The following is a 72,089-nucleotide window of genomic DNA, read 5'->3' on the forward strand; positions in this document are numbered from 1 at the left end:
TCTGCATACAATGGTGTCCGTCATGTGCATCTTGTGCGTGGTGGTGGAAAGATTGGTGGAAGCAAGGCTGCGACATGAATGCTCTTTCCTTGACCCCAGGAAGGATATGACGAGGAATTTCCGTAGTCATAGGGTGGTGAATCTGTGGAATTCTTTGCCACAGAAGGCCAAGTCAATTGATATTTTTAAGGTAGAGATAGATAGATTCTTGATTAGTGCAGGTGTCAGAGGCTATGGGGAGAAGGCAAGAGAATGGGGTTAGGAGGGAGAGATAGATCAGTCATGAGTAGACCAGATGGACTGAATGACCTAATTCTGCTCCTATCACATGACCGTATGACCTTATAAAGTTACCTGATGCTGCTGATTTATCAATGGCTCTCAGCTCACCAACACCAACACATCTTTGCCTCGCTCAAGTTGGGAGTATAAAATGTAGTTTGCAAACAGGACCCATGTAAATGAGATCCAGACTGCAGAAGATAACTGTTGGGGATATATAGTTAACAGTTCTAATGACGACACAAGAAACTGCAGATGCCGGAATCTTGAGCAAAACACAAAGTGCTGGAGGAACTCAGTGGGTCAGGTAGCATCTGTGGAGGGAATGGGTAGACCACATTTCGAGTTGGGACCCTTTTTCCACTGACAATTCTTTGCCTGTTATCATAGGATGTAGCATATTTATTTTCAATAGGTAACTATTTAAGGTATTCTTAGTGAAATATTTTCTTCTTCGTAGGGTAAGGAGGAGGTAGTTGAGGCAGTACTATAACAACATTTAAAACATATATATATATAAAACAGGTACATGAATAGGAAAGGTTTAGAGGGATATTTGGCCAAACACTGGCAGGTGGGACTAGTGGAGATGGGGAATCTTGGTCAGCATGGGCAAGTTGGGCTGAAGGGCCTGTTTCTGTGCTGTATGACTCTAGCTGCTTTGGTGTTCTGAAATCAGACATCCTCCTGACATGCCCTGCCCACTCAATCTGTGATTCTTTCAACAATATGTTGAGGTTTATCTGGAACAGTATCTGTTGGTCTGAAATTATATCTTACAACTTGACATGAAGCATTCTGCACAGACAGGTGATGCAGCAGTGGTTAAACTGTCTGCACAGAATACTTAACATCAAATAACCAACAATGTCACAAGCTCTAAAAAGCTTTTGAATTGTAGATCCAGCCAGGAATAAACTGAAGATAGACACAAAAAGCTGGAGTAACTCAGCGGGTCAGACAGCATTTCTGGAGAAAAGGAATAGGTGATGCTTCGGGTCGAGACCCTTCTTTAGACTGAGAGACAGGGGAAAGGAAAACGAGAGATTTAGACGTTGATATCGAGAGATATAGAACAAATGAATGAATGATATGCAAAAAAGTAATGATGATAAAGAAAACCGGCCATTGTTAGCTGTGGGTCAGGCAGCATCTGTGGAGGGAATGGGTAGATGCTGCCTTTTCCCAATGACAATTCATTGCCTGTTATCATAGGATGTAGCATATTAATTTTCAACAAGTTACAGACTATGAGACTCACCAGGACTACATTGAAATAAGTTCAACATCTACGGTGGGGGAGGTGTGTTGGAAGGAACTGCAGATGCTGGTTTACACCGAAGATAGACAGAAAATGATGGAGTAACTCAGTGGGACAGGCAGCATCTCTGGATAGAAGGAATGGGTGATATGTCGGGTTGAGACCCTCCTTCAGACTGCGAAAGGGACAGGAGTAAACGTTGCTCCCCTAAAATCCCTGCCCCCCTCCTAAAACATTCCTAGCTCACCATTTCCTGCTTTAAGGCGCTGCTTAAAGAAGCCGTCTTAACCACTCATCCGGTCAACGGCCTTTGGTGCTTTGCCAGTTTTTGACCAAGTGCTTTGGGATGTTTTATTACATTAAAGAATGGCGTATCAATTTATGGCAATGTTGTTAGCAATGGAAAATCAATTACGATTAGTTAGCAGTGATTACAGCATAAAGGCTCTAATCTCATTCATTTGGATAAAGGGATCAATCTTCAGTCTCTTTCAGTTGGTGCCTTATGCCATAGCTGAGTAAATGCAACAATAGTAATTTAGTTTAGTTTAGTTTAGAGATACAACGTGGAAACAGGCCCTTCGGCCCACCGAGTCCGCACCAACCAGCGATCATCCGCACACTATGTCTATCCGATCCCCAGCGACAATTTACAGAAGCCAATTAACCTGCAAACCTGCTCATCTGTGGAGTGTGGGTGGAAACCAGAGCACCCAGAGGAAACCCATGCGGTCCCAGGGAGAACGTACACACTCCGTACAGACAGCACCTGTAGGCAGATGTAACCCAGGTCTCTGGTGCTGTGAGGCAGCAACTCTACCACTGCACCACCATGCCACCCCCCTTAGTTGCTGAAGGTACCAGCTGTTGTTCACAGGTTGACCTGTTTTCTGCCAAGTTTTCTTTCACTATGGCCCGAGAATACTCGGTGGGGGGGGGGGGGGGGGGGGGGGGGGGGGAGTGGGGGAAGGGGTGGCACTGAACAGGTTAATGAGAGAAAATTTGAGGCAGAGAACAAAGGGCGTTCACTCTCAGACTAAGACTGCAGGAGCACTGATGTTCTCTGATCACAGTCACTAACGCACACAGCTCACTGATGGATGGGTACAGATTTGCAATCAGTGATCAGCATAAAATCATCCAGAAAATTGCCATGATTGTCAGTCTGTTGGATGGGATCCAAGAGGAAGTCATTACTTGTAATATGGGGATGTCTATTAGAGAGACAGAAACGTTTCTTTGTTTACTCTGTCGGAAGCAATTTTTAAATAAAGGTGGAAGATCTGCCTTGCATGCTCAGATGCAGCATAATTAAAGTTGGGACTGATACCACAAGAAACATTCATATCATTCATCGAATGCAACATCTTCAAATGCAGTCCCTCAAAGCACGTCTCAAAACTATGCAAAATGGAATCATTTCATTTCTAAGACCAAACCATTAACTCTTATTTATTGTAACTGGTTACAATTACTGACTCTGCTGTCTTGAATGCTTATTTGTGGATATTAATTGTGGTCACGTTCGCCTTGATACCAATCATATCTTTCTGTCTAATTAAGATGCACACCTTAAAGTGCCCCCACACTAATCAATATAAGTAAATCGTTGTGGTTTGTGGGAATTTGTTGTGCACAACTTGTTGATGTGGTTCGAACACGATCATCGTGTCCACCCTTTAAATGGTCCTTCATTGTTCATAAGTTCATCAGTGATAGTTTAGTTTAGTTTAATTAGGAGATACAGCACAGAAACAGGCCCTTCGGCCCACCGAGTCCGCGCCGACCAGCGATCCCCGCACATTAACCCGACCCTACACACACTTGGGACAATTTACATTTATGCCAAGCCAATTAACCAACTACAAACCTGCACGTCTTTGGAGTGTGGGAGGAAACAGAAGATCTCGGAGAAAACCCGCGGGGCCAGGGTGAGAACGTACCAACTCCGTACAGACAGCACCCGTAGTCGGGCTCGCACCCGGGTCTCTGGCACTGTAAGCGCTGTAATGCCCCTGTCCCACTTAGGAAACCTGAACGGAAACCTCTGGAGACTTTGCGCCCCACCCAATTCCCGGAGGTTGCAGGTGGTTGCCGGAGGTTGCAGGTAGTGGAAGCAGGTCGGGAGACTGATAAAAACCTCCGGGAACCTCTGGGAACCGCACGGAAACCTTGGGTGGGGCGCAAAGTCTCTAGAGGTTTCCGTTCAGGTTTCCTAAGTGGGACAGGGGCATAAGGCAGCAACTCTACCGCTGCGCCACCGTGCCACCCTGTGCAGAATTAGACCATTCGGCCCATCAAGCCTACTCCACCATTCAATCATGTCTGATCTATCTTTCTCTCTCGGGCCAATTTACAAAAGCCAGTGGACCTGCAAACCTGCATTTCTTTGGAATGCGGAAGGAAACCAGGGCACCTGGAGAAAACCCACGCTGTCCCAGGGAGAGGTGGTACAGTCACAGAGTGGTAAGTGAGGCCCTCAATTATTTGGAAACATGCCATTGCTTATCTGCAGCAAACAAAACAACGAAATGACTGGTTATAGATCCTGCCGTTGCAAATCCCCGGAACAAAAGAATGGGTCGCTGAAAGGAAATCTGATATAAAACAACAAATGTTGTAAATAGTCAGCAGCTTTTTTCTCTGCGGTATTTCTGCCTGGAATCCAATCTGGTTGATGGGCCTTTAGTTGATTGGGGAGTTCTCTAGAGCGGACCTAGAAGCAGACAAAGAAACTGCTGCGGCATTACTAGGAGCTTGAGGGGGGAAGAAATCCAATCCTGCAGGTTACGGTCCAATCCCAGGGCCCAGTGAGAGGTAATGTTCCTTCCTCGCCCTGATCCCGACTGGCAGAAGGTCCAGAAGATTGAAGGCATGTACCACCAGGTTCATGAACAGCTTCCTCCCCTCTGTTATCAGACTTTGCGGCAGCCCTTCAGTCTGAAGAAGGGTCTCGACCCGAAACGTCGCCCATTCCTTCTCTCCGGAGATGCTGCCTGTCCTGTTGAGTTAGGAAACCTTTAGGAAACCTTTCCTATCCATGTGTCCCTATGTTGTTATAGTACCTGCCTAAACCTATCCTATCCATCTACATGTCTAAATGTTTCTTAAATGTTGTGATAGTAACATACCTCAACTACCTCCTTCCGATCTAAATCATAAGCACAAAAAGTGCTAGAGTAACTCAGCCGGCCAGCGGTACTCTGAAGATAGGTCCAACCTGAAACGTCAGCTGTCCTTTTCCTCCAGAGATGCTGCCTGACCCACTGAGTTACTCCAGCACTTGGTGTCTATCTTTTGTATAAACCAGCATCAGCTGTTCTTTGTTTTTACTTCCTCCAATAGCTCGTTCCACCCTTGTGTATATGTTTAAAAAATGCCCTGCAGGTTCCTATTAAATTATTCCCCCCTCACTTCAAACCTATGTCTTCTGGTTCTCGATTGCCTTACTCTGAGTAAAAAAGACCCTGTGCATTTACCCATCTCTATTCCTCTCATGACTTTATTACACCTCTATAAGGTCACCCCTCATCCTCCTGCACTCCAAGGAATAAAGTCCTGGTCTGCTCAACCTCTCCCTATGGCTCAGGCCCTCGAGTTCTATGAAGCCATTACATTAAGATAAGATGTAGAATGGATCGATGACAGAAAAGTGCAATTGTGGCTTGTGTGCAAGTTGGCTGCGCCAACTCGTCACTTTGGAAGTGCAGCCAACATAGATATTCTTCCATTTTTGACCTTGCATGAAAAATAAATCAATGCAGGTGAACTAATCAATGCCTCACTGTGCTCACCCATTGAACTCATTCTTGACTATCCTTTGCTCCCTCAGGCAGCCTCACCCACCTGCATCCAAGACACTGCTTTTAGGCATTTCTTCATATTGATATTGTCGAGTGCCCTGACATTAACTGGCTCATTTGTCCCAGAGGATTCAAACCTCCACACCTCACCCTTCCTCTCCAGTGACCTGAGGGCTGTTTGCATATTTATTATATGGAGAGCCCCTTCATCATCATCCTTTGATCCAGTTGGACTCCTGAACACGTTGAACAACTTCTCCTTCAGTGCCTGCCCCGCTGAGTTACTCCAGCTTTTTGTATCAATCTCCGGTTTAAACCAGCATCTGCAGTTCCTTCCTGCACGTCTCCTGTAGTTTAGTTTAGTTTACAGATATAGCACACAAACGGGGCCTTCCGCCCACCGAGAGCGCACCAACCAGCGATCCCCGCACATTAACATCAACCTATACACACTAGGGACAACTTACAATACATGTCACAGGGAGAACGTACAAACTCCACACAGACAGCACACATGGTCAAGATGGAATGCGGGTCTCTGGCGCAGTTAGGCAACATCTCTACTGCTGCGTCAATGCCCCATCGATAATTAATTAATTAAACAGAAATTGTTGTGGATACTCAACAGGTCAGGCTGCATCTGCAGAAATAGAGACAGATTCAGTGTTTGAGGTCAAAGATCTTTCATCAAGGGTCAAGAGTCAAGAGTGTTTTATTGTCATGTGTCACAGATTTTGGGACGACAGATGGCACAATGGGCTAAGTGTTCGGCTGGCAACCGGAAGGTAGCCGGTTCGAATCCCGCTTGGAGTGCATACTGTCGTTGTGTCCTTGGGCAAGACACTTCACCCACCTTTGCCTGTGTGTGAATGTGTGTGAATGTGTGTGAGTGATTGGTGGTGGTCGGAGGGGCCGTAGGCGCGGATTGGCAGCCACGCTTCCGTCAGTCTTCCCCAGGGCAGCTGTGGCTACAGAAGTAGCTTACCACCACCGAGTGTGACTGAGGAGTGAATGAATAATGCGATGTAAAGCGCCTTGAGTATTAGAAAGGCGCTATATAAATCCCATCCATCATTATTATTAGATAGAACAGTGAAACTCTTACTTGCTGCAGCACAACAGAATATGTAAACAGGCTCGGTGTCCGCTGAAGCCTCATTGAATGGAAACACAAATGTCGATTCTGTCTCCACAGATGCTGCCCGACCTGCTGTGTTATCCCCAGCATTTTCTGCTTTTTATGTTGAGTTTTGACATCTGTAGTTCCTTGGTTTTCCAGCTGCTGGGAATAATTAATTACTGCAGGAAGATTAATCTTGTGCATCTTCTGGAGACCAATGCCCTTTTCCATACGTTTGCCAAACATCTGTAAAGGTTAAACGAGTGTCAACTCTCCCTAATTGCAAACTGCCTCAATCCACAAAGACCTTTGCCCCAACAGCTAGGCAGAAAAATTAATGAAACGTTTTGTTTACTTACAGCTGCCGTGTATCCACTAGTAGTAAGTCAAGTCTATTTGCTGACATAGTTAACATTCTGCATCCTGCACTTTAAATATACAAAGTCTCTGCGATACATATTGTTTTTTTGATTTGGTTTTCTAAGGATTTATTTTTGCTGCCTACTTCAGATTCTACTTGTCAAGGTTAAGGGAGTGTGGTCCTCAGAGGGATAATGGTGGATTAAACAAAAAGCCTTTCCATTTTTAGAATATCTTCCTTTCCAGAAAATATGGATAAAAATAATTAAAAGCTGAAATCAGTCACAAGCGAATAAACACGAAGGCATTTTGCAATCAGAGAGTGAGTTATAAGGAGCAATAGAACTTTAAAATGAATTTAAAAAATCTGTGCACTGTGTGAGACTGAAGGTTCTCAAAATCAGAAAATGGTGGAGTTATGGTCTTTTATTTTAGTTTAGAGATATAGCACGGAAACAGGCCCTTCGGCCCACCGAGTCGGTGCCGACCAGCGATCCCTGCACACATTGGGGACAATTTACAATTTTACCAAGCCAACTTCACCTTCCACAGAGACCATTCACTCCGCAACTCCCTGGTTAACTCATCTCTTCCCACCCAAACCAGCCCCTCCCCAGGTACCTTCCCCTGCAACCACAGGAGATGCAACACCTCTCCCTATACCTCCTCCCTCGGCCCAAAACTTTGCCTATTTCCTTCGCTCCATAGATGCTGCTGCACCCGCTGAGTTTCTCCAGCATTTTTGTCTACCTTCGATTTTCCAGCATCTGCAGTTCCTTCTTAAACAAGTTATTTTCATTAATGGGAGAGGATAACTTAATAATTTGATATTAAGGGGCCTTGAGGGAAAATTGATCATACATACAATTGTATTAAAAATGTCTGGAAGTAATTTAGTTCAATTAATGCAGCAAATTGCAATGGGTTGAGGCATGATTTGGCTACAGTGGAATGGGAAACTACTTTAAAATGTATGATGGAATAAAACAGCAAATGGCTTATTTTTGAAGAATTATGCATAGTTTACAATAAATATGATATCCCTTTAGGGAGAAGCTCAATGGGGTCCACCTGTCATTGAGTGGGGCAGCCAGAGATATGACTGGAGCAAAGGAAAAGGCTTTTGATGTGGCTGACAAGTGCAGGGAGTCTGAGGGGCGGGATTGAGTGTGGATTGAGACACAAATAAAGGAAGAGAAGGCAAGTAAATGATGGTGCGTAGACAAAAATGCTGGAGAAACTCAGCGGGTGCAGCAGCATCTATGGAGCGAAGGAAATAGGCAACGTTTCGGGCCGAAACCCTTCTTCAGACTGATGATAATGTGCTTGTGGGAGGCATGAAAATAGGTTGTGCAAGCTTCTCCAGATGCTGAGGGTGGAATAGATTACGTCACTCCCCGTAGAGGAAGTACACTGGGAAATCAAGAGACAAAAGTGAGCCAAGAGTCACGAGTGTTTAATTGTCATCTGTGCTGGAAGGAACAATGACATTCTTACCTGTTGCAGCTGAGCAGACTCATAAACACTTTAACACAGAGCTAAATATGTAATAATCAATAACGCAATCAGTTACTAACCATAATACCAGGTGACCATAATAGTGGTTCCGTTCCCACCATCCCGACCAGAGGGCTTGAACATCGGGCTGTTCCGTAGAGGCGACTCCGGGCGGGTCGGGGCCCCGACTACGGGTGAACAAGGGAGGAGAAGGTGGAGGAGGGCTGTCTGAACTGTGCCTTCCACCACAGTGAGGAATACTGTGGTGGATGTCTGTGTAGAATTATGTTGTGGATTGTGTCCTTTTTAAATTGTAACGCTGCATGGTAAATTACATTTCACTGCACCTTATGGTGCATGTGACAAATACATTTGAACTTGAACTAGTGCAAAACTGAGGTCCATGGTACAAGCAAACGCACAGTCCACAGAAGATCATACCTGCTGAGGTTTGGGTTGGAGGTGTTCAACAGCCTGATGGCCACAGTTACAGTTTAGTTTATTGTCACGTGTACTGAGATACAGTGAAAAGTTATTGTTGTGGTGCTAGCAGAAAGACATTGCGAAATAAAACACATGATTATTTGCTGGGTAGAGGCTGTTCTTGAGCCTGGAGGTGGCGGTTTTAAGGCTCCTGTACCTTCTCAACGGTGGCAGCGAGATGAGAGCGCGGCCAGGGTGGTGTGGGTCTTTGATGATGTTGGCTGTCTTTTTGAGGCAGCGCCTCCTGCGATGGTTGGGAAGAACGGCACCCGTGTATGTGATGGCCGTCTTCATGGAAGAAGGCACATGGAACATTCTGGTTAAAGTGGAAAGCAGAATCAATAAGAAAGTGAAAAAATTAGCATGTGTTAAACCAGAACCAGGGTGTCAGAGATTACGGAGAGAAGGCAGGAGAATGGGGTTGAGAAGGAAAGATAGATCAGCCATGATTGAATGGCAAAGTAGACGATGGGCCGAATGGCCTAATTCTGCTCCTATAACTTATGAACATTAACGTATGAAGTGTTTGAGAAATTAATAACTGAAGTCATTGAGTCATAGAGTCAAACAGAACTGAAACAGGCTCTTCAGCCCAACTCATCCATGTTGACCAGGATGCCCCTTCTAAGCTAGTCCCATTTGCCCATCTCTCTAACCCTTTCCTATCCATAATCCCTATCCAAATGTCTTATAAATGTCATCATTGCACCTACCTCAACAGCCTCCTCTGGCTGCTCGTTCCATATACCCACCACCCTCCGTTCCGACGTTCCGCTTCAACATTTCCAGCACCAGGGTATTTTGCTTCGGGCTATTCCTCGATCTACTGTGGACAGAGCTGTCGAGAGTTTCAATTCACTGCAGCGGCATCTTAATGTGGAAATAATTGCCAATTTTGTTTTTTATTTGCGTACAACAAATTTAACTCGAAAGGAGCAGGCACCGACACTTTGTTAATAATAAACATTTACCACTGCCTAATGCATCATTAGCTGCAGATTCAATGCCTCCTCCACAACGGGATTGCATTTCCCCGTCTATACAGACAGTGCAGGGTCATTGTGTGGCATCTCTGCCTCTTAGTCCGAGCACAGGATCTTTGTCAGCATCACATTAGAAATGCACACTAGCGTTTTACATTTCATCCTAATTACACAAATTGTCTTTTCAGTGGCGATATTTCCTTCACTAACACTAATTTGAGTAATGCCAATTGTACATTTATTTTTACTGTTAAACTGTTGGCCCTGACCAGTCCAGACAAAAACAGACCAAAATACCAACTCCTCCATTGATACCTTCAACCCATGCCCTCTATTTCTTGATTCCCGTACCCTGGGATAGGTAATAAAACAATATCAATATCAAGGTGGGCGGCACAGCGGTAGAGTTGCTGCCTTACAGCGTCAGAGTCCCAGGTTCAATCCTGTCTACGCGGGCCGTCTATATGTTAGTTTGTACATTCTCCCCGAGACAGTGTGGGTTTTCACCAGGCGCTCCGGTTTCCCCCACACTCCAACGACAAGCAGATTTGTCGTTTAATTGGCTTGGGTAAAATTGTAAATTGTCCCTAGTGAGTAGGATAATGTTAGTGTATGGGGAGGTCGCTGGTCGGCGCGGATTCGATGGGCCGAAGGGTCTGTTTTTGCACTGTGTCTCTAAAGTCTAAATTCAAGTCTAAAAATTATTGAGCCATGTCAAAGTTAGCTACTTTCTTTGAAATGCAATGGCAACGGCAAGAATGACAGCCACTTTGCACCTGATAATTTACATTTGTATCCCACCATTCACAGTCTCAAATCATCCCTGAACACTTTACAACTGAAGGGGCACTCGTTCAGCCTAGACATTGTTGTAAAATAACATTTACAGCCCTTAATTTCCACAGGCCAACTCGCAGAAACAGCATTACGAGAATGTCCAGTTAATCTACTTCTACTGTTGACCGAAGAAGAAATATTGGCAATAACACCAGGGATAACTTCTCTATCGCTCCTACAAATGGGCGTAGAGTCAGGGAGGGATGCAGCAAGGAAAACAACCCTTTGATCACAATTCCTTGCACATGTACAATAATCCCGCTCATAAATTCATAAATTACAGGAGCAGAATTAGACCATTCGGCCCATCAAGTCTACTCCACCATTCAATCATGGCTGATCTATCCTCCCCTCCCAACCCCACTCTCCCGCTTTCTCCCCATGACCCCCGACACCCGTACTAATCAAGATTCTGTCGATTTCTGCCTTAGAAGTATCCATTGACTTGGCCTCAACAGCCTTCTGAGTTGATCTCCTCTGCCTACAAGTGATCCATATCCCTCCAATCCCTGCAAATCCATGTGCCTGACTAAAAGCTTCTTAAACACCAATATCGTATCTGCCTCCACCACCACCCCTGGTAATGCACTCACACCACCCTCTGTGTAAAAATACTTCTCCTCACATCTCCATCATATTTTCCCACTCATAGCTATGCCCTCTCGTGTTGAACATTTCCAGCCTGGGGAAAAGGTTCTGATTGTCTATCCTATCTATCCTATGCCTCTCATAATTTTAAATAGTTCTACCAAGTCCCCCCTCAACCTCCAACGCTCTAAAGAAAGCAATCCTAGCCTATCCAACTCTCCCTGTAGCTGTAACTCTTTCATCCAGGCAGCACTAATCCCGGATTTTATTTAGTTTAGTTTAGTTAGCGCGGAAAATTGACCCTTCAGCCCACCGAGTCCGCCCCTGACCAGCGATCCCCGCACATTAACAGTATCCTACACACACACACTAGGGACAATTTTACATTTATACCAAGCCAATTGACCTACAAACCTAACATATACGTCTTTGGAGCATGGGAGGAAACCGAAGATCTCGGAGCAAAATCACACTCACGGGGAGAACGCACAAACTCCGTACAGACAGCACCCGTAGTCGGGATCGAACGCGGGTCGCTAGTAAGGCAACAAGTCTACCACCATGCCACATTCTTTTTGAGGCAATACCTCCCACAGATCCTTTTGACGGTGGGGATGTCAGTCCCTGTGACGGCAGTGTCTACCACTATCTCTCTAATCCCTTTCATTCCAGGGCGTTCGAGTTGCCGAACCAGGCCTTGATGCAACCTATCAGTAAGCTCCCCAGCAGAGGCGTACAAGCAGAGTAGGGGGGAGAATGTTGGAAGAACCAGATGGGGGTGGGACAATGCCTGGGAGGTGCTGTGACACAGTTCAGGACAGGGAGGTACGAGGCAGTGGGGTGGTATATATGGAGGCTTTGGCTGAGTTTATACACAAGGAAATAGGAACCTGACTAACAAAGTGATTGGGTCTGTGTTATGAAAATAACAGAACACCACTGGCAGTAAATTTCTTCAGCCGATATTGAAGTCATTTCTTGGAGCAAATCTCTGGTGCCTCGTGCTGGAACCCTGCTCTATTACTTATGCATTTCTGGTAATTCCTTGCCTCGCACCGAGACCAAGATTCAAAATAAATGTGAGCTATGTGCTTGCAATATGTACAAGTAATTGCCTTGCTAAGATGAATAAAATTAGTTTGCATTTCACACATGCTAGTGAATATTCGGCTTGTTTTGTTTGCAGGTAGACAAAAGTGCTGGAGAAACTCAGCGGGTGCAGCAGCATCTATGGAGCGAAGGAAATAGGCAACGTTTCGGCACGAAACGTTGCCTATTTCCTTCGCTCCATAGATGCTGCTGCACCCGCTGAGTTTCTCCAGCACTTTTGTCTACCTTCGATTTTCCAGCATCTGCACAGTTCCTTCTTAAACACTTTGTTTTGTTTGCATGCTGCTGTGATACCAGCTTGTACCTAGAGTCAAAGGGAGCAGAAGGTGGGTTATTCCCCTCGAACCTCAGCGAAGATAGTGCAGGATCTTTGCTTGGTAGTCAATGGCTCCCACCCCACGTTATTGCCCAGTGGTTGATTCCTCTGCCTCAGTTCTCCCGGGGCCTGCTGTTATCGTCTCTCCCAGTCAGAATAACTGAGCGCACAATATTAACACTGGAACCCAGTAAACACTGCAGCAGTTTGAGCCCTGCAGCTGTAAACATTGGACGGGTTCGTAGAGCACTGCAATGAGCAAACGTGTAGTTTGGGAAGACCTGCCAAACACCTTGCTCCGTTTAGAACAGGAAAGTCATACAAATATGCAGCAGAACTAATTCCAGGGAAGGTCAGACAATCTAAAGGTGCTTTGGAAAACTTGTGGCTAGGTATCGAAGGAAAGGGATCCAGCAACTAGTTTTAAAAGTGCAGAGGCACCATGAAAATTTCTACCAGTTTGAAGAAGGGTTTCGGCCCGAAACGTCGCCTATTTCCTTCGCTCCATAGATGCTGCTGCACCCGCTGAGTTTCCCCAGCAATTTTGTGTACCATGGAAAATTACCCAGTTTAGTTTGGTTTAGTTTAGTTTAGCGATACAGCGGGGATACAGTTCGGCCCACCATGTGCGGTTCCGTATACATTTCAAGACCCTCCTCTATGTCTACAAAGCCCTCAATGGGTTTGCCCCCTCCTACATTAAAAGTCTTCTCACCCACCACTCCACCTCAAGTTCAAGTTCAAGTTCAAGTGAGTTTATTGTCATGTGTCCCTGTATAGGACAATGAAATTCTTGCTTTGCAGAACATAGTAGGCATTTACTACAAAACAGATAAAGTGTGTCCATATACCATGATATAAATATATACACACATGAATAAATAAACTGATAAAGTGCAAATAACAGAAAGTGGTTATTAATAATCAGAGTTTTGTCCGAGCCAGGTTTAATAGCCTGATGGCTGTGGGGAAGTAGCTATTCCTGAACCTGGTCCCTCAGTCCCGACTTGGGGCTGCTGAATATCCCGCGGTCTAGGCATAAGCTTAGGGGCGACCGTGCCTTTGCGGTTGCAGCCCCTAGACTGTGGAACAGCAGCATCCCCCTTCCCATCAGAACTGCCCCCTCCATCGACTCCTTTAAGTCAAGACTAAAAACTTATCTATACTCCCAAGCCTTTCCTGACGTCCACTGAGCGAGGGCTACATGTATATATGTATGTAGTTTGTTTGTTTATACTTATTCTTATAACAAATGTAAAGCACTTTGGCCAACGAGAGTTGTTTTTTAAATGTGCTATATAAATAAATGTGACTTGACTTGAGTGACTTGTCCACGCCGACCAGCAACCCCCACACCCCAACACTATCCTACACACACTAGGGACAATTTACATTTATAGCAAATACTTCATCCATCTGCCACTGTCATTATCCTTATTTATGTCTGGCTGGTGCCTGCAGAACACAGAAAAATAGTTGACCTCTTTGCCTCCAAGAATGCCCAATTAGTAGGTCGGTGAGTTTAGTTTAGTTTACGGATACAGGGCAGAAACAGGCCCTTAGGCCCACCGGGTCCGCCAGCGACCAGCGATCGTGCACATTAACACTATCCTACACCCAGCAGAGACAATTTCTACATTTATACCAAGCCAATTAACCTGCAAACCTGTACGTCTTTGGAGTGTGGGAGGAAACCGAAGATCTCGGAGAAAACTCACACAGGTCACGGGAAGAACGTGCAAACTCCGTACTGACAGCACCCGTAGTCGGGATCGAACCCGGGTCTGTGGCGCTGCATTCGCTGTAAGGCAGCAACTCTACCGCTGCGCCGCCGTGACCGCCACAGGGTCAAACCTGTAGAAATAAAACATCTGGCGACACGGGAAACGGCAGCAGCTGGAATCGTGAACATCTGGAGCCCAGACCATCTCACAAGGCAACCTCTCTTCCATTGAATCCATTGACACGTCACGCTGCCTCGACAAGGCCACCAGCATAATCAAGGACGAGTCTCACCCCAGTCACTCCCTCATCTCCCCTCTCCCATCAAGCAAGTGGTACAGACAAGTGAAAATACACATCTTCAGATTCAGGGAGAGCTTCTTCCCAGCTGTTATCAGACAACTGAACCATCCTATAAACTTGAGAGTGGTCCTGACCTACCACCTGCCTCAGTGGAGACCCTCGGACTATCTTTAATCAGACTTTACTGGAATTGTCCTTCCCTTCATCATGTATCTGTACACCGTGGATGGCTCGATTGTAATCATGTATTGTCTTTCCGCTGACTGGTTAGCACATAGAAACATAGAAACATAGATAGGTGCAGGAGTAGGTGCAGGAGTAGGCCATTCGGCCCTTTGAGCCTGCCCCGCCATTCAATATGATCATGGCTGATCATCCAACTCAGTATCCTGTACCTGCCTTCTCTCCATACCCCCTGATCCCTTTAGCCACAAGGGCCACATCTAACTCCCTCTTAAATATAGCCAATGAACTGGCCTCAACTACCTTCTGTGGCAGAGAGTTCCAGAGATTCACCACTCTCTGTGTGAAAAATGTTTTCCTCATCTCGGTCCTAAAGGATTTCCCCTTTATCCTTAAACTGTGACCCCTTGTCCTGGACTTCCCCAACATCGGGAACAATCTTCCTGCATCTAGCCTGTCCAACCCCTTAAGCATTTTGTATGTTTCTATAAGATCCCCCCTCAATCTTCAAGCACGCAACAACAAAAACTTTTCACGTCTCCCCTCAGCCTCTGGTGTTCCAGAGAAATCAATCCAAGTCTGTCCGACCTGTCCTTATAGCTCTAACCCAGGCGGTATTCTGGTGAACCTCTTCAGCACCCTCTGCAAAGCCTCCACATCCTTCCTGTAATGGGACAAGCACAACTGCCGCTTCACGTTGCCCCTGGTTTAATGGAACTAGACGTTGTGGTGAGGTTGGGCAAGGCCATGTGCCCTGCCGACGCTGCAGCCTTCCTCTCTCCTGGACTCATCACACGGTGAAGGCCACATCCAGATCAGCCTCTGGGAGGAAGAGATTGAGGATGGTCCTTGTGCTGACGTCCCCTGTGGCTGGCACAGAGAGAAACGCTCTTGTAATCACCACAATCAAACTCTCCTTCCTTGAAGTCGGTCATAAATACAGCTTACAGCCCAATTCACTGGACATTTATTCACAAGTTCACAAGTTATAGGAGCAGAATTAGACCATTCGGCCCATCGAGTCGACTCTGCCATTCAATCATGGGTGATCTTTGCCTCCTAATCCCATTTTCCTGCCTTCTCCCCATAACCCCTGGACACCCGTTCTAATCAAGAATTTGTCTATCTCTGCCTTAAAAATATCCACTGACGTGGCCTCTATGGCCCTCTGTGGCGATGAGTTCCACAGATTAACAAAAAGAAGTTCCTCCTCACCTCCTTTCTAAAAGAGTGCCCTTTAATTGTGAGTCACATATATTTATTGTCACATATACAATTAAACATTACACAGTGAAATTCATTTTGCATATAACAATGCCGCTGCCATCACGTGTGGCGCAATTGTATCGAGTTCAAAGTCCGGATTCCCGTGTGTCCGTTCTACCGGAGCTGCTCCGGATCGCGTCCATCACCCACGACCGGCTTGGCCCGTGGACCGTCATCCCTCTCTTCCCCTCGTCGGCCATCTTGTGTCCTGGGGGCCACCTCCTGCAGCCTACCTGAAGGCACTGGATGCTTTATCCTGGTTCTCCCTCCTACCGGCCCTTGCTCGCCACACTCGATATCTCCAGAGACCCCATTCCACATCTGACGAGCCTTCGGTGGGTGTGGGGGGGGGGGGGTTTACGCATCCGAGAAGTCTCCAAGCGCGTTTGCCCGCCTGGTCTCTCCTTATAAACTCCCTGGCACTCTCCATTTCCCCGCAGAAAGTGCGCACCTTCACCACTCTCAACACAGTAGGTCAAACAATGACACATTACTACCTTCTCAAGAGTAATTACATCCAGATCATTAAATGTAGGCCTTGCCGCCGATACACAGATTCCAGGGAATGAATAATAGATGTTGTATATATATATGTTGTTTAATGAACTGCAACGTTACATTTTGCAAATAGATTTCTCAATTCCACAGATTGTAAAACCTCAGGATTCCACTTTGGATGATAAAAGGGGACAAATAAAATTCAGATGGATCCAGGGCTGCTGTAACAGGCAATTCGCAGCGCCATGTATGACAAACAGCCCTCCTCTGCAGGTTAGAAATAATCTTTCAAATGGTCGGCTCCACCTGCAAGTGAAACACTCATTCTGCGGCTATTAGTCCACTTTAGACTTTTGTGGCTAGACATGACCGTGCCATTGTACTCCCATCCGTCACTATCTGGTTTACATATCGCTACCATAACATATCTCCACCGCATCTGCCATTTTCCTGTGAGTCAGACTTAAATTAACTCGCCACCATTATAAACAGCGGTAATAACATCAGCCCCAGAGCCATCTCCGGAATAATGACATTGCAAAGTATCCATTATCTTCCTGGAATATAGAGAAGTGATTTTGCTGAACACTCAGGACTTGGGCCTTTAGCAATTTCGCAGAAAATAACAAAAGCAAATTGCAAAGAGGAAAACATAAAATTAAAACCAAACAATTTTATAATGTAATATCAATGTAATTGGCAAAGGAGTGTGTGGGCATTTACATAGATTGTAAAGACGGCAGGTAGCATATATAGAGTGTAAAGAGAGGACTGATAAGGTATTACTTCCAAACCTGAAGATGCAGTAAGGTTTGAGTCCAGATTTTCAAATTGGCCTTCAAGCCCTCTGTTAATGTAATGTCATGTGTCCAGTTAGAGTCATAGTGTCACAGTGCACGGAAACAGGCCCTTTGGCCCACTGACACACCAGCAAGTTGGCATAGTGAGCTGGTCCCATTGGCCTGCATTTGACCCCACAGCCTTCTATAACTTTCTTAACCATCAATTTTCCAAATCAGTGTGAGTTACGTGACAATTGTATCTGTGGGTATTATTTATTAGAAATAACCTCTTCAGCCAGAGAATCTGTGGTAGTCATTGCCACTGGAGGCTGTGGAGACCAAGTCAATGGATATTTTTAAGGCGGAGGTTGACAGATTCTTGATTAGCGCGGGTGTTAGGGGTTATGGGGAGAAGGCAGGAGAATGGGTTGAGAGGGAAAGGTAGATCGGCCATGATTGAATGGCGGAGTAAGCTGATGGGCTGAATGGCCTAATTCAGAATCCTAAAACTTATGAGCATGAACTAAATAGGGTTCAGAGGGATTTATGGAGGTATTGCCCGAGGAGGAGTATTTTGGCCATGAGGAAGGTTCACCAAGACTGGGGTTGCAACAGGAGGATGTGAGGATGTGGGAAGTTTGATGGAGGGCTATAGATAGTGTGGATGAGAAGGATCTGTAGTTTAGCTTATTATTGGTTTATCATTTTCAACCTGTCACTACTGAGGACTGAGGTTCCCACCTGCTTCAAAAGGGCATCAATTATTCCAGTGCCCAAGAAGAGTAAGGTGACGTGCCTCAATGACTATCGACCTGTGGCACTAATGCCGGTGGTGATGAAGTGCTTCGAGAGGTTGATCATGGCGAAAATCAACTCCTACTTCGATAAAAACCTGGACCCACTGCAGTTCGCTTACCGCCACAACAGATCAACGGTGGATGCGACCTCGCTGGCCCTCCACTCCACTCTGGACCACTAGGACAACAAAAACTCATATGTCAGGCTGTTATTCATTGATTACAGCTCGGCATTTAATACAATCATCCCCTCCAAGCTGGTAACCAAACTCGCAGAACTGGGTCTCTGCGCATCCCTCTGCAATTGGATCCTCGACTTCCTCATCCACAGACCACAGTCTGTTCGTATTGGTGGAAATGTGTCAGACTCGATAACAATCAGCACGGGAGCACCTCAAGGCTGCGTGCTCAGCCCCCTGCTGTACTCCCTCTATACTCATGACTGCGTAGCCGGTCATAGTGCGAACTCCATCATCAAGTTCGCTGACGACACCACTGTCGTGGGACATATCACTGATGGGGATGAGTCCGAGTATAGAAGAGAGATTGAGCAACTGTCCATATGGTGCCAGCACAATATCCTGGCCCTCAACACCAGCAAAACCAAGGAACTGATTGTGGACTTTGGAAGGATTAGAATGGGGACCCACAGTCCCGTTTATATCAACGGGTCAATGGTTGAAAGGGTCAAGAGCTTCAAATTCCTGGGCGTGCACATCTCTGAAGATCTTTCCTGGTCCGAGAACACTAATGCAATTATCAAGAAAGCACATCAGCGCCTCTACTTCCTGAGAAGATTACGGAGAGTCGGTTTGTCAAGGAGGACTCTCTCTAACTTCTACAGGTGCACAGTAGAGAGCATACTGACCGGTTGCATCGTGGCTTGGTTCGGCAACTTGAGTGCCCTGGAGAGGAAGAGACTACAAAAAGTAGTAAACACTGCCCAGTCCATCATCGGCTCTGACCCTCCTTCCATCGAGGGGATTTATCGCAGTCGCTGCCTCAAAAAGGCTGGCAGTATCATCAAAGACCCACACCATCCTGGCCACACACTCATCTCCCTGCTACCTTCAGGTAGAAGGTACAGGAGCCTGAAGACTGCAACGACCAGGTTCAGGAATAGCTACTTCCCCACAGCCATCAGGCTATTAAACCTGGCTCGGACAAAACTCTGAACATTAACAACCCATTATCTGTCATTTTGCACTTTATCAGTTTATTTATTCATGTGTTGTAGTTAATGCCTACTATGTTCTGCGTGCTGAAGCAAAGCAAGAGTTTCATTGTCCTATCAGGGACACGACAATAAACCTGAACTTGAACTTGAACTTATTGTCACATGTACCGAGGTGTAGTGAAAGCTTTGTTTTGCTTTGGGAAGACACAGAGTGCAGAATATAGTTCTCAGCATTGTAACACATTGTAACGTATCAATCAGTTCCTTAGACAAAGACCAATGTCTGATCAGACCCAGGAGGCAACCACATATCAATATTGCCAGGGCCTCTATGTAGTGCCTGCTGGAGGAACTCCGTGGGTCAGGCAGCATCTGTGGAGGGAATGGACAGGCGACATTTTGAGTTGGGATCCTTCAGGCTGGTCTCGGTGTGAAAAAGGGTCTCGACCAGAAAAGTTGACTATCCTTTCCCTCCACAGATGTCGCCTAACCGTTGAGATCATCTAACACTTAGCGTTTTGGCAGGATTCCAACATCCGCACTTCCTTGTGCCTCTGTCACTTGCCTGAGAGCTCCCTTCATCTTTTCCAGGTACGATAAGGGACAATGATGAATTATTGAGAAAACGCAAAGGAATCCGATTGGCAACAGAATCGCGGTACCCGGAGACTGCTCGGTGTAAAGAGCATAAACCAATTACTTGCTGTGCGTGCGTGCCTGCAGGAATTTGTTGTCACTGTGAGTTGAAGATTTTTAATTTGTGGTTCTTCTCTGTTCCCCGTCAATGGACTTGCTCTGTTTGTCAGAACTTCTGCTCCTGAGGTATCATTAAATTCGCTGACGACCTGACTCAGGTTTTCTTGAGAAGCTAGTGAGGGATTTAGAGTCATAGTCACACAGCACGGAAACAGGTCCTGCAGCCCAGCTTGCCTGTGCCGACCAAAGTGCCCCATCTACACTAGTCCCACCCATCTACACTAGTCCCATTTGGCCCATATCCCTCTAAGCCTGTCCGATCCATGTACCTGCCCAATGATGTTATTGGATTGTAAACTATCTCACAGGTGTGGTGGAAGAATAACACCTTATATTCCGTTACGATAGCTTTGACCCAATGGTATGAATGTTATTATACCATCAGCAGTGGTATGAACATTAAAATCTCCAATTTCAAGTAATACCCCCTAACCTTCCCCCTTTCCCCTGCCCCCCCCCCCCCCCCCACCTCGATGCACACACATTTCCCCCACCACCCCAGTTGCCCAGCTCCTTTCCCCTCCCTCATACTCCATCATCTCCCATCCCCGAGTCCCATATTTCCCTTTTATCCCCCCTTCTGTCACCTCCCCCCGTTCCTTTCCACCCATAAACCTCTCTCTGGCTTTACATTTCACTCCTCCTCTCCTTATCTGACCCCCTTTTGTCTCCTTTTCTAGCATTGGTCACAGATGTATTCAAGTGAGAGTTGGATATAGCTCCGACAGTGAAACTAGTTGGACACTAGGGTGGGGGAGGAACGGAGAGGGAGGTAAAGCAAGAGTTGCTTAAAATTAGAGAAATCCATATTCATACCATTAACTGTTGATTTGGAATCAAATATATTCCACCTGCAAATTGCCTGAAATATAATTTGCACTGAATTCAAGTCAAAACAGATTGACCAGAGAAAACACTTTTGGTATGAAAAATGTAAATAAGGCAGAAAACTCCAACCAAACTCCGATATATTTACTAATCAGCTGGAAATAGGCCAAAGAATTGACTGATAGTTGAACAGCACAAGTCAATATATTCAGGACATCTCAGGCTCTCTGTGCTGTCCTTGTTAAAACTCTGTGCCATCTATCCTGAGCTGTACGCAGGTATGGGTTATTAATATGGAACTCTGATCATTTGTGGCTGCTGTTTACATTTTGCTTCTCTGGAACGGAATAATTCTCCGTAGCAGGAAATATTCCGACTCCGTTTAGGAAACCAGTGGCGGGGCAATTAAACATCTGCTCAAGGCAGCAGCAGCAGCCAAAGCGTCAAATTAAACCCCATCTGATGAGGAGTTCAGAGTTAATTTGGAAGTTCAGCGGAGTCATGTGCTTTCAGTTAACTACATTAATTCTTGGCTCTCGGCAAAGACAGAAGAACATAAATAATCTGCTGCGGTGAACTGGTTTGAACTCTGGATCGCGAGGAGATTTACTTGGGAATAAACTTCACCCCCCTCCCCCCCCACTATTAAAAAATAAATTGGTGTTTAATACATAGCACAACGCAGCTATTGTGAAATAAATGTGATTCATACTTTGTCCCCATTATGAAGCGTTCTGTTAACTATTCCCAACACTTCATGTATCGTGCAAGAACCTTTTAAATTAGGTTTTAAGAAAAGGCATTGAATGTTTATGGCCGAGTTTATTAATAACAGCAGCAATGGCTTTGCTCCTTAAAGTGTTGTTTTACTGTGGTTGGATTGCTATATTATTATAAGCTCCAAACCAGATGTAGGATTGGGCAGTCTATAAATAGCCTTCTACCTTTGAAGTTTGTGGATATTTAACTGCAAGGCGGTGGAAGAATATTGGGCTCTGGTGCTGACTCCCTGGCACTGGCAGTGGGGTAGTTTACAGCTGGCATTTAATGTTCTCATTCTAAATGTGTGAGCTAACTTAACATTCATTTGTTTAATGCCAAATCACTCCAGAGCGCGTTTTAATGCTCCTTCGTTCATCTGCTCTGATAATCAAACTGCCATTAAAGTCCAGTTGCACCGAGCCTTTCAGTTGCTTAAAGGTGAACCGATTGAAATTTTGGTCACCGGGATCGCAAATGTGCAGGTGGACATGGAGTTTATCAACTCTCCTGAGCCAAGAGAATGGGGTGGAAGACTGCAACCTCCACGTGGTCCGCCCTGTTTCGACTAATGCAATCAACCCGACGTACACAAACAGAAGATCAAATAGAACAAGTTGTCCGACAACTTTAGGCTGTGCACGCCACACGACAGGAGAAGAAGCCAAGAGAATGAACACAGTTTCATTATCATGTGTACTGGCAACGGAACAATGAAATTCTTGCTTAGTTTAGTTTCATTTAGAGATATGGCGTGGAAAGAGATAGAGGTTTAGAGATACAGCCTTTCGGCCCACCGAGTCCGCACCGACCAGCGATCCCCGCACACGCACACCCCTACATAGGGTGATTTCACTAAAGGTCACTGGAGCGTAGATCCGCACCCACGTGACCGCAAAATTTAACTGGAGTACATGCGTCACTTCCGGTACATGTTGGTGAATGGGAAAACACGCACTTTCACACCCGTTAAAAACATCGAAAACGGCCCGTTTTTGAGCTGCAATTAACTGTGCCAGTCGGGGTGACCGTGAGGCACAGCTACCTAAATTTACAGTCCAAAAAAAAGATAGAAACGAAGGTAAATTCAAGAGGGAGCTGAAGGTGCAAAAACAGCGGAAGTGCTTAGCGGACATTTGCCGTGGAGATTTAAAGATCGAAAATATCGGGAATTATCGCGTTTGCTCGCTGCATTTCATCAAAAGTAAGGCATTATTGACTTTTTATCTTTATTCATTTGTTATACGAAAAGTATTAAAAGTGAAAAATCCGTCAGTAAAATTGTAAAATCGCCCATGGTTCTCAGGTGGGTTTTAACATGCAAAATGAAAACGCTTCTGAAGCTCCATTTACCATTTAAATAATCGTAAACTATCAATGCGTTTTGAAATAAATTTTTCTGATTGTGCAGGCTTTAAACAAGAAACATTGAGAAATATATTTTGGCAAATAATAAAATGTCCTAATTTTGTCCAACGAACAGCTAACAATTATCCCATTCCTTAGATTGCATCTGAGTAAAATTTATTTCAAAACGCATTGATAGTTTACGATTATTTAAATGGTAAATGGAGCTTCAGAAGCGTTTTAATTTTGCATGTTAAAACCCACCTGAGAACCATGGGCGATTTTGCAATTTTACTGACGGATTTTTCACTTTTAATACTTTTCATATAACAAATGAATAAAGATAAAACGTCAATAATGCCTTACTTTTGATGAAATGCAGCGAGCAAACGCGATAATTCCCGATATTTTCGATCTTTAAATCTCCACGGCAAATGTCCGCTAAGCACTTCCGCTGTTTTTGCACCTTCAGCTCCCTCTTGAATTTACCTTAATTTCTATCTTTTTTTTGGACTGTAAATTTAGGTAGCTGTGCCTCACGGTCACCCCGACTGGCACAGTTAACTGCAGCTCAAAAACGGGCCGTTTTCGATGTTTTTAACGGGTGTGAAAGTGCGTGTTTTCCCATTCACTAACATGTACCAGAAGTGACGCTTGTACTCCAGTTAAATTTTGCGGTCACGTGGGTGCGGATCTACGCTCCAGTGACCTTTAGTGAAATCACCCTATACACACACACACACACACACACACACACACACACTAGGATTACCGAAGCTAATTAACCTGTACGTCTTTGGAGTGTGGGAGGAAACCGGAGCACCTGGAGAAAACCCACGCGGGTCACGGGGAGAACGTGCAAACTCCGTACAGACAGCACCCATAGTCGGGATCGAACCCAGGTCTCCGATGCTGAAAGGCAGCAACTCTACTGCTGTGCCGCCTTGACTGCAGCTTAACAGACCAGTGAATGCAATAACATACAGGTAAATATATAATCAATAACATACAGATAATTATACAATCAATAATGCAATATACTAATAACCGTAATCAGTCTGAAGAAGGGTTTCGGCCCGAAACGTTGCCTATTTCCTGCGCCCCATAGATGCTGCTGCACCCGCTGAGTTTCTCCAGCATTTTTGTCTACCTTCGATTTTCCAGCATCTGCAGTTCCTTCTTAAATGCTAAGTAACCACAATAGTACAAAACCAAAATCTGTAGTGCAACCAAAACAAAGTCTGTAGAAGATCTTAGTTGGAGATGTCAGTGTTCAATAGCCTGATGGTTGATGGGGAAAATGCTGTTCTTGAACCTGGTGGTCACAGTTTTCAGGCTCCTGTATCTTCTCAGTGTTAGTAGCAAAATGTGGGTCATTGGTGATATTGGGTGCGTTTTTGAGGCAATGCCTCCTGCACATCCCTTTGATGATGATGAGATGAAGTGATTTTTCAAGCTAAAGACAAATAGCATGGAGGACAGTCTGTATCAGAGCCACTCTGATTGTTCACCCTGCCATGAGATCGCAAACATTGGCTGGCTGCAGAGCCAGGTGAGTCGCTCACGAGATGAGTTCAAATCCCACCATGACCATTGATGAAAGTGGATTCAATAAATCATTCAAATGTTTCCAGGCACCAAAAACCAACCGTTAAATCCGCTGGATTGTTATAAAAACCCATTGAGTTCACTAATAAACAGCAGCTTGGAAGGGCCAGGTTGCTTCCTCTTGGTTTGAAATTTTGCGTTCAATGTCCTGTGAGGAAGACAATTCAAGTGACTCCAGTCCGCACCAGACTCTTCGCACCCCTCAGGGTAACATCAAGTAAATGCAACCATGCTGTTCTTCAGGTACTAGGGCAGGTTCATTAGCTCCCCATAAGGTAGTGTTTGCTGCTCCACTACATAAGCCTTCTAGACCGCTAAGATCTTCTGAAACCAATCTGCTAGTGATTCCCAGAGTAAATACAAAACATGGGAAAGCAGGATTTAGTTACTATGCAACAAATAGCTGGAATAAACTTCCTGAAGATTTAAGACTTGCCTCAACTTTGACCACTTTTAAAACAAGACTGAAAACTTTTATGTTTACTTTAGCTTTCAGCTAAATCTTAACTACATTGCACTTTTAACTTTTGCACTTTTTATAATGCATTTTTAATTTTGCTTTTCTTTTCTTTTAGTTCTTCTATTTTATTTCATTTTATTATTTCATTTTATTGTATGACATTTTTTTATGTGAAGCACTTTGAGTCTGCCTCGTGTATGAAATGTGCTATATAAATAAAGTTGCCTTGCCTTGCCTTGCCTCCAAACTATCCAAAGGCCATACCGAGTTACTCACGAATACTCACGGGTTTTCCCCTTGATTCAAACGCGTAGAATTACAGTATTAGCCAACCGTAGGTACTCGGGGCTATTTTTTTAACTCCTGGACATTTTTCGTCATGGTGAAAAAACATCCCGACTTACCTGATGCCCCGACTACCTACAGCTGGCATTGCAAGCCTCTACAAAATATCTACGGACTCGCTACGGACATTCTCCGAGTTTGAATCAAGGGGAAAACACGGGAGAATTTGTGAGTAGCTCGGGAAAGTGGGACAGGGGTAATTTCACCTGCCCACCACAGGGGATATAGGGTCAAACAGGCACTTTGGCCCAACTCTGCCATGCTGACCAAGGTGCCTAATATACAGTGGCGGACTGGCCAGGGTGTCAGCTTGCCCGATGGCAAGTGGGCCCCCTATATCAAGTGGGCCCCTGATGAAGTGGGCCCCCTTTGTCTCCTGGCAACCAATATTTTTAGACCCAGTCCGCCACTGCTAATATAAGCTAGTCCAATTTGTCTATGTTTGGCCTACATCCCTCTAAATCTTTCCTATCCATGTACCCGTCCAGGTATCTTTTAAATGTTGTTATAGTATCTGCCTCAACTACCTCCTCTGGCAGCTCGTTCCACATACCCAACACCCTCTGAGCGAAAAAGATGCTCCTTGTGTTTGTATCGAATCTTGCTCCTCTCATCTCAAACATCTGTGCTCTTGTTCTTATATCCCCCTCACTGGATAGAAGACTTTGTGCATTTGTCCTATATTTCCCCCTCATGATTTTATACACCTCTGTAAGATCACCCCTCAGTTTGCGGATGACACTAAGCTGGGGGGCAGTGTTAGCTGTGAGGAGGATGCTAGGAGACTGCAAGGTGACTTGGATAGGCTGGGTGAGTGGGCAAATGTTTGGCAGATGCAGTATAATGTGGATAAATGTGAGGTTATCCATTTTGGTGGCAAAAACAGGAAAGCAGACTATTATCTAAATGGTGGCCGACTAGGAAAAGGGGAGATGCAGCGAGACCTGGGTGTCATGGTACACCAGTCATTGAAAGTGGGCATGCAGGTGCAGCAGGCAGTGAAGAAAGCGAATGGTATGTTAGCTTTCATAGCAAAAGGATTTGAGTATAGGAGCAGGGAGGTTCTACTGCAGTTGTACAGGGTCTTGGTGAGACCACACCTGGAGTATTGCGTACAGTTTTGGTCTCCAAATCTGAGGAAGGACATTATTGCCATAGAGGGAGTGCAGAGAATGTTCACCAGACTGATTCCTGGGATGTCAGGACTGTCTTATGAAGAAAGACTGGATAGACTTGGTTTATACTCTCTAGAATTTAGGAGATTGAGAGGGGATCTTATAGAAACTTACAAAATTCTTAAGGGGTTGGACAGGCTAGATGCAGGAAGATTGCTCCCGATGTTGGGGAAGTCCAGGACAAGGGGTCACAGCTTAAGGATAAGGGGGAAATCCTTTAAAACCGAGATGAGAAGAACTTTTTTCACACAGAGAGTGGTGAATCTCTGGAACTCCCTGCCACAGAGGGTAGTCGAGGCCAGTTCATTGGCTATATTTAAGAGGGAGTTAGATGTGGCCCTGGTGGCTAAGGGGATCAGAGGGTTATGGAGAGAAGGCAGGTACGGGATACTGAGTTGGATGATCAGCCATGATCATATTGAATGGCGGTGCAGGCTCGAAGGGCCGAATGGCCTACTCCTGCACCTAATTTCTATGTTTCTATGTTTCCTGGATTCCAAAGAATAAAGTCCATGCCAAGCTGGCCATCCGTGAGCCAAGGCGCCAGACTGTGGAGGGCTCTACCCGAGCCGGCTGCCTGCCCCTTTTCCGGGGATACGTCCGTGCCCGGGTGCGGATAGAAAGGGAATACTCCCTGTCTACGGGCACCCTGAGGGAGTTCCGTGACCGCTGGGCACCGAGGGGGGTTGAATGTATCCTGGTCAAGGATTGCAATCTAGTTGTTTAGCAGTTGCTTAGCATATTTGTTTGTCTTGTATTATGGTGGTGTTTTGTTTTATTGTATTGTAAATACTATTTTAATATTTGAATAAATATTTTTGATTGAAAAAATATATTTTTTAAATAATAAAGTCCTAGCCTGGCCAAACTCTCCCTACAGCTCAGTCCCTCAACTCCTGGCAAACATCCTTGTAAATCTTCTCTGCACTCCAGCTCATTGATACCCTTCCTGTAGAAACGTCACCCATCCATGTTCTCCATGGATGCTGCCTGACCCGCTGAGTTACTCCAGCTCTTTGTGTGTGCGTTTGTTTTGCAAACCGGTGCCTACATCTGTTGGGAGGGTCTCGACCCAGAACGTCACCTGTTCCTTTTCTCCAGAGATGTTGAGCCTGACCTACTGAGTTCACTCCGGCTGTTTGTGCCCACCTACATCTGCGGGCATTCACTCACCCTAGGTCCGGGTGCTCATGCTGCAGCAATGTAAAATTAATTAAAAATTGCCACAAACTTAATTGCAAACGCTTCGATGTCAGGAAAGCAAATTAAGTGGGAAGCGTGGAAAAATTCTGCTAACGCAGCAGTTTGTATTTTGGAAATGGGTTGGCAAGTCTGTTAATAATAAAGGCCAGAACAGACAGATGGTAACATTATTTTGTAGTGGGTACCTGCAGCAAGCCACAAACTGATTGGGAGTGAACATCTCTGTTGATGTGTACAACATGTTTCCTGTTCACTCGTGGTTCTGTGTTTTGCTGTGTTTACTCCACAGTATCGCTCGGCCATTTATATTCATGGAATTGAACTGTAAAAGGCTGTTGAGCAGCTTTAAAAAAAACAACAGTCAGTGGAAGACTTGTACTGAGAACCGAACAGTGATTGATTAATTAATTTATTCTGTCATGAGAATATTGCGGTTGCCATGACGATGTGGGCCTTGGTGGATTATTCCGATGGTACTCGGGAAAGATCGAGTCAATTTTCAACCTCTTTTTAACATATATTTGTTTTAAATCTGCACGCAACTAATCTTTACTGAGTTTAATGGTGGAGCTTGCTGGCTAACAAAGGGAATAATTGACCCAAGGGTTCAGTTTGTTGTAATGGTTGGGAGACTTTCCTGCCTCTCACTGTCTAGGTTCAATGTCAGGGCTAAGACCAGAAAACAGCTCTGCCCAGGGTCATTAAACCAGCCCGATACTCCTGGCCGTTGCTAACCTTCATAACATTCATTACTAACCTCTGCATTTGGTGCATATTCCTGCATGCTCTCGAGAAGGAGGGCGGTGAATCACCCTCTCATACTATTTCAGTCCTTCTCGTAACTGTGGTGTTCCAGAATGTAGACCCAGTTACATCGAGGAGGGGAGACCTCATTGAAACTTGACGGTTTTCACTCATTTCACCCCTGCCATCTGGAAGACGGTGCAGGTGCCTAAAAACTGTAACGCCCAGGTTCAGGAATAGCCTCTTCCCTACAGCCAGCCATCAGGCTATTAAATAGTACAACCTCCATAAAATTCTGAACGACATAGACTATTATTGTTATTACACGATTATTGTTGTTTTTTATGTGAACGTATATGTGCGTGCGTATTATATGTATGTGTATGTAAATATGTATGCATATATGTATGTGTATGTATATATATATGTATATGTGTGTATGTATGTATATATGTATGTGTAGATATGTATGTGTGTATGTATGTGTGTGTGTATGTGTGTATATATATGTGTGTGTGTGTGTGTGTGTGTGTGTATATGTGTAGGTGTATATGTATATATGCATATATCTATATATATATATATATATATATATATATACATATATATATATATATATATATATATATCTATATATATATATATATACACACACACAACTTTTTTCACATTTATTATATTGCTTACAGTGTATTATGTTTACATATTGTAAACATATTGTGTGCTGCTGAAAGTAAGAATTTCATTGTTCTATCTGGAACATATGACAATAAAACACACTGGACTCCCTTGACACCTGAATAGTGAAAGGCTTGGGTGGAGTGGATGTGGAGAGGATGTTTCCACTGGTGGGAGAATCTCGGACCAGAGGGCACAGCCACAGAATAAAAGAACGTACCTTTAGAAAGGTGACAAATTTTCTTAAATTTCTTTAGTCAGAGGGTTGTGAATCTGTGGAATTCATTGGCGCAGAAGCCAAGTCATTGGGTATTATTAAAGCAAAGATCTCGAGTAGTAATGCCCCTGTCCCACTTAGGAAACCTGAACGGAAACCTCTGGAGACTTTGCGCCCCACCCAAGATTTCCGTGCGGTTCCCGGAAGTTGCAGGTGGTTGCCAGAGGTTGCAGGTAGTGGAAGCAGGTAGGGAGACTGACAAAAACCTCCGGGAACCGCACGGAAACCTTGGGTGGGGCGCAAAGTCTCCAGAGGTTTCCGTTCAGGTTTCCTAAATGGGACAGGGGCATAAGGGTGTCAAAGGTTGTGGGGAGAAGGCAGGAGAATGGGGTTAAGAGGGAACGATAGATCAACCATGAATAAATGACGGAGTGGGCTCAGGCTGGATAGCCTAATTTTGCTTATGAACTTATGAAGTTATGAACAAATCAGAGTCAATATGTGAGAGACTTCACAAAGGGACCTCTTCTGGGAGAGTTGTGTACTCTGGATGGGTGGAAGTCACCGGTGCTGATGCCTGGACCCTTGGTGTCACTATGTCCCCCTTTAGAACGTGGGACTGCTGCCAGTTTCCAATCGATACGACAGCAGTTCTTTCCGAATGAAGAAAACATCTCTGTATTTCTTACTTAGAGTTTTAATTAGTGTGAGAAAACTAAACTAAAACTAACCAACAGCAAATCGACAAAGTTGGTGACTCGATGTAGAAGCAAGGAACTGCAGCTGATGGTTTACGGGGAAAAAAGTGCTGGAGTAACTCAGTGGTTTAATGGTGCTTTAGTTGTCACAGGTACCGAGGTCCAGTAATATTAATTTATTTTTACAGTTCTGTATACATGAGCACATAGATACATCGCAGATAGATGAGCATCACAGACACAGTATAAGTCGGGACGACAGATGGCACAATGGGCTAAGTGTTCGGCTGGCAACCGGAAGGTAGCCGGTTCGAATCCCGCTTGGAGTGCATACTGTCGTTGTGTCCTTGGGCAAGACACTTCACCCACCTTTGCCTGTGTGTGAATGTGTGAATGTGTACAGTGTGTGTGAGTGATTGGTGGTGGTCGGAGGGGCCGTAGGCGCAGATTGGCAGCCACGCTTCCGTCAGTCTGCCCCAGTGCAGCTGTGGCTACAGAAGTAGCTTACCACCACCGAGTGTGACTGAGGAGTGAATGAATAATGCGATGTAAAGCGCCTTGAGTATTAGAAAGGCGCTATATAAATCCCATCCATTATTATTATTATTATTATAGTATTGTTACACAGAGACTATACAGAGTCGGCAGATTTGGTGCGATTTTCGTCCCAGTTGTTGTAGGTGTAGAGTTCTTAACCAGCAGGTCAGGCAGCATCTCTGGAGAACATGGATAGGTGACGTTTCAGGACCCGACCTGAAACGTCACGCATCCACGTTCTCCAGGGACCCGCTGAGTTACTCCAGCACTTTGTGTCTTCCTTTTGATTTCTGGCGATCAGATGACTAGCTCGTGTTTAGCTTAAAACCATTGGCGCACCGTTTACTGATTGGGGGGATGACTGGTACCTGTGCAGCAGCTAGCACATGGTGAGTTGGGTTTTTGTATGTAAATTGCCGTGACCTAATCTGTCATCTGGGATTCACTAATGCTTCTAATTAGTGACAGATTGACTGGGTTTAATCTTGTCACAAATTACAATAACTGTAAAAATGGTTTGTTATTTCCTGTGAAGCCACAATGTTTTTTCCATTATACTGTGACATGCTCATGAGGAAATGTTTATTTACAAACTGATGGAGCGTGTTGTGACAAAAAGGGAGGGCCAGTTTCAATAGGCAGTTTGGTTTCGAGATACAGCGTGGAAACAGGCCCTTCGGCCCATCGAGTCCGTGCCGACCAATGATCACCCGTACTTAGTTCTATCCTACACCCAAGGGACAATTTACGGAAACCAACTAACCTACAAAACTGTACAACTTTGGAGTGTGGGAGGAAACCGGAGCACCTGGAGAAAACCCACGTGGTCACAGAGAGTGCAAACTCCATTTAGACAGCATCCATAGTCGGGATGGAACCTGGGTCTCCGGCGCTGTAAGGCAGCAACTCTACCGCTGCGCCACTGTGCCACACATCAGAATGGTTTTGGTTTGGCTAAATGCAGGCACGTGGGACTAAGGTAGAAGGGGCATCTTGGTCGGCATGGACGAGTTGGGCTGAAGGACCTGTTTCTATGTCACGTCATCTCTATGATTAGTTTTGACTTAATTTAGACATTGAGAAGGGAACCTCTCCCCAACCAGGAGGTGGGTGTGTTTAGTTTAGTTTAGTTTAGAGATATAGCACGGAAACAGGCCCTTCGGCCCACCGAGCCCACACTGACCAGTGATCCCCACACATCAACAGGACCCTACTCACACCAAGGACAATTTTACATTTTATACCAAGCCAATTATACAAACCATCTATAGAAGTGTGGGAGGAAATGGAGGATCTCTGAGTAAACCTACACAGGAGAATGTACAAACTGTGTACAGTCAAGCACCCGCTGTTAGGATCGAGACTGGGTCTCAGTAGCTCTACAGCTGCACCACTGGGCCGCCCTAACGTGAGTCCTTGTGAAGGAGGGGGAGGGGGGGGGGGTTCTCTGTGGTAAAGTTACAACCATGATATTTACAGGACACCATCCATGAAGTTTGGGGCAGAAACCGCTTCCCCTCCGAGGGCTGGAACGCATCTCACAAAATAAAGCCCGGACGTTTATATGGAGGCACAATGTGTGATGTCTCGAAGATAGACACAAAATGCTGGAATAACTCAGCGGGACAGGCAGCATCTCTGGAGAGAAGGAATGGGTGACGTTTCGGGTCGAGACCCTTCATCAGACTGAGAGTCAGGGAGGGGGAAACCAGAGGAATGCTAACAGCCCTGTCCCACGGTGCAAGTTCATTCCAAGAGCTCTCCCGAGTTATTAAAAAAAAATCAAACTCGTGGTAAGCACGGAGAATGAACGTAGCGGGTACGTCGGAGCTCGGGGACGTCTCTTAGCGGCTCGTAACGCTAACGGCAGGTAGTCGGGAAGACTCGCTAACGGCAGGTGAGCTCGGGAAGGCTCGTGAAGATTTTTCAACATGTTGAAAAATGTCCACGAGAGCCCCGAGTACCGACGGGTGGCCATTACCATAAATCTCCGAGTTCGAATCAGGGCAAACTCGGGAGAACTCTTGGAATGAACTCGTACCGTGGGACAGAACAAAGCAGAGCCTCGTCTCGCACAGTCTAGCTGAGCATCGGCAAGAGGCGTTGCAATGAAACCAGACGACCTTGCTGCTGGATTTTAATTGACCTGACGGAGAAGCCCTCATTAGGTCTGTTGTTTATTGTTCAAGCTGTAACATGTTCCTTACAGCTAGTCTAGGGAATTCTTCAACCCGCTGCAGTTCAAACCTGTGCCTTTTCTCTCTCCAGATGGTTTCAGGTTTCCCAGCTAATCTGTTCATTAGAAAGTCCATTTGAAACGTTAAACCCCCTCAGAATGTGCCAGAACTCGAACACATTCTGGTTTACCTGAGGTGCAGCCTCTGAGATGCAGATCTGCCCAGATGATGGGCAACTTTTCAAATCCCACACACGTCTGAAATAAATGGCAGCACCTGCCTCCAAATGGGGTGGCAAATACCTTCATTAGTGAAGAAGGGTTTCGGCCTTCAGTCTGAAGAAGGGTTTCGGCCCGAAACGTTGCCTATTTCCTTCGCTCCATAGATGCTGCCGCACCCGCTGAGTTTCTCCAGCAAGTTTGTCTACCTTCAATTCTCCAGCACCTGCAGTTCCTTCTAGAACCTTCATTGGAGGTGGAGGCATGCGATGGAGGCATGAAGAGAGGATGAATGTTCAAGGCAAGGTATCATAAGTTCATGTCATAGGAGCAGAATTAGGCTATTCGGCCCATCGAGTCTACTCCGCCATTGAGCTAGTCCCAATAGCCTGCGCCTAACCAATATTCCTCCAAACCTATCCTGTTTATGTATAGGAAGGAACTGCAGATGCTAGTTTAAATCGAAGATAGGCGCAAAAAGCTGGAGTAACTCAGCGGGTCTGACATCATCTCGGGAGAAAAGGAATAGGTGCCATTTTGGTTCGAAGTCTGAAGAAGGGTCTCAACCCGAAACGTCACCTATTCCTTTTCTCCAGAGATGCTGCCTGACCCGCTGAGTTACTCCAGCTTTTTGTGTCCATATATCCTATTCATGTACCTGACTAAATGGTGTTTAAACATTGTAATTGTATTGTGTTCTCTCACTCTCTTTGGTAGCGTAGTCTATACACGCACCATCCTCTGTATGGAAAAGGTCGAATCCTTGTAAATCTTTCTCCTCTCACCGTAAACCTCTAGATTTAGACTCCCCTACTCTGGGGAAAAGACCAAGACTATTTGTCTTCTCTATGCCCCTCATGATTTTATGAAACTCTATCAAGTCGCCTCTCGGCCTTCTATACTCCAGGGAGAAAACATCCAGCAACCACTGATAACATAAACTCACCAATCCCGGTAACACCCTTGCAAATCCTTTTTGTCCTTATTCCAGTTTAATGACATCCTTCCTTCAGCAGGATAAAACAGTGCTCTAAATGTGGACTTACCAGTGCTTTGTAAGTCGTAATGTCATGTCCCAACTCATGTACTCAGCACCCTTACTTAAGGGAGCAAGTATGCCAAATGCGTTCTTCACTAACCTGACCTACCTGTGTTGCCACTTTCATCAATGATGTGCTTGTATCCATCAGGTCTCTCTCACTCCTCAGTACCCGACCATTCACTATGTAAGTTCTGCCCAGATTTCTCCAACCAAAAATGCGACACCTCGCATTTGTCGTACTCAAACTCCATCTGCCATTCCTTGGCCCAGTTGCTCAAGATCCCAAGGTAATCATAGATAACCTTCTTCACTCTCCACTGTACCACCAATTCTAGTGTCGTCTGCAAACTTCCTAACCATGCCACCTTCAATCACTTCCAAATCGTTCAGGGTGGCACGGTGGCACAGCTGGTAGAGCCGCTTTCTCACAACGGCAGAGACCTGGGTTCAATCCTGACTTCAGGTGCTGTTTGTGTGGAGTTTGTGTGTTCACACTGTGACCGCGTGGGTTTCCTCCAGGTGCTCCGGTTTCCTCTCACATCACAAAGACTTTTTGGTTTGTAGGTTAATTGGCCAGGGAATGTGATATGTTAGATATGTGGTCTCATGCAATAAGATGTTAAACCAAGAGCCTCTCAGAGTGTCTCAGATAGATCAAACAATCTTGCGGCACCATCTGGGGAAGAGCCTAATGCCTGACAAACATTTATCCATTAACTAAAATTGTCCCAGACATTTAGAGTCATATAGAGTAATAGTCATAGAGACTTACAGTGTGGAAACAGGCCCTTCGGCCCAATTTATCCACACCGACCAACATGTCCCATCTACACTAGTCCCACCTGCCACTGTTTGGCCCATATCCCTCTAAACCATTCCTATCCATGTACCTGTCTAAATGTTTCTTAAACGTTGCGATGGTCCCCACCTCCACTACCTCCTCCAGCAGCTCGTGCCATACATCCACCCCCCTTTGCTTGAAAAAGTTATGCTTCAGGTTCCTTTCACCCCCCTCATCTATGTCCTCTGGTTCATCATTCCCCTACTCTGGGCAAGAGACTTTGTGTGTCTACCCGATCTATTCCTCTTATGATTTTGTACACCTCTGTAAGGTGGTGTTTACAGAAGCTTAGTGGACATATTGGTTGCTGCACTCCTGATCTTATAAAAGTGACTACACTTGAAAAGGGCTCCATTCACTGTGGTACATCCTCCTATCATGATATGAATCCAATGTTTGATTTCTCTTGAAATATTGCATGAAAATCACATGTACTTTTTCATACACATTTCCTAATTTTTAGTTATTCGAGTCAATGTTTGAATCACTCCTCTCCTCAGCCTCAGCCTCATTTCACCCACAAATTTGACAATTAGTGACTGGCTTAATTTATCTGAAATGAGAGGCGTGCGTTGCTTGGAGGGCAATTGCCCCCCGATGATTCTGTTCGATAGCAAGAGAAATCAGCTTACATTAAGGTTCGTACTAATGTAACTTGATACAGATCTTGGGATAAACATTGTTGGTGTTAAACGTATGAAGCGTGAAGAGCCGATGCATATTTACTGTGTAGGAAGGAACTGCAGATGCTGGTTTATACCGAAGATAGACACAAAATGCTGGAGTAACTCAGCAGGACAGGCAGCATCTCTGGAGAACATGTATCGGTGATGTTTCGCGTAGGAACCCTTCTCCAGACTCAAGAAGAGTCTGAAGCAGGGTTCTGACCTGAAACATCACCAATTCCTTTTCTCCAGGCATGTTGTCTGTGTGTGCCCTTCCCATGGCAGTGTTCTGTTGCATTTGCACAATATGCAGTTGGTCAAGCACCAGCAGGTACTTGGGTAGGTCTGAGATTGTGTGTCATGTGTTGCAGTTGAATGAATCTTGCAATGGAGAGTGGTCGGAGAACTGGGAAGGTTCCTTATCTATATCCGGTTCTCCGACCAGTCTTACAGTCTCCGGCTACATTTTATCTCTGTTTGCTTTGTTGTTACCTTCTCCTAACTAACAATGATCTATACATTTTCCTTGAACTCCATTCCCTTTGTCCTGTTTTCACACCTTACACTTCCTTATCCATGTACTTCCTTTCCTATGTACCTCCCACTCCCCTAACATCCGTCTGAAGAAGGGTCTCGATCCGCAACGTCACCCATACCTTCTCTCCAGAGACGCTGCCTGTCCCGCTGAGTTACCCCAACATTTCGTGTCTATCTTCGATTTAAACCAGCATCTGCAGTTCCTTCCTACGCATAAGAGAAGATCAAAGGGTCTGGATGCTCAAGGGGCCAACATTGCAACCTCATGGACCTTATTGGGATAGGATGGAGCTGCAAATGGCCACTGGGGTGAGAGAGGTGGTTGGGGATGTGACTGGCCCAGACGATGGGGGTATTGAAGGAGACCTACGGGGGGGGGGGGGGGGGGGGGGTGTGAAGGGGAGTGTAGTATATATGGGAGGTGTGTTAACAAGCGTACAGGAGGCTTGTCTCCCAGCAAAAGGCTTCCAACATCACACGCCAAGCCAATGGACAAGGGAAGCTTTGTTCCCTTCAAATGATGCTGAGGCGCATATATCCCAGTTAGTGAAGCCCTACTTTGTTATGTAGGGTGCCATTTGTGTACCATGGATAGTCAAAAGGACTTAAAGTATGCGGTGATTCAAGGGACTGAAGGTGCTGGAATCTTGAGCAAACACACGCAGTGCTGGAGGAACTCAGTGGGTCAGGCAGCATCTGTAGAGGGAATGGATGGGAAGTCCCGACCCAAAACGTTGTCCATCCATTCCTTCCGCAGATGTTGCCTGACCCGCTGAGTTCCTCCAGCACTTTGTGCTTTGTCAAAGTATGTGATGTCAATCTCTTCTTTAAAAAATACCACCGTTGCCACACACACACGGCTGTGGAGGTCTAGACACTGGGTATTTTTAAAGCGGAGATTGGTAGGCTCTTGATTAGGAAAGAAGTCAAAGGTTATGGGAAGAAGGCAGGAGATTGGTGTTGAGAGGGAAAAATAGATCAGCCTTGATTGAATGGTGGAGTAGACTTGATGGGCTGAACGGCCTCATTCTGCTGCTACATCTTATAGCCTAAAGGTCTTATGTTCAAATGTGCATTGAATACCATTGGATGGCATACGTTTCCTCGATGTGTCACATGCTTGGAACAGCCAAAACAATTTGACTTTCATTGAGATTTAACTGTAATCAAAGTTTTAATACAATTCTATTGTAAGGAAAATGGAAACACTATTCAATGCAACGCTTATATTTCAGAAAATTGTCCTGCGTTTATGTACCGCAATCACAGGCCATTTGAAAACGCTTTTCAGCCATTAATGTGCTGAAGTACAAATGATTTGCAAATTGACATGTCTCATATCTTCTTACAAAGCATTCCTGTCAGACAGGTCCTTGAGGAAGCATCTTCCGTCCTTTTAGAAGTCTTGCCCAGTCAGGTCCAATAAATCAATCACAGCTCATGATGGATAACAACAATAATCCTTTCTTGGTATCGGTATTGAGAACTTCTTTATATATGCATATGTATATATGTATTCTTTATATATGTATACATATACATGTATATGTATATAGCATGTATATATGTATACATATTATATATGTATACATGTACATGTATATGCTGGAATCCTGGGCAAAACACAAAGTGTGGGAGGAAGGCGCCTCTCAGCTTCAGGGAACCGGGTTCAACCCTGACCCGTCTGTGTGGAGTTTGCACGTTTTTCCTGTGACTACATGAATTCCTTCCGGGTGCTCCGGTTCCCTCCCACACCCTAAAGACGTGCGGGTTAATTGGCCTCTGTAAATTGCCCCCTAATGGGTAAGGAGTAGATGGGGATGTGTAATAACATGGAACTAATGTGAGCAGATAGCCAATGGTCAGCATGGACCCAGTGGGCTGAAGGGCCTTTTCCCATGCTGTATCTCTAGACTAAAACTAAACTGAACTGAATTATGATCCCCTCTGGTTAATTAAACTCAAAGAATTAATGATTCAAAGTCTACAATGTCACAAAAGCAGTCCAATTCAAGTTGAATGCCTTTTCTGTGTTTTTAAAACTTTTATAGTGTGCAGTGAGTTATGTGAAATATTGAAGAGTTGAAAGACAAGAGAAATCATTTAATTTCAAAATGAAGAACAATTCAGAATGAGAAGGAGGAAATTCCAATTTTGTGCCCCCCCCCCCCCCCCCCCTCCCCCCCCCCCCCCCACCCCCACCCATCATTGGGAAAACCAAAGTGAAGTCTGAGAATCTGCCAAGTCGGCCACAATGGTGAAAGTTTCTTCATGATCACTGGCATAATGATGAATGCAGTCATTCAAATTCTGGCACTGCCTGTAACGCAAATTCACAATATTGTCAAACACTTGGTAGACACAAAAAGCTGGAGTAACTCAGCGGGACAGGCAGCAACTCTGGAGAGAAGGAGTGGGTGACGTTTCAGGGTCGAGACTGATCAGACACTACTCTACCTCCCAAGCGTTTCACTTTATTGGGCAGCTGCTGCCCTGGGGATTATTTTGCAAACAACAAGCGCCTATGCCGAGAAATAAAGCTTCTCATATTTTTTTTGTGTGCTAAAGCAACATTGTATTGATATAAGAAACTGCAGATGCTGGAATCCTGAGCAAAACACGAAGTGCGGGAGGAATGCGGTGGGTCCAGGCAGCATCTGTGGAGGGAATGGACAGGCGACATTTAGAGTCCGTGGAAGGTCCTGACCCAAATCATTGTCTGTCCTTTCTCTCCACAGATGCTGCTTGACTCCTTTAGTTTGTTCTACACTTTGTGTTTAGTTTGTTGTTATCAGCGAACCAAACCATTCTATCAACAACTAGAGAGCGGTCCTGAGCTACGATCTAGCTCATTGGAGACCCTCAGACTCTCTTTAATAGAAATTTGCTGGACTTTATCCTGCACTCACGTTATTCCCTTTCTCATGTATCTGTTCACTGTCGATGCCTCGATTGTAGTCAATTGTAGACGTTCCACTGACTGGTTGTCACTGTACTTGGGTGCGCGTGACAATAAACTAAACTAAACTAAGTCTGAAGAAGAGTTTCGACCTGAAACGTCACCTTTTCCTTTTCTCCATGGATTATGCCTGGCCTGTAGAGTTACTCCAGCAATTTGTGTCTTAACTAAACTAAACTTGGGTTTATTGCTAGTGCAATGTTGGGGTCCCCCGCAGAAAGTGTCCAAACCTGGTCAGAAGGGCGTCTTTGAGCCAGGCAAGGGTGGGCTGCACTGAGGGACCTCTGCGATTCCTGATGAGTTGAAGTTCAGCTTAGAGATCGGGACGGCACGATGGTAGAGTTGCTGCCTAACAGCGCCAGAGATCCTGACCCATGGACGCTGTCTGTACGGAGTTTGTACCTTCTCCTCGTGTCCATATGAGTTTTCTTCAGGAGCTCCGGTTTCCTCCCACACTCCAAAGATGTACAGGTTTGTAGGTTAATTGGCTTCGGTAAAGATTGTAAATTGTCCCTAGTGTGTAGGATATTGCTTGTGTATGGGAATCGCTGGTCGGCGCGGACTCGGTGGGTCGAAGGGCCTGTTTCCGCGCTGTATCTCTGAAAGTAAAAGTAAAGGTACAGCTTTGAAACGGGCCCTTCAGCCCACTATCCCAACCAACCATCGATCTCCCGTTCACATTAGTGCTCTGTTATCTCTCTTGCAGATCCTTTCTCAACACACGAGAGGCAAATTACAGAGGGCCAATTAACCTACAAACCCACACTTCTTTGGGCTGGGGGGGGGGGCACCCCAAAGAAACCTAGACACTTTCAAGGAGAACATGCAAACTCTACACAGACTGCACCCAAGGTCAGGATCAAACCTGGTGTCCGGTGCTGTGAGGAAGCTGCTCTAACAGATGCCATCCTGGATTTTAGTGAGGTGGAATAAGGTGACAATGAAGGGGGGGGGAAGCCTTCGTTGCTCATTGACGGCTTATTCTGCAGCTCTCTGGAGGTGACTACGGTTAGCCTCTAGGGGAACTCAGAGTAAGTTGGCATAGTAGCTGTGCCAGGAGTCTGGAACTGACAAGGTTTATGACTGGTTGGTTGATGCATAAAGTGATGGATAATCGACAAATCTCGGGCAGTCAGTTCATAATTTATCCAGAACAAATTGCACATGAAAAGCCGAAACGCGCGTAAAGGAGGAAGAAATGAAATTTGCTGGGCATCAAATCGTTGGGGCATGAAGAGAGATTTAGACATGAAGGAATCGGGTGAAGTATGGACGCGAACAAGACAGATGACCGGGACACTGACAAATGTCAATGCAGCGATTCTTGGGCGGGAAAGGCAACTATAGGTAAGGAAGGGTAATGATGTGAAACGCAGAGTGACATGAATAATGGAAGCAGATGCAAAGATGAGAAACGACACACATCCATCAAAGCACCAGAATAGACACCTCACAAAGATTAAATCAAAGCAAAGACATCATCTTACTGGAAACAATACCACTATCGCTTAAGAATAAGGGGAGAATTATCAGCCAATACCTTTCATATATTGGGAGATATAAAACTGAAAAGACAATATTAGTTTTCCCAGGACAGCTGGTTGATAGAGTGTGTTTTTTTGCAATAATTTGGTGATTTCAGCTTGAAGTAACACTTGGCAATATGTGCACACAATTCATAAAGCAGTGCTTTCCTGATCTTCAAAGAACAATGGTTTGGTACTGCACCTTTGGGGAAAGCTGAAGAACAACTAGCCATGGGCATTTTTCACATACATTGACTTGTGCATCCATAGCTCTGTCATGTTGGAAAAGATAGAGGTTCACAAGTGAGAGGAACACAACATGTTTTCAAGTGAGAGTTAGATTCAATTCTTAGGGCTAACGGGATCAAGGGATATGGGGGAAAAAGCAGGAACGGGGTACTGATTTTGGATGATCAGCCGTGATCATATTGAATGGCTGTGCTGGTTCGAAGGGCCGAAAGGCCCACTCCTTCCTGCACATATTTTGCTATGTTTCTATAATTTGGTCAAACTTTGCCAATTGCACAGCGCTCCTTCCTTCAACCTTTCCTTTGGGGAATATCACATTCAACATGATAGGGGGCTGAGGGGTGGATTGAGGTCCATTGACCTTATTGAGGGGGGGGGGGGGGGGGGAGATTTAAGAGGGACCTCTGGGGCAAAGGTTTGCCTCAGTTGGTGGTCCATATCTGGAATGACCTGCAGATACTATTATGACTTTTAATGACTCAATGAAACTTTATTAGAGTGAAATGCTCTGTTTTGCATACAACTCGGTAAAATCATATAGCAAACCTCACCTCGGCAGTACACATTTTTTGGCGCCAACAATGACAAGGAACTGCAAATGCTGGTTTAAACCGAAGACTAAATCTCGTTGCACTGACGTGCAATGACAATAAAATATATTATTATTATTATTATTAGATAGAAACAAAAAGCTGGAGTAACTCAGCGGGACAGGCAGCATCTCTGGAGAGAAGGAATGGGTGACTTTTCGGGTCTGTAGAAGGGTCTCGACCCGAAACGTCACCCATTCCTTCTCTCCACAACTCAGTGAGAGCCCAACTTTTTCAGAACCTCCGGTGACACAGAACATTCTCGTCGGTGGCCGGTGGGGGATTAAACGTCCCGATAAGCAGATCTGTGGCCAAAACAATGTATCGTGGTTTGGAGAAACTTATTTCCAATGCTTTGTGAGATTACAGCAGAACCCAGCGGGTTGCTCATTAAGCTTGGAGAAGCTTGACAATCGCCTGCACATCTGCTGGTTCTACCTCTCAGCCCTGTCCATCAGAATACAGCCAGAACTTGAGTGAAAGGCTGGCCTGAAGCAGACTTCTGAAGATTGAACAGTAACTGCAAAGTTTATCTTTTTCACAGTGAGCTTAAAACCTAATTTTCTCCTTGTACTCTGGCAGGTCAGTTTTTTTTTCTCTCTCTCCCTCTTTCTTTTTTGCATCTGCCAATCCAATTGCAAACAAGGTTCTCTCCAAGTTAATGAGCTTTGAGTGTTACGAAAGACCCCCGCGATTTTAATGACAAAGGTGAGTTGACGAAGGGGGTAACAATGGAAAGAATAGGAGAAAGCTCTCCATCAAGATTCTGCCAAGTTAATCTGCCACTTGTCCTCGTACAGTGGTATACAAGCACCAAGCCGTTAGATGCTTACAAACTTTAGACAGAGAGACATTGTGAATTCCTCAGATTAAACCAGGCCTATTTTCCTTAGTTTACTCCCAGATAAGCCGACACAAATGTCACGGCAGAACCTCCCCCTACCTCAATGAGGTACACCTCGTGAACATTTGAAACAAATTGACATAAAGTGCAAGGGCACAAATGTTCTGCCCAAGATTACACCCATTGACGAACATGACCTGAACAATCTAAACTAATTGACATAAAGGACATGGATGCCACAGAGACAGTGTGGCGTGTGAGAATCTGGTGTGAGGATGTTTCAGGTACCAAATAGTCCAAGGTGCAGCTCTCATTTGGGAAACAGTGTCTGCACTTGAAGCAATGCCACACTGACCTCAACATCCGTCTCTGCTGGAATGGGTACAGCCATTGCGAGATCCACTAACACATGTTCCCCAAACACCCTGGTAAGGCTGGACAGTATATCTGTCATGCTCTGCGTAAAACCTTTGCCCTCCCATCTAATATCATGTGTCTGTACGCTGCGAATGGCTCGATTGTAATTGTGTATTGTCTTTCCATTGGCTGGTTAGCCCGCAACACAAGCTTTTCACTGTACCTCGGTACACGTGACGATAGACTGAACTGAACTGGACTGGACTGGAAGACTACCCAGTCGCAGGGAGAACATACGAACTCCACATAAACAGGGCTGGAAGACAATGTCGCTGGAGCACAGAGGCAGCAGAAATGGCATTGACACCACGGTCCCTCAACCAACTCTACAGTGGGAGATTGTGCACAAGGCTTCCCCTGGTGAGATAGGTCAACTGCATCATGCAAAAAGCGGCTCATGAGATATGTCCCTCAGACACTGAAGGGCCTGTCCCACCAGCATGCGCCCTGCATGCGGCAAGCGCGACCAAACCGGAAGCGGGGGCCGCGCGGAGGTCGAGTGAGTGACGTGAAGTTCGAGCGAAGTCTGCGGGAAGTTCGCGAGTGATGTACGGCATCGAGACGCTGCGCACGCCCGTCGAGGCGGTGCGTACGGCGTCGAGGCGGCTGCGGGCCAGCAGGCCGTTGCCGCGCGGAATTTTTGAATTTTTTCGGAGTCCCGCGCGATGTCGGGACCAGCTCCGCACAACTCCATACGGCTCCGGCGATCGAAGTGGGACTGGCCCCGCGAGGCTGTACGGCTCAAGCGACCACGTTAGGTTGCGCTTGCCGCATGTAGTAGCATGCTCGTGGGACAGGCCCTTAAGGCATCCTTGAAGCATTAATGACAGTTCATAGACCGCTCACCAAATACCTCTCCACTCACTGCTCCTGAAGTCCTCTGCCTCTAATTCCCAAGTTATATTAGTAAGGGTTCTTGATTAGTACATTTCTTGACCAGTAAGAATGTCAGGGGTTACGAGAAGGCAGGAGTATGGGGTTGAGAGGGAAAGATAGATCAGCCATGATTAAATGGCAGAGTAGACTTGATGGGCCAAATGGCCTAATTCTGTTCCTAGAACAGATGAACTTGCTATAGTGCATACGGAAGTGTGCTTTGAAATGTCAGTGTACTTAATCTATGTACTTAATCTATGAACCAATGTTGTATAACATTAGTAACTCCACCAATGTAAAGCACTTTGGCCAACGAGAGTTGTTTTTAAAATGTGCTATAGAAATAAAAGTGATGACTTGACTTGAATTATTGCTTGCCTTGTCACCTCATTTGGGCAAATCTAAGAAGCAAGAGAAAATTTGCTTTGGCAGAGGAGATGGTATTGCAATGGAATAATCTCCTTTGTGCCAGTGTATTCTGCAGCTGTTAAGGGAATTAGGGTACAAATTAGACAAGTATAGTGAGGATGTACACAGTGTGGAGATACCACAACTCAGATGCTTCCAGCTGTCCTCCTTTCATGCCCAGGGCTAAAGAATATCTCACAGCTCATCATTATTTACTTTTGTTCAGTTTAGTTTAGAGATACAACGCGCAAACAAGCCCTTCAGCCCACCGAGTCCCCGCGGACCAGCGATCCCTGCGCACTAGCACGACCCTACATACGCCAGGGACAATTTACAATTATACCAAGCCGGAAGAAACGTACTATCTCCGTACAGACAGCACCCGTAGTCAGGATCGAACCTGGGTCTCATTCGCTGTTAAGGGGCCGTCCCACTTGGGCGACCTAATTGGCGAGTTTAGAAGAGTTTAGAAGAGTTTGAAAAAATGACATGTTGAAGACCTCCTTCGACTATGTTGAAGACCAGCTTCGACTAGCTACGACTAACTTCGGGAAAATTGGATACCGAATAGTGGAGAGTGAAGACGACCTCCTTCGATCTCCTTCGACCTCCCTTCAACTATGATGAAGACTATCTGCGACTACCTTCGACTACCCTCGATTACCATGCCGACCTACTACGACTAAACCTACGAGTAAAAAAAGTATCAATTTTTTTCCATGGCGACCTTTTTCTACTCGCGGGCATTTTTTAACATATTGAAAAAACCCCTGCGACCTAGCTGAGGCCTCGAGTACGCAGAGACCACTATCGAGCATGAAGGAGAGCTACGAAGACCTCCTACGACCCCGTGTCGACCATGCTGCGAGTATGAGTCGAGGGCGAACTCGCGGATTAGGTCGCCCTAGTGGGACAGGCCCTTAAGGCAGCAACTCTACTGCTGCGCCACCATGCTTTCTCAAGTGACCTCCACTATCACAATGCAAGGGGCAGTGTGTGTTTGGATCGCAAGTATTAGCTGGGCAGCTTGTTGGTGGAATCAGCCTTGTCTCCGTGGCCCAGGGGCAATGCCAGGTAGACTCCGGTTTAACATTGGAATGACTATTAAACAAAGACACGTGCCCGCATTCGAACATAGATACATAGAAAATAGGTGCAGGAGTAGGCCATTCGGCCCTTCGAGCCTGCACCGCCATTCAATATGATCATGGCTGATCATCCAAATCAGTATCCCGTACCTGCCTTCTCTCCATACCCCCTGATCCCTTTAGCCACAAGGGCCACATCTAACTCCCTCTTAAATATAGCCAATGAACTGGCCTCAACTACCTTCTGCGGCAGAGAATTCCAGAGATTCACCACTCTCTGTGTGAAAAGCGTTTTCCTCATCTCGGTCCTAAAAGATTTCCCCCTTATCCTTAAACTGTGACCCCTTGTTCTGGACTTCCCCAACATCGGGAACAATCTTCCTGCATCTAGCCTGCCCAACCCCTTAAGAATTTTGTAAGTTTCTATAAGATCCCCCCTCAATCTTCTAAATTCTAGCGAGTACAAACCGAGTCTATCCAGTCTTTCTTCATATGAAAGTCCTGACATCCCAGGAATCAGTCTGGTGAACCTTCTCTGTACTCCCTCTATGGCAAGAATGTCTTTCCTCAGATTAGGAGACCAAAACTGTACGCAATACTCCAGGTGTGGTCTCACCAAGACCCTGTACAGCTGCAGTAGAACCTCCCTGCTCCTATACTCAAATCCTTTTGCTATGAAAGCTAACATACCATTCGCTTTCTTCACTAAAGACATTAAAGACCAACCCATCACCTTTAGTTTTTTCATTTTAGAGATACAGCGTGGAGACAGGCCCTTCGGCTCGCTGAGTCTGCACGGACCAGCGATCCTCACACATTAACACGATTTACGCATCCAAGCCAACTTACCTACTGTACAAACCTGTACGCCTGTGGAGTGCGGGAGGAAACTGAAGATCTCGGAGAAAACCAACGCAGGTCACGGGTAGAAGGTTCAAACTCCGTACAGACAGCACCCATAATCAGGATCGAATCTGGGTCTTCGGCGCTGCAAGTGCTATAAGATAGCATCCCTATCGCTGTGCCACCGTGACCGTCTGCTGAGAGAAAAAAGACACAAAGTGCTGGAGTAACTCAGCAGGTCAGGCAGCATCTCTGGAGAGCGTGGATCGGGTTGGCCTGTTTCAGGTCCGGACCCTTCTTCAGACTGATTATAGCTGAAGTGGGGGGGCGGGGGTTGGGAGGACAAAGCCTGGTGAGTGATAGGTGGAAGTTTTTTGATAGGCAGACGGTTGGACAAAGGCCAGAGATGAAAAGACAGGAGTGAGATCAGGATGGAAGAGGGGTGAATTGTGAAGCCAGAGGAAGGAAAAGCAACCTATCCATGTTCTAAAGAGATGCTATCTGACCTGCTGAGGTTATCCAGCACTTTGTGTTTTTCTTTGAAAACCAGCATCTGCAGTTCCTTGTTTCTCCTTCTTCTGCCGGGATCGTTGTCGCAGATGCCTCATCCTAAAACAGGAAGTGGGCAGGAGGTGACCTGAGTTACGGTTTGCTATTCCCTGCTTTCAAGAGAGAGCTAGATAGGGCTCTTAAAAATAGCGGAGTCCGGGGATATGGGGAGAAGGCAGGAACGGGGTACTGATTGGGGATGATCAGCCGTGATCACATTGAATGGCGGTGCTGGCTCGAAGGGCCAAATGCCCTACTCCTGCACCTATTGTCTATTGGCCTCTGACCTGACACCGGCCGACCTGCTTTTGGCAGTTAAACTCCAATCAGGCAATTGGGTGAAAATAAATGACTTTCATTCTGGGTTCGACCGCACTTTCACATGATGTGTTTGAAGAGATGAAAGACGGAAATGGCAGCGAACCGCACTGCCAGCTAATCCAATCAGCAGCTTGTTAAATGAAGTCATTACTCATGCCAACGAGGTAAATGCCGCACTTATCACGGGACAAATATATTTGCGCTCATGTCATTAGATGTCTTCATGTCTGACTAGCGATAGCTGACAATGTCTGAAGGGGAGAACACGGAAGCCGTGGCAACTGTCATCCCGTTTTTCACTCCAGACATGAGGCAATTTAGCAAAACTGACACCTACACTGCTCTTCGTTACTGTGTGCGTCGTCTGCTGGTGACTCACCAAAGCCCACAGCAGGAGTATGCGTTTCCCATCCCAACCGCCGTCTACTGATGCCACAGTGACCTTTCCTTCAGCTGCTTGGAAGATCAGAGTGCAATGTATACACTTTGAGATGCATGCCTGATTGTCACGACTCAATTATTCTGATAGTTTCCCCTTAATGCTAACAGCGCAGGTCTGGGACGGTGCAATTACCTTGGTCAAACAAGGCAGATAAAACCTAGTCCCACCGTTACCCTTGAGTACGCTGGTAGCTAAGGAAGGTGACTGACTGACTTTGAGGAAAGAATGCAACTTTCCCAACGAAAGCTGCTAATTGGAGTCAGCGGGGCTGGGTCTTCTGCTGTGGGCGCAGTGAGGGAGAATTTTAGGCAGAAGCAGATGAAGGTTTGTAACCAGATGGACTTTTCTGCGGTAGATTAATTAAATGCCGAGACGTGGCGACATCGCTGTTAGTGGTGGAGAGGCGGCGCCGTGTACAAATAGTCAAAGCTCTTGGGTCTGCTCGCTTAAAGTGGCGCAAGTAGGTAGTGCCACTGTGCCATGGCTCCTTCGAGCGGCAGGAGATGTGCGGGGCAACTATTTTACACACAGGGTGGTGGTTGAGTGCTTGGAAGATGCTGCCATGAGGGCCTCCAAAGAGCCCGTGGACACTGTGTGTTCCCTCTCCAGGGACACGCGGGCTTTACTTTCACCCAAGGGCCTGAAAATCATGATTGGATCAGCAACCCCCCAACCCTCCCTCCCCTTCCCACTGATACACCATTAGCTGACCACAGCTGAGTAGAACACTAAACACTCAGTGGCATCAGCAGTCAGGAGGCATTTCCTTTCATCAGTCTGCCATTTATCTCTCTGCCAGCCATTGAAAGAATGAACAACAATATTTCACTTCATCCAAAGGGTGCATCCAGCAACAATTTATCAGTGGTATTTGGATAATACCAGAAATACTCTTCAGCTCAGTCAGTATCTGTGGACAGAGAAACTGAATGAACATTCTAGTTGACTTTTCAATTCAATTAAACAGCTTGAAGCGTGGTCCCAACTCAAAACATCGTCCATGTTGAAAGGGACCGCAGACGCCGGTTTATACCGAAGATAGGCACAAAGTGCTGGAGTAACTCAGCGGGTCAGGCAGCATCTCTGGAGAAAAAGGGTGGGTGATGTTTCGGGTTGGGACCCTTCTTCAGACTGGGACAGTCAATCGACAAACATCGCCTGTCCATTCCCCCCACAGATGCTGCCTGACCCCAAAAATCTTTTGAGGGGATAGATTTTAATAGGAGTCTGATGGCCAACTTTTTCATACAGAGGGTGGTGAGTATTATGGAATGAACTGCCAGAGGAGGTAGTTGAGGCAGGTGGGACTACTGTGGATGGGGAATCTTGGTCGGCATGGGCAAGTTGGGCTGAAGGGTCTGTTTCTATGCTGTGTGACTCTGTTTCTAGGACCCACTGAGTTCCTCCAGGACTTTGCGTTTTGCCCAAGATTCCAGCATCTGCAGTTCCTTCTGTCCCCAAGGTGAACATCTTGTTCATTAGCAGTGCCGACTAGTCGGCTGTTCTAGGGAGAGAGGTGGTACTGAACCGAGAGCCTGGATCTAGTGACAGACTCCCCAGAGCTCAGTTTCAGTCCTCACTGTGTCGCTGAAGGAAATTGCAACACGTCCAGACTGCATCAAATTACAAATGTGTGGCAAAATGTTTTTGTTATTCTCCTTATTTCCCAAGCTAACTCCGTAAAATATATTATCAGTATTCTCTCTGACTTTCCACAGTAAAAGGGCATCTGATGGCAAATTGATATTCACATTCGTTACATGATTAATGCGTAATAAGAAATTCAATTTTAGGGCACAGTTCCATTTACAAATGTACTTGATTTTGTATGTAACCTGATTTGCTTTAAAACATTGACAATATATATCCATCTGAATGTAACATTAAGAAGAGAAATGTGCGAGACTCACAACAGCGAGAAAGCTCGTGGTGTATCAGGTTGGTGTGTGACTTGTGCATAGCTTCCTTTCATCTAATGCAAAGACAGATGCTGGTTTAGGGGCTACCATTGATTTTACATTCTGCTCTATAATGCAGGGATAGACACAAATGGCTGGAGTAACTCAGCGGGACAGGCAGCATCTCTGGAGAGAAGGAATGGGTGACTTTTGAGTATAGGAGCAGGGAGGTTCTACTGCAGTTGTACAGGGTCTTGGTGAGACCACACCTGGAGTATTGCGTACAGTTTTGGTCTCCTAATCTGAGGAAAGACATTCTTGCCATAGAGGGAGTACAGAGAAGGTTCACCAGACTGATTCCTGGGATGTCAGGACTTTCATATGAAGAAAGACGGGATTGATCGAGCGTGTTCTGTTAGCTAAAAAGCCACAGATAAAAATCCTGAGCAAAGTGCCACAAGAGCAACAGAAGTGGCAACTGGGATAGTCTTTAATCCTGAAGACCTCACTGAAATTCCAACCAATGTCGCCTAGACTAATTGAGAAATTAAGTTTCAACTGTTGGATCTCAAAAGTGGTTAAGTACAAATTGAAGATATGAATTGAATCGGTTTTAGGAACTGTAACTCACCCTAGTGATGACACCAGTCTGTAAATCATTACAGTCTCGCAGATAAAATTAACATAATAAATCAGACAAGATATTGTGAGCTACATTGCTTTAATCCTCTGACTGGAATTGCCGATCAGCATTGCAACTGCAGATTAAAGAGGCTAGCAAACGTTCTGACTGCCTGATCGGTCCTATGTGAGGTTCAATTTGGCTTCTCCTATCTGTCACAGCGGCGGATGATCTAAGTGCCAGTTTAATGCTCTCGATGGGTTTAAAGCAGCTGGATTCGAGAGAATCAAGAGTGCTTATTTGTCATAAGCCTCGGATATGAGCCCGAACCGCGAAACCTTTACCATCCGCGGCTCAGCGGGAAATATCAGGAGCATGAAACACAACCATAAGAGTACAATAAATTGCCAGTTATTCTGAGTCAACTAGATCATGAGAATGAATTGTGAACGGCCCGGACAGATCGAATGTCGAATAGTGAAAGGCTTGGATAGAGTGGATGTGGAGAGGATGTTTCCACTAGTGGGAGAGTCTAGGACCAGAGGTCATGGCCTCAGATATAAGGATGTACCTCTAGAAAGGAAATGAGGAGGGAGGGTGGTGAATCTGTGGAATTCATTGCCACCGATGGCTGTGGAGGCCAAGTCAATGGGTATTTTTAAGGCAGAGATTAACAGATTCTTGATTAGTGCAGGTGTCAGGGTTTATGGGGAGAAGGCAGGAGAATCAGGTTGAGAGGGAAAGATAGGTCAGCCATGATTGAATGGCAGAGTAGACCTGATGGGCCGAATGGCCTAATTATACTCCTATAACATGATAGACCGGGAATTACCCACCACTTTCTGCAGCCTCCTCTCCTAAGAGCCTATGAATGCCTCTCCAGCCTGCTTGAATGACTACCGACTGGTGGCCCTCACCTCAGTGGTCATGAAGCTTTGAGAGGCTGATCAAGAACTACATCTGCACCTTCCTCCCTCGCGCCATGGACCCGCTGCAGTTCGCATACCGTCCAAACAGATCCACGGATGATGCGGTCCCCCAGGTTCTGCACACCAATCTCTCTCACCTTGACAGCCAGAAGGGGGGCTATGTGAGGATGCTGTTCCTAGACTTCAGCTCAGCTTTCATAGAAACATAGAAAATAGGTGCAGGAGTAGGCCATTCGGCCCTTCGAGCCTGCACCGCCATTCAATATGATCATGGCTGATCATCCAACTCGGTATCCTGTACCTGCCTTCTCTCCATACCCCCTGATCCCTTTAGCCACAAGGGCCACATCTAACTCCCTCTTAAATATAGCCAATGAACTGGCCTCAACTACCTTCTGCGGCAGGGAATTCCAGAGATTCACCACTCTCTGTGTGAAAAGCGTTTTCCTCACCTCGGTCCTAAAAGATTTCCCCCTTATCCTTAAACTGTGACCCCTTGTTCTGGACTTCCCCAACATCGGGAACAATCTTCCTGCATCTAGCCTGTCCAACCCCTTAAGAATTTTGTAAGTTTCTATAAGATCCCCCCTCAATCTTCTAAATTCTAGCGAGTACAAACCGAGTCTATCCAGTCTTTCTTCATATGAAAGTCCTGACATCCCAGGAATCAGTCTGGTGAACCTTCTCTGTACTCCCTCTATGGCAAGAATGTCTTTCCTCAGATTAGGAGACTAAAACTGTACGCAATACTCCAGGTGTGGTCTCTCCAAGACCCTGTACAACTGCAGTAGAACCTCCCTGCTCCTATACTCAAATCCTTTTGCTATGAATGCTAACATACCATTCGCCTTCTTCACTGCCTGCTGCACCTGCATGCCTACTTTTAATGACTGGTGTACCATGACATCCAGGTCTCGTTGCATCTCCCCTTTTCCTAATCGGCCGCCAGGCCCAAGTGGTCAACACCATAGTACCCACAAGACTTGCTGAGAAGCTGCTGGAACTGGGGCTGAACACTCCCCTGTGTGCCTGGGTCCTGGACTTTCTGACCGCCAGGCCCAAGTGGTCAAGATGGGGAGACATACCTCCAACCAGCACCCTGAACACAGGATCCCCCCAGGGTTGTGTCCTCAGCCCCTGACTGTACTTCCTGTACACACATGACTGTATGGCCAGGTTCAGCTCCAACTCCATCATCAAGTTTGCTGATGACACAGTGGTGGTGGGCCTGATCTCCGATAACGATGAGAAGGCCTACCGGGAGGAAGTGGCTGATCTGGCACTGGTGTCAGGACAACAGCCTCCTCTTGAATGCCACTAAAACTAAGGAGCTGATTGTGGACTTTAGAAGGGCACAACATCCGAAGACGTACACGCCACTGGGGATAAATGGGACTACTGTGGATAGGGTGAGCTGCTTTAAATACCTGCCAAAGCTGCTTATACCTCTGAGGAAGAAGAGCCATTGGTGAGCTTTCTTTGCGATTCCATCAATGTGCTGAACCCAGGACAGATGTGTAGGGAGGAACTGCAGATGCTGGTTTAAACCGAAGGTAGACACAAAAAGCTGGAGTAACTCAGCATCTCCTGCTCGTCCCGCTGTGTTACTCCAGCATTTTGTGCCGATCTTCGTCTATGATGTGTTCGGTCAGCAACCTGAAGCTGTAGACTCCCTCCACCTCCATGGAGACACGTGCATGGTCCTTCAGATGGACACAAAATGCTGGAGCAACTCAGCGGGACAGGCAGCATCCCCGGAGAAAAGGAATAGGTGACATTTTGGGTCGAGACCTCAGCTTTCCGTTCCTGACATTTCTTTCCCCAGTGAGTTGCAAAGAGTCTTTCGAGTTGTTGCAGAGAGTTTCTAAAAGAAAATCTCTGCCAGCAATGGTGAATGATCTGTCTTTAACCAGTCCGGTCTATGTGTTGACAGGTAATATGTACAGCAAGCAGCCTCTAAAAATGATTGCCTCGTTAAAGGAATCCGAGAGAGAAGGTGCACAAAAGTCACAGTTATGAGTCTAACACCAGTAACTGCTCATTCTTTATGACTGAACTGGTGTGTGAACCTACTCTTGATTGTAATTACACATCCTCTCTCCCAGCAGCGATTCCACACACATTTACAACTTGTGATTGTTGCAAACTCCTGCAAGATTTCAGTGGGCCACTTTCTTGGAGGGTGGCAGGTCCTTAAAAAGTCCAATCTTTTTTTAATTAACAGATTCTCTCCCCGAGCAGGAAGCTCGCTCGTTCTCATTTTGCACGCCATTATATTCCACTTCCAAATACCAAACTGCCCCTGAATGGAAAGCTGGCAAGATGCTGGTGGTGATACTAATCTCAATGACGTTAGAACCTCACTACCAGCGCATGCTGCCTTCTGGACGGCTGCTATGGAGAGGAGACGGATGCCCACCTCTTTGCAGAGTGTGGACTTGCAAAGAAAGTCTGGAGCGGTTTTGCAAGGGTCCCTGTCAGGATTTATTCCGAACAGCTCTGTCACAGAGGACTCTGTGATTTACGGACTGTTCCCAGGGAACCAGGGACATCGAGTGCTGCTGGGAGGTCATCAACTTGGTGAAAGACGCTCTTTGGTCTTCCGAGCTTTGTTGACCTCCCAGAGCTGCAGCTCTAAAGTCTCAGCAACTGCGGCTTCACGGACCTCTTGGATAGGGAATTCAAAAGATTTTCCATCCTTATGGTGAAGATGTTTTTCCCATGTGCTTTTCTGAATGGTCTACTCTTACTCAGAGACTGTTATTCCCATTTCTGGACACCCCATCCAGGGGAACATAACTGCACACTCACCCTGTTAAGATCACTTTGCCTGGTGAAACATCACCCCTGCATCTACTGTATCGAGTCCTGCAAGAACATTGTATCATTAGACTATGATGCCTGGTCCTGGTATACCCTGTCTGAGGAAACATTCCCTTTTCGTTTCGAACATAAACACAAAATGCTGGTGTGTCTCAGTGGGTCAGGCAGCATCTCTGGAGAAAAAGAAGAGGTGACGTTTTAGATCCGAACCCTTCTTCAGACTGTTTTCATTTACCCTGTCAAGACCTGCAAAAATTGTGTATATTTCAATGAAAGATATTTGAGCCCGAAAATGGATAGGATGTAATTTGGAGAGCAATGGGCCAAATGCAGGCAAATGGGATTAGCACAGAATGCCAACTTGATCGACGTGGATAATTTGGGCCGAAGGGACTGTTTCAAAGCTGTATCGCTCTATGAGACTCTTACTCTGTAGAATGGCTTCTCGTATTTCCAGATGCTGCAGAATGTGAATGCAATCTGTTTATTGCAACTAATAGAATCTCAAGGAATGGCATTACAAAGAATGAATCTGGTCAACCTTCATTGTACTCCCTCTAACATGAGTAATTCTTGCCTTGACTAGGGAGAGCATAGCTGCATATAATGTCTCAGATGCAGTCTCACCAGAGCCCAATGTAATTGCAATAAGTCACCTTTCTGTCTTTAACCTTGTATTCAATCGCTCTAACAATAAAGGCCAATATACTGTTTGCCTTCCTTAATTGCATTCAACACCTATTTGTTAGCTGTAATGATTCGTACACAAGGACATCCAATACATAAAAGTGTTGAATGTAATTTTAAGCAGTGAATGGCAGCAAAATACTTTAAAAAAACTTAACTTCCCATTTGCCTCCTAATCTCCAGGCTCAGAAACTTCATCGGGACTTCGAGCTTCCTTCAGAATTGAGCTGGGGAGAGGTGGAGAGTTTTGGCAGCGTCCTGACTGTGAGTATCCAGCAGACACAAACCTCAAACCTGCCACGGGACTGATCTCCAGCGGGTTAAACTCTGTTTAACAAGATCAAACGAATACCTAATGAGATGAAGCTTCATCCAGTTGCCGCATAGTTGTAATGAAGTTCACTCTGTCCCAATCATTAGAGCCTTGTCCTTTTATAACTATAGAGAAATAATGTGCCAAACCTTGCTGTCCGTGGTCAGAGGTTGTGAAGACCACACTTGGCATTCTGCCAAAGAAGGCAGGGAGATCAGTGTGGGGAATACTGATATGCAAGGGCAGTATGAGATCAAGCCAGACTTGGTCTTGGGGCTTTGAAGAGCATTAAGGGAGACAATTCCCTGCTGGAATCTATCCCAAATCTTTAGCCAGAGGGTGGTGAATCTGTGGAAATCAATGCCACAGAAGGCTGTGGAGGCCAAGTCAATGGATATTTTTAAGGTAGAGTTAGATAGATTCTTGATTAGCATGGGTGTCAGGGGCTATAGGCAGGAGAATGGGGTTAGGTGGGAGAGATAGATCAGCCACGATTGAATGGCGGAGTGGACTTGATGGGCCGAATGGCCTAAATCGGCTCCTATCACTTATGATCTTATGAACAAATTACTGATACAGGCAAGAGTGGGGATTGCAGAGACAGTGACAAAGATCTTTGCAACTTCTCTAGGCAAAGGTGAAGTCCCAGAGGACTGGACAGTAGGAGATGTCGTAGCTTTGTTTAAGAAGGGTAGTAGAGATAATAGAATAGAATGCTCTATTGTCACACGTGACGAGTCACAGTGATATTCTTGCTTGCATACCTTGCCAAGGTAGTTCCCCTTTGTCCTCCCCCCCCCCCCCCCCCCCTCCAACGGAGGTCCCCCCATGCCGGGTTCCCCATTGTCCTCAATGGGATGGGTGAGGCGGGGCCGGATGCGGCACTCCGACCCGACAGTCCCCTCGACCCAGAGAAGTAGCAGTCAAATATGGGACAAGGACGGTCCCATACGGGTCAAACCAATTTAGCCCAATATAGGGGATGTCCCAGTTAATACGTGACTGTTGGCAACACTAGCGTTCACAACCTCCACTCTTGGGTCTAATTAATTAGTCATGGAACTTTACGGCATGTAAACGGATGCTGCTTATTATGTAGGGATATTACTCGCCTTGCATTGATAATGGCAGATACACAAGCACCTTCGGTACTTCATCTGGGCTATCGTTTGTTCGGAAGCGAGCCCGGATCTTGGAAATGCACAGACTAAAGCATCATACCGCCCAGATCTGCTATTGATATCAGCACGCCTCCAGCAGAGATGGCTGAATATTGATCAGAGGCTTAATGAAATCAATTGTAACAATTTTTTCCCCTGAAAAGGACAAACGTTCATAAAAGGGGAAAAAAACCCAACTAGAATGGGAGTAATTGGATGGTTCTTACTTCAAGTTCAAGTGTGCCACTGGGCTTCCTGCCGTGGTGTGTGCTTTGATGCAGAGGTTCTCCTCCTCAGCACCTAAAGCACTACTGCTGGCTTGCAGGAGGATGTGCTGGGAATTGAATACGGGAGGGGGGGGGGGGGGTCCCACTTTATTTCGTGTAACTATCTCAGCTATTGGGAAAACACCTCTCAGACAACTTCAATCAAAAACAGTCTAATATGAAGTTACAAATAAAATGCTGGAGTAACTCAGCGGGACAGACAGCATCTCTGGAGAGAAGGAATGGGTGCTTCTCGATCCAAAACGCCGCCCAATCCTTCTCTCCAGAGATGCCGCCTGTCCCGCTGAGTTACTCCAGCATTCTGTGTCTACCTTCGATCTAAACCAGCATCTGCAGTTCTTTCCTACGAACTAATATCAAGTGTTCGTGGACTTTTCATCCAAATCACCTGACCTTCACAAAGGGCAGCTCAGCAATTATTTGGAAGGCAAACATGGACTGGTATTTATCGACAGGATAGTGTGCTTCGTGAAAATAAATCTCCAGGACACTTTACGTGCAAGGATATTTGTATCAGTGCTGGTATATGGGGAGGTACACAGAAATGCTGGAGAAACTCAGCGGGTGCAGCAGCATCTATGGAGCGAAGAAGTCTCAAGAAGGGTTTCGGCCCGAAACGTTGCCTATTTCCGTCGCTCCATAGATGCTGCTGCACCCGCTGAGTTTCTCCAGCATTTTTGTGTACCTTCGATTTTCCAGCATCTGCAGTTCCTTCTTAAACACTGATATATTGGGATATACTTCAGACTATTACAAATAACAAGTGGTTTTGGCTGAGTTATTTGACAACGTGGGTTTCCTCCGGGTGCTCAGGTTTCCTCCCACATCCCAAAGATGTGTGGGTTTGTAGGTTATTTTGTCTCTTTAAATTGCCCCCTACTGTGTAGGGAACGCTTGCGAAACTACTGTGAACGGGTGATCAATGGTCAGCAAGGACTTGTTGGGCCGAAGGGCCTGTTTCCCCGCTGAATCTCAAAACAAAAATCTCCAGGACAACTTTATGTACAAGGACTCTGTTCACGCAGAGGGTGGTGAGTGCCTGGAAAGCATTGCCAGGAGTTGGGGTGGAGACAATACAACAGTGAGGTTTAAGGGGCTTTTAGATGGGCTGATGGTTATGCAGAGAACAGAGGGATATGGGTCATGTGCAAGCAGATGAGATCAGTTCAGCCAAGCATCATGACCAGCACAAACATTGTGGGCTGAAGGGCCTGTCCCTGTGCTGACCTCTTCTACATTCTATGTTAAACTAAATGAAATGTGGGGTTAGGAGGGAGTGATAGATCAGCCATGATTGAACGGTGGAGAAGACTTGATGGGCCGAATGGCCGAATTCTGCTCCTATCACTTATGAACTTAGGAAAAAAGTTACGCAACACATAATATTTTACTGAGCAATTCCGCTCATTCTAAAATAACACGTTTAAAAAACGGCCATTCCTCCCCACTTTCCGGGACTAGAATCAGTGGCAGGAGCTGCGTTCATGACTTTCTGCCAAGGTTTTACTTCCCCTGATATCTTCATCTTGGGTTGTGCAGTGACTGAGAACTAACATACGGCAGATTTTTTGATTGATTACAAAATTACCACACACACTAAAATTAAATGGTCTTTTCAATAATTATCAAAGTATCTTATTCTTGGCAACTTGATGCCAATTGAACCTGCATTAGTGTAGAGTTTATGCAAAATGGCATTGTGTGATACATGGGTCTGTTCAGTGGGAGATTTATAGGTTTCATTATACATTGGAACCAACTTGGTTGATGGATTAGAAACACGTTAAGCCAATCTTTAAAAGGTGCGTATATCTTACTTTCTCCTCAAGGACTGTATTTCTAAATGCTTGACAGAATTATATAGGCATTCCTTGTGACAATCGCTGGCACTGCCAAACGTTACAAATGCAGGGACGTGTCTTGAGAATGTTTGAAGATCAATCAAACAAGTGAATCTAGCCTGGGGAAGATCGCATGAATATTGAGGGCGGAATGTCGAATCAATAAAAAGGCTCCAAAGGGAAGGCAAAGATGATTCCCGGACGAGGATGTTGCCTGTCTGAAGAAGGGTCTCGACCTGAAACGTCACCCATTCCTTCTCTGCAGAGATGCTGCCTGTCCCGCTGAGTTACTGCAGCTTTTTGTGTCTATCTTTGGGCAGTAAGTTGTTACTTAGGACAATAAGCCATGAAATGAGGAGCAATGTGTCGAGCTCAGAGTGGGGAAAAAGAAGGACACATCACACAATGATTTATCATGTTGCCCGGATAAAGACAATACATAAACACAAGGGCAGATTGTTGTCTCCAGCAGAGAGAATAGTGTGGAGTTTCATTCCACATAAGTTAGGAACAATCAAAATACATTAGTTGACTTCAAACTAATGCATATTTGCCATGGTATCTCCACACATAGGTGTGTTGCAGAGATGGCTTGGGTAGAGTGGATGGAGAGAGGATGTTTCCACTAGTGGGAGAGTCTAGGACTAGATGTCATAGCCTCAGAATTCGCTCTTTTAGGAAGGAGATGAGGAGAAATTTCTTTAGTTAGAGGCTGGTGAATCTATGGAATTATTTGCCACAGAAGGCTGTGGAGGCCAAGTCATTGGATATTTTTAAGGCAGAGAAAGATTTGATTAGTACAGGTGTCAGAGGTTATGAGCCAAAGGCAGGAGAATGCATTAGGAGGGAGAGATAGATCAGCCATGATTGAATGGCGTAGTAGACTTGATGGGTTAAATGGTCTAATTCTGCTCCTATCCCTTATGACATGACCTTATGACTGCCATTTTATGTTAGAATTTTCACCACCTCTTTTCCAATCTGCTTAACTGAGCCATTAGTTCGACTTAGAGTCAACAGTGCATCCACTAACATATTTCTAAAGAAGCTGGACAATATCATGCTAAGATTCAGATTGACGTTTTAAGGATCAATACCAATAAAATGTCCTGCAGTATATATTGGTGCAAAAATGTTGGGATCTAGAACAGTAATGTATGACTTAAAGTTACATGGATTTATGTGTGAATTTGCTCTGTTTCACTTGGAGATATTCTTGTAACATTCCCTCAGATGAAGACACCAAGTGCTGGAATAACTCAACGGGTCAGACAGCATCTCTGGACAAAATAGATAGGTGATGTTTTGTGTCTGAAGAATGGTCCTGACCCGAAACGTCACCTACCTATGTTCTCCAGAGATGCTGTCTGACCCACTGAGTTAATCCAGCACTTGGTGTCTTTTTTTTTGGTAAACTAATGTCTGCAGTTCCTTGTTTCTCAATTCCATCAGATGAGTTGGGTTGTTATAACAGATCACATCTCTGGTTGTGTTGCACTTTTCCATATATTTGCATGGTAGATCTAACTCGTGTGCAACTATTTCCTAAATTGCTCTTCCACATATTCTTTTGCATGAATTTTACGAGTAAATTTCAGATTTGCTAAAGTTAATACAAATCAACAAATGATTTAAACTACAGATATTACACAACTCCCAAACAAACAGTGCTGTGCAGTTGAACATTGAACCCGATTCTTGCCGTCTCAGAAATCCATCCCCTCGTGTTGAAGTTGGATTTACATTGGCTTATCACTTGGTGTCAAACATTACATAGAACATAGAACAGTACAGCACAAGAGCAGGCCCTTCGGCCCATAATGTCTGAGCCGAACATGATGCCAAGACTTATCTGCCTACATATAATCCATATCCCTCCATTTCCAGCATATACACGTGCCTATCCAAAATTCACTTAAATGCCACTATCTTATTTGCCTCAACCACCACCCCTGACAGCTCATTCCAGGCACTCACCACCCTCTATGTAAAAAACTTGCCCCTCTAAGCTATGCTCTCTGGTATTTCCATCCTGGGAAAAAGGTTCTGACTGTCTGCCCTATCCATGCCTGTCATAATTTAACATAATTCAATCCGGTCTCCCTGCAACCTCTGGCATTCCAGAGATAACCATGTCTGTCCAACTCTTCCCCATAGCTAATACCCCCTAACCCAGGCATCATTCTGGTAATCGACACAAAATGCTGGAGTAACTCATCGGGCCAGGCAGCATCTCTGGAGAAGAGGAATAGGTGACATTTTGGATCAGAATCCTTCCTCAGTCTGATGAAGGGTCTCGACCCAATATGTCACCTATTCCTTTTCTCCAGAGATGCTGCCTGGCCCGCTAAATTACTCCAGCATTTTGGGTCTATCTTTGGTCTAAACCAGCATCTGCAGTTCCTTCCTGCACATCATTCTGGGAAGCCTCCTCTGCATCCAAAGCCTCCACATCACTCCCAGAATGGGGTGACCAGAACTGTATGTGTTACTTCAAATGTGGCCTAAACAAAGTCTGAATAGCTAGCTGCATCATGACTTCCTGGCTCTTATACGCACTACCCCGACCTACGTAAACAATCTTACCCGTAAATTATTGTAAATGAATGCAACGTAAGATTTGCCCTTCGAGAAATGCTGCACATCACTTGTCTGAAAGATTATTTGCAGCCAGAACAACAGACTGTTATTGAACTGTTTCACCTGAAAGCGTGGAATTGAAAGGCCCAGCACTTAAATTGCACTTCTTAAGAACATAAGACGATAAGACATGGGAGCAGAATTAAGCCATTCATTTATATACCCACATATGTATATATACAGACACACACACATATATATAACACATACACACATACATGGAAATATTTATGTATATATATATACACCCACACACACACACACACACACACACACACACACACACACACACACACACACACACACACACACACACACACACATATATATATATATATATACTAGACCAAGTTCAGACCTGTTGGGTCTGCTCCCCCAACGCAGCCGTTCCCTACCCGTAGCCCCCACGGGAGACGTGGTCCTCCAAATCAAGCGACTCAGGAATCAGCAGTGTGGCAGTTTTTAAATGGCGTCTTTGAGGCGAGATGCGGGCGCCAGCAGCCGTTATGGTCGCTGGCCAGCAGGAGGCGACAAAATGAGTGAGTGGGGTGGGAGAAGGATTTTATTAAAAATGTGTACATAAACACGACGAAATTTAATGAGGAGTGGTTACTTGGAATGAAAAGTGAAATCTCTACCGAAATGGAAATAAGGCCGGCGTTTCTGGGTCTGACGTTGACGTAGCAACGAATCAAAGGCTGGCAGCCACAAGTCAGAAACACACACAGCCAGCCAGCCAGCCACAGAGTTTTAATATTACATAGATAGTTACTGATCTACTGAACTTCTTTTCATTTATTATATTGTCTACAGGCACATGAGTACTATCTTTAATAATAATAATAATAATAAATTTTATTTATGGGCGCCTTTCAAGAGTCTCAAGGACACCTTACAAAAATTTAGCAGGTAGAGGAAAAACATGTAAGGGGAATGAAATAAATAGTAGAGACATGACTAGTACACAAAGTAAAGACAGAATTCAATACAAAACACAATATGAGGCAATTAATGCACAGATGAAAAGGGAGGGGGACGTGGGGCTAAGGATAGGCAGAGGTGAAGAGATGGGTCTTGAGGCGGGACTGGAAGATGGTGAGGGACACGGAATTGCGGATCAGTTGGGGGAGGGAGTTCCAGAGCCTGGGAGCTGCCCTGGAGAAGGCTCTGTCCCCAAAACTGCGGAGGTTGGACTTGTGGATGGAGAGGTGACCGGCTGATGTGGATCTGAGGGACCGTGAGGGTTGGTAGGGGGAGAGGAGGTCAGTGAGATATGGGGGGGCCAGATGGTGGAGGGCTTTGTAGGTGAGGATCAGGATTTTGTAGTTGATCCGGTGGGAGATGGGAAGCCAGTGAAGTTGTTTGAGGACTGGAGTGATGTGATGCCAGGATTTGGTGTGGGTGATGAGTCGGGCGGCTGCGTTCTGGACCAGTTGGAGTCGGTTGATGTAGGTGGAGCTGATGCCAAGGAGAAGTGAGTTGCAGTAGTCCAGTCGGGAGGAGATGAAGGCATGGATGAGTCTTTCGGCAGCGGGAGGTGTGAGTTTACATATTCTATTGTGGTCCTGCAAGCAAGAATTTCATTGTTCTGTTTGGGACAGATGACAATAAAAGACCCTTGACACTTGACATGCTTCCTGCAGGCATCTTCTCGGCCAGCCTACCCGATGTCCTTCCATCACTCTCCCATGTTGTACTCTTGTCATTGGCATCACACCCCTGCCGAGTGGTGGAGTGGTGTTGCTTGTATTTTATTTTAGAGATACAGCGCGGAAACAGGCCCTTCGGCCGACCGGCGATCCCCGCACATTAACACCATCCTACACACACTGGGGACAATTCACATTAACACCAAGCCAATTAACCTACAAACCTGTGCGTCTTTGGAATGTGGGAGGAAACTGTAGATCTCGGAGAAAATCCATGCAGGTCACGGGGAGAACGTACTGTACAAACTCCGTACGGCCAAACACCCGTAGTCGGGATCGAACCCTGGTCCATGGCGCTGCCAGGCAGCAACTCTACCGCTGCGCCACTGTGCCGCTCATTGCGGCATGTCCCTTTAAGATGTGGTTGTAAGCATTGCAACAGCTGGGCTGACAATGGGCAAGTGCAAGGGTTTAGAACACAGTGGCAGGAAAGACCATGCTGAATGCATTCGCTTTTCTGTTAATCTCACAATTGCAATTCCCGCTCTTTGTGTGACTTTCAGAAACGGTGTTCGAGAGATCTATGGGGCAACTTTAACACCTTTCACTGATAGTAATGGAATTTCCAGCCCTGAATGTTACACTCTGCCAAAAGAGATATCTGATGTGATAAAGTCATAAAACAAATATCACGGGTAAAATGTGCCACATTTTCTGAAACAGCTTTCGGATAGGACTAAAGAATAATGAAAGTGGATGCGGAAAGGTTGTTTCCAGTAATAGGAAAGTCTAGGACCACAGGCCACGGCCTCGGAATAAAAGGATGTACTTTTGGAATGGAGGTGAGGAGGAATTTCTTTAGCCAGAGGGTGATGAATCTGTGGAATTAATTGCCACAGACATCTCTGTAGTCCAAGTTAATGAATATTTTTAAAGTGGAGATTGATAGGTTCTTGATTAGACTCCAGAGGTTTCCGTTCTGGTTTCCTAAGTGGGACAGGGGCATTATGCCCCTGTCCCACTTAGGAAACCTGAACAGAAACCTCTGGAGACTTTGCGCCCCACCCAAGGTTTCCGTGCGGTTCCCGGAGGTTTTTGTCAGTCTCCCTACCTGCTTCCACTACCTGCAACCTCCGGCAACCACCTGCAACCTCCGGGAACTGCACGGAAACCTTGGGTGGGGCGCAAAGTCTCCAGAGGTTTCCATTCAGGTTTCCTAAGTGGGACGGGGGCATTGTGTGGGTGTCAAAGGTATTGAAGTGTGAAAAAACACACACCTTCAGATTCAGGGACAGTGTCTTCCCAGATCTTATCAGGCAACCGAATCATCCTACCCCAACCAGAGAGCAGTGCTGAACGACTATCTACCTCTTTGGCGACCTTTGGACTATCCTTGATCCAACTTTGCTGGCTTTACCTTGCACTAAACGTTATTCCCTTATCATGTGTCTATACACTATAAATGGCTCAACTGTAATCATATAATCGTCTGAAGAAGGGTTTCGGCCCGAAACGTCACCTATTTCCTTCGCTCCATAGATGCTGCTGCACCCGCTGAGTTTCTCCAGCATTTTTGTGTACCTGTAATCATGTAATGTCTTTCGGCTGACTGTATAACACACAACAAAAGCTTTTCACTGTATCTTGGTACACGTGACAATAAACTAAACTGAAACTGATGGGGAGAAGGCAGGAGAATGGGGTCGAGAGGGAAAAATAGATCAGCCCTGATCGAATGGCGGAGTAGACTCGATGGGCCAAATTGCCTCATTCTGCCCCTTTGTCCTATGGTCATGGTCAAATAGTCCACTCTAGCAGAGTTCTGTGCTGCTTATAGTTACGTGATAATCTTTGGAATACTAGTCTCTGGTTCTGCTGGTCATCTCCAGAGATAGTAAAGAAGGAAGCGAGAATGATTCAGGCTATAACGCCACTTTTGTTGTCACATCTAGCGAGCTCCTTTGAGCGACCTCTAGCCACTTGCTTTCAGCGTCAAGGAAATAATTGTATTTAATTTCAGAAAAAGGGCATTGAGTGCCTTGGTATAAGGACACTGATTAAAGGATGTGGACATGGTTCTTACTTTCATTCTTTTCTTACAGCAGGCGTCTTCACCTTTGTGGCTGTATATATTATATGTGTACACACACATGCATATATATGTGAGTGTGTGCGTGTATACAGTATATGTGTGTGTGCATATATGTGTGGTGTGCGTATATGTGTGGGGTGTGTATATATGTGTGGCGTGTGAGTTAGTGTGTGCGTGTGTATATATGTGGTGTGTGTATATGTGTGTGTGTGTATATATATATGTGTATGTGTGTGTATATGTGTGTGTGTATATATATGTATATATATATATATATATATATATATATATGTGTGTGTGTGTGTGTGTGTGTATATATCTGTGTGTGTGTGTGCGTATGTGTGTGTGTGTGTGTGTGTGTGTGTGTGTGTGTGTGTGCATATGTGTGTATATATATATGTGCGTGTTTGTGTGTACATTATATATGTGTGTGGCTATGTATGTATATATACACACACTGTACTTTTTTCTCCTCGTTTATTATATTGTTTACAGTGTACTATGTTTACAGATTCTGCTGTGCTGCTGGAGTCAGAGTTTCATTGTTCTATCTGGGACATACAATAAAATACTCTTGACTCTTGACTCTACCTCCAATGTGTGGGGAAGTCTGTCTCACCGCCCACTGCTGGCAGCGCATACAATCCCTTGCGATACTCTGTGTCACGAACAAATCTATTGTCATCAGCTTGATTGCTTAGGTACACAGTAAATGTCCCTTTTCAACACTGCAGCAGTTTTCATTTCACACTTATTAGTAAACAACGTAATTGTATTACCAACCTTTGCAAAGTATCACAGATCTGCTTAGAAAGTCATTACCGCAAGAACAGATTACAATTCCATACCACTGGATTTTTACTAAAGGTCTCTACAAGATTGGAAATAAGCCGACGCTGCCCTTCAGGGTTGGATATTCATAGAAAACATATTCACAGAATAGATGTATTCTGGAAGTACAGTCACGGAACAGAATAGATGTATTCTGTGAGTTGCCTCCTTATTTTATCACCTACGTTATGCACGCAATAACAACTTGCATTTATACGACGCTATTAATGCCATAAGATGTCCTGACGTCTCTATCAAACCATCATCAGCATTGAGTTAAAGAAGAAGAAGGTGGTGAGGGGCTTATTGAGGAGCTGGGCTGCCCACCACAGTTAACACACACATTGGGGGCCATCCTGGGACTCATGTGCCTAAACAAAGGGCAGCACAGAGCTCAATTTTGGCTGCCACAAGTATTTTGTAACTCCTTGGCAAGTGGTTAGCGTGCAACAAAAGCTTTTCACTGTACCTCGGTACACGCAGCAATAAACGTAACTCAAGAACTTTTCCATGGGTTTAAAGGGTTCATGTTCTTTGTGGAACACTTGGTAACACACATTCAGAATATTAGTAAATAGAGTCAAAGTTATACAGCATAGAAACAGGCCCTTTGGCCCAACTCGTCCATACTGACCAAGACGCCCCATCGATGGCAGTACCATTTGTCCGCATTTGGCCCATATCTCTTCAAACCTTTCCTATCCGTGTACCTGACCAAATATCATTTACATGTTGTTATTGTACGCTTCCTCTGGAAGTTCATTCCATATACACACCACCCTCTTTGTGAAACAATTGCCCTTCTGGTTCCTGTTGAACTTTCCCCCCTCTCACCTTGTGAGATATTATGGTTTTAGCATGTAGATAGAAACTCGCACGGGTTTTCAACGCAGGCTGTTGCCAGTGTGGGTATTCTTTATTTCACAAAAGTACACTGTGCATACTCACATATATTCACAAGACTGATAAGTATCATGGCATACCATTCTAGTACCCAGTTCTTAAAGTTACAGCTACCATTATATACACAATTATATACACTACACATCTTAAACCAATGCCCTTTGATTCTTGATTCGCCTACCCTAGGTAAAATACTCTGTACCTTCACCCTTTCTGTTCCACTCATGATTTTATGCACCTCTATAAGGTCACCCCCCACCCCTCAGCCTCCTGCGCTCCAAGGAATAAAGTCTTCGATTGCCCAACCTCTCCCTACAGCTCAGGCCCTCGAGTCCCGGCAAACATCCTTGTAAACCTTCTCTGCACTCTTTCCCCTTAGAATGGCATCTTTCCTCTAGCAGGACAAGCAAAAACTGAACACAATACTCCAGGTAGACAAAAACGCTGGAGAAACTCAGCGGGGTGAGGCGACATCTCTGGGTCTCGACGCGAAACGTCACCTATTCCTTCGCTCCATAGATGCTGCCTCACCCGCTGAGTTTCTCCAGCATTTTTGTCTACCTTCGATTTTTCCAGCATCTGCAGTTCTTTCTTAAACAATATCTCACCAACGTCTTGTACAATCTATAACAAATAGATTTTGATCATGTGCATAACATTTTCAACTGTGAGAAAGGCTCCACGGCTGAAATGTCCACAAGATGCATGGCCTCAATGTTTTTCTTCCTGCTGGGTTAATATTTGTTCCACATCTGAAGCAATACGAGCTTGGCGTAACCAGGCACATTTTCGAGGGGACGGAGTGCCTCTGTGACTTGGTGATAAACTACCCTCAGTACCACGACCCCTCTGGTTATGTGTAGTCTCAACGCACGTCATCCATCTTGTCCACATTCTTAATGCCCGGTCAGAAGTAGTCTGGTAGGGAAAAGCATTTCACCAGTCACATAACTAAAGATTGCAAAGCTGAAGCCCGTTGGCTTGCACAGTGTTGACGCTCTTGAACTGGAAAACAATTGGCATTAATCTCAGCAGTAAAACTTCCCAGTAGGCGTCCGCACAGCTCCCGTTCTATTGAAGGTCGACAAAAGTGCTGGAGAAACTCAGCGGGTGCAGCAGCATCTATGGAGCGAAGGAAATAGGCAACATTTCGGGCCAAAACCCAAGGGTTTCTCAGCTGAAGAATTGTTCTTCTGTTATCTATAACGAGAAGAACATGAATTACTGAGGGCTGTCTTCGTGTCCTTGGCATGTTAAATGGCACCTTTGTGCATTGATAAAACATTCACCTCTGATTCAAAGGATTCTCCACTTGAGCACGTGAGCTTGGCTGACATTGTGTCGTTCAGGCAAATTCAACCAAGGCCCTGCTGCCATCTCAGATGGATATAAAAGATTCCATAACACTGCAGAAAGCAGTGAAGCTCTCCCAGTTTCCTGTCCTGCCCAATTTACCACTCAATCAATAACTCCTAAATGTTTTACCTGGCCTATTGTAAAGACTGGCGTATACGTCTCACCACTGTTTAAGTTTGTACTCAGATATAATGGGGTAGACCTTTGTCTTAGGTCATTAGGGTTAAATGCATCCTGTAATATTGGCTAAACACAAAGTGCTGGAGTAGCTCAGTGGGTCAGGCAGCATCTCTGGTGGGCATGGATGAGCGATGTTTTTGGCCAGAACTCTTCTTCAGACTGCAGGGTCACCTATCCACGTCCAACAGAGTTACTGACTGACCCGCTGAGTTACACCAATACTTTGTGCTTTACTCAAGACCCCTGCATCTATAGTTCCTTGCGTTTCTGTAGTATTGGCTGTTGCACTTTGAAGGGAATGAGCGAACAATGGTTTGGATGTAACAATCAAAGAGACATTTCCACCCAAGATAGACACAAAATGCTGGAGTAACTCAGCGGGTCAGGCAACACCCCTGGAGATAAAGAAGAGGTGACATTTCGGGTTGGGCCCCTTCTTGAGACATTTTATGATACCTCCACTAATATGGATGTAGTTTAACAAGGAGACAGTAACTTATTTTTCTTACTGAGCATGAGAGAAGTATCTAATTTAAGTCCAAACGATAGCAGCCCGTGAAATAAATTTCATACAGCAAGATTTCAAAGGCTAAATTCTTTCTCCACGGCATTGGTTTCTTATCTGAAGTTTAATTTATTTTGAAGTTAGCCTCATAATTGTGTTTCACACTCTAAATTATTTTGTCACAAGTAATCTTTCTTGAAAACCTCTGGAATGTGTTCAGTCAGGAAGGAATGAGTTCTCTTCAGGGGAACACGGGGGAAATATGGGAAATCATCAACTCGGGGAATGCTCACATTTCCACCCACACGGCGGCAAATCTTTCTGCTCCGAGTCCCAAGTTTATGAAACCTTTCTCACGGCGAGGACGTGTGTATCAATCTCTGCCCAGGTTGTATTTTCACATCCTCCCACACTATTGTGTCTTTGTCAAAATGGTAAAGGTCGCAGAGTTCTGCTTGATGTTTTGACTTGATGACATTTGTTTTGTTTGTCCTTCACAATGCCCTTGTAGTTCTGAGCATGGCGCCTCCTCTAAGAATTTGCAGCCACTGTAACCCATAATATTAAGCTGGATAAAATTAATAGAAGAGAGGAATAGATTGGGTAGATGCACAGAGTAGATGAATCGAGGACCAGAGGACACAGATTTAAGGTGAATGGAAAAGATTTAATAGGAATCTGAAGGGTAACTTTTTCACACAAAGGGTGCTGGGTGTATGGAACAAGCTGCCAGATGAGGTAGTTGAGGCAGGGATGATTCCAACATTTGAGAAACATTGAGACAGGTACATGGATAGGACAGGTTTGGAGGGATATGGACCAAACGCAGGCAGGTGGGACTAGTGTAGCTGGGATATGTTGGCCGGTGTGGGCAAGTTGGGCCGAAGGGCCTGTTTCCACGCTGTATCACTCTATACGAAAGAAAGGCTAATGACTTCTGCTGTTGGTTAAATCTCGCAATGTCAACAGTGTAAAGTGCAAACAATCTTAAAATAGGTAAAAAATAAAATCTAATCATTTGCTTTCCTTAGAAGAACGTGCTGCGTCTACTGCAAGAGGCAGAGAAATGATAATGAATGATTGGAGAATGTGTGAAGTGTGTGATACGAAGATCAGAAATAAGTGTACATGCCACTGGGTTCCAGGAGAAAGATGAACATTAGGAGAGGATCAGATAGAACAGAAAGGGTTGATAGATCTTGTGAAATTGCTAAAATGTTTACATTCAAGTTAAAGTGCCAGAGACCCGGGTTCGATTCTGACTACGGGAGCTGCCTGTACACTCTCCCCATGACCTGCGTGGATTTTCTCCGAGATCTTCAGTTTCATCCCACACTCCAAAGACGTACAGGTTTGTAAGTTCACCTCCAGATTCAGGGACAGTTTCTTCCCAGCTGTTATCAGGCAACTGAATCATCCTACCACAAGCAGAGAGCAGTGCTGAACTACTATCTACCTATTTGGCGACCCTCGGACTATCCCCGATCGGATTTTGCTGGTTTTACCTTGCACTAAACGTTATTCCCTTATCATATATCTATACACTGTAAATGGCTTAATTGTAATCATGTATTGTCTTTCTGCTGACTGGATAGCACGCAACAAAAAGCATTTTCGCTGTATCTCGGAACACGTGACAATAAACTAAACTAAACTAAATTGCACCCTTCCTTTTAGAGGCGATGTCAGGAGCAACTGTATGCCACAAAGCCTGTGCCAGGCATGAAGCCAAGACCATCTCATGTCTACCTGCCTATAATTCATATCCTCCCATTCCTTGCATATCCAAATGCCTACACACAAGTCTCTTAAATGCCACTATTGTATCTGCCTCCACTACCACCCCCGGCAGCGCATTATGTGTACTTTATGTAGGTTTTATTATCTTAATATAAATCATAATTGATTGCATTCGTGTAAATTTAAGCAAGTTATTGTGACTGAAATTCCTGGAATTTGGAACGCACTGCTTACAATTAGACTTATGAGAAAAGCCTTAATTTATGGATTTTTGCATAATGATATATATTCAGGAATGCAACTCTTCTGTAAATCCAGGAACGGTTGTATAATTGAATCATCTTTTTCCAGAATGTAACAGTGGCATTTATTATAATTTGCTTAGCACCAAGTATTTCAGATCTTTTCATTTTTCTAGTTTGTCCTGGCATGCCAGTGTACAATGCCACCTCTGGTGGGTGGAAAAGCCAATTAGACCTAGAATGGACAGACTACCATGTTCTCTGCTTTGATACTATTTTTTCTGGCACTTTTTCCCACCCACCAGATTTTTAACAGAGCTGCCAATGTTGCTCTGCATTGAGTCTACATCAGATTTAGGACTTTAGACTTAAGACGTTAGAGATACAACGTGGAGACAGGCCCTTCGGCCCAAAGAGTCTGCACCAACCAGCTATCACGAGGGGCAATTTACAGTTTTACCCAAGCCAATTAAACTACAAACCTGTACGTCTTTGGAGTGTGGGAGGAGACCGGAGAACCCGGAGAAAACCCACACGGCCACAACGAGAACGTCCAAACTCCGTACAGGCAGCACCCGCAATCAGGATCGAACCCGGGTCTCTGGCGCTGTACGGCAGCAACTCAACCGATGCTTCACTGTGCCGCCCCAAAGATGGGGAAGAAAGGGGAGGGAAATTATAGAGGAAAGAGGGTTTCAAGGCAGAGAAAGTATATTGTAAAGTTTCGGAGGCAGGGAAGGCAGCATCTGTGGAGAGGGAGAGAGGTTTCATGCTCGAGGATGATGACCTTTCATCAGATGCTGCCTGACCCACTGGGATCGTCCAGCAAATTGTATTTTGCTCGGGATGCCAGCATCTCTGTTCTGTGGGGTCTTATCCTTTAATCAGAGCTGTGCAAAATGACTGTGCAGAGGGAGAGGAGAAATAGATTCAACAGGCAATAGACTAGTTGGAAAATTGGCCAAATATTCCACTGGTCCATTTTACTGCTGAATCCTTTGAAAGGAAGACTTGTGATAATGGAAAGACATGGAACTTAGAACAGTGCACAGGAACATGGCCTTCAGCCCACAATGTCAGTGCTGAATATGATGCCAAATTAAACTCATCACACCTGCCTGCACGTGATCTGCATCCCCCTCCCACCCCCCGTTTTGCAACTGCTCAGGTGCCAATCTAAATATCTTTTCAATGTCACCATCAGATCTACCTCCACCTTCACCCCTGGCAGCACGCTCCAGTACAAGGATCGCCGGTCGGTGCATACTCGGTGGGCCGAAGGGCCTGTTTATCTCTAAACTAAACAAAACTAAACAAATCAGGAATCTGCCAATCTTTGCCTTAAATATCTCTATTGACTTGGATGAGTCAGGACGAAGGCTCCTTTTCTGTGCTCGATGATTTTATGGCTCATAGTTTAACCTCCCAGACATCCAATAGGCACGACTGCATAGCTTGCCAGGTTATAAAATCCATTATAAGCTAAAGCAACTGCTTAAACTGTACCTGAAATAAAACATCGACGTTAATTGAATGCATTTGCTTCACGGCTTGGGTTTAAAGTGTTTCCATAAGGTGCAGTATATATTAAATGTTCTGATGGAGAGCCATAGATGATGGCATTTCCTGCTGAATGAATACAGCATCCTAATAGGAAGAGTGGATTGTCCATAAGGTCTACAGTAAATCACCATGGAGGTAAGCTGATCAGCCCAAGTGGTGATGATGGACCTCAGTGTGCGCTGGACTCTCCATATCTCACGCATCCCACAGACTGGCTGCCTATAATTGCAGGCATGCTTCCAACAAAAGCAATAATGCAGTGCCATTAGCTACTTTACAACAGAAGGCAAATCCTAATTTCCACTTATGTCTCCTTAATGGAAAGATTCATGCTGAATGTTCAGAGAATATATCTGCTTTCAAGCAATTTTGCACATTAGTTGACTTTCCTGTATTAAATAGCCATTTGGCAGCGAAAATCCTTCAGCAAAATTCAACAATGCCCTGTGCATCGACCTCCAACTGGTCCAGATGAGTTAGTTAGTTAGTTAGTTAGTTAGTTAGTTAGTTAGT

At 45.3% G+C, this 72,089-nt stretch overlaps 1 long non-coding RNA gene across 1 annotated transcript; it reads left to right on the forward strand.

Moving 5' to 3' along the window:
* Window positions 1-20,095: 20,095 nt before the first annotated feature.
* On the forward strand, window positions 20,096-41,502 carry LOC116991582. The gene is made up of 4 exons (XR_004416830.1): window positions 20,096-20,106; window positions 20,294-20,300; window positions 39,626-39,633; window positions 41,437-41,502. It is a non-coding gene; the product is annotated as an uncharacterized LOC116991582 (long non-coding RNA).
* Window positions 41,503-72,089: the final 30,587 nt, after the last annotated feature.

This window comes from Amblyraja radiata, chromosome 34 (assembly GCF_010909765.2).
Source record: "Amblyraja radiata isolate CabotCenter1 chromosome 34, sAmbRad1.1.pri, whole genome shotgun sequence".
Taxonomy (NCBI): Eukaryota; Metazoa; Chordata; class Chondrichthyes; order Rajiformes; family Rajidae; genus Amblyraja; species Amblyraja radiata.